Genomic DNA, 72,089 nt, shown 5'->3' with positions numbered 1-72,089 from the left:
TCAAAACATTCTCCAGGTAAATTGTTCGAGTTTGAACCTGTGTCGCTTGCTTGCGTTGGGCGCCTGTTGATTTAAACAATAAAAGAAAGATTTCACTTAGCTTTCTTTGTTGTCCGTGTCTTTCTCTTTTGCTGCGCGATGCCGAGATGAAGACGTCGAGATGCAGACCTTCGAAATTGCAAGGGCGTTGGCTGGTGTCTGCAGGCTCCGTGAGTTCCCCAAGACGATCCGGTGCTGGGCGACGGTGGAAGGCAAAGCGTGGATCTGCGTTGGGTGTGGCCTTTTATAGTTGTGCCACACCCAGGACTCCTTGACGTTACGCGCACATTTTCCTGCGTGCGCTTTTCTAAGCGTGCGCTTTTCTATGCGTGCGCTAGCACCGTTCTTCTGCGTGCGCTTCCTCTGCATGCGCCAGCGTCCCTCACACGCTCTGACAAATGACTAAAAAACATTACTAGCAATTGTGCAAACAGAAGTTAAATTACATCCTCATCTTCAATCTCCTCATCATCAGAATTTACAGCGTTTGACCCAAAAAGGATATCATGAAACCATACAGTTTTAACAGAAATGAATAAATATACACTTGAAAGTGAAAACACGATTTACACTCTGACACATAACATTTCTGGAGTGCTGGCTGCACGGGACAGGGGCGGGTTTTCTGAGTGGGCAAAACTACCCTCGTGGGAGCCGGATGTGTGTACCTTTAGTGGTGGTGGTGGTTCATGACAGTACTCCCCTCTCAAGAGCCCTCCCAAGATGTGTGGAACAGGTTTTGGTTTGTTTGGGTTATGAAGATGAAAACTTCTAAGTAATCGAGGAGAATTCTGTAAATTGGAAAGAGGTTCCCAGGTTCGCTCCTCAGGACCATAACCCTTCCAATGTACCAAATAAAACAGTTTTCCTCGACTTCTTTTTGAATCTAAGATCTTTTGGACTTCAAACTCAGGGACTCCATCGATGTGAAGGGGTACTGGATTCTTTTTAAATCTAGTCTTAGGGTCACAAGGTTTAATCAATGACACATGGAATACTGAATGAAATTTATACTTGGAGGGTAACTTTAGTTTAACACTGACTGGATTGATTATTTTCTCTACATCAAATGGTCCTATGAATCTTGGACGAAGCTTTTTACAAATATTTATTTTTAAGTTCTTTGTGGATAACCACACCTTATCTCCGATAGAATATTTAGGTGGCGGTTTTCTGTGTAAATCCGAAGATTCTTTTTGACTTTCTTTTGCTTGTGCTAAATGATACTGAGCCAGATTTTGTACATGAATTAATTTCGTAATGTGGTCTTCCAAAGATGGAATAGCCGAAGGAATCAGTATAGTTTCTGGGATATTTTTAGGGTGAAACCCATAGGTGCAGAAGAAGGGTGAAAGAGTGGTGGAAGAATTATCCATGTTATTGAATGCAAATTCTAAAACCCATAAAATATCTGACCATTCCTTCTCTTCTTCTACCAAGGCGCATCTCAAAAACTGCTCTATGGTTTGATTGGTTCTTTCTTTTAAACCATCAGTTTGGGGATGATACCCAGAAGACGTGCGAATATCCATATCTAAAGTTTCACCTAATTGTTGCCAAAAATGCGAAACGAATTGTGGACCCCTATCAGAAATTATTACCGAAGGAATACCATGTAGTCGAATTATTTCTTTGGAGAAGATATGTGTTAACTCTTTTGCAGAAGGAATTTTCTTCAATGGGATGAAATGTGCCATACGAGAGAAATGATCGACTACCGTCAGAATTGTGTTAAAACCTTCCTTGGTTTTCGGAAGCTCCACAACAAAATCTAGAGATATCGTGTGCCAAGGTTGAGGGGAAATCGGGAGAGGAAGCAGCTGACCACTAGGTGCTTGATGTTGTGTTTTATTCTGTGCACAAATCACACAAGTCTCAATATAAGATCTAACATCATTTATCAAGGAAGACCACCAGAATTTTCTTTTAATCAATTGACTGGTCTTAATGATTCCGGGGTGCGCAGACATAAGTGTGTCATGATGTAACTATTATTTTTTTCTGTAATTCTGGCGTGGGTACAAAAATTTGTTCATTCATATACAAAAATCCTTCTCTTAACTGTAACAGAGGATACAAATCATACCAATCTTGTGATGTTTTTTCCTGAACCTTCTTTTTAATGTCTTCCATTACATCGGAAACAATCACTCCAACCTTAAAACAATGGTCTGGTAGAACAGCTTGAGTTTTTTCAGAGGAATCTTCTTTTTCATCTAACATTCCCAAACGTGACAAAGCATCTGCTTTTAGGTTCTCTTTTCCTGGTCGGTAAGTTATCACAAAGTTGTAATCATTAAAGAATAATGTCCAACGTAATTGCCTAGCAGTGAGTGCCTTAACAGAGCGCAGAAATTGTAGATTTCTGTGATCAGTATAGATCGTTACAGGATGTCTTGCCCCTAACAAGTAATGACGCCATTCTTCGAAGACTGCTTTGATGGCTAACAACTCCTTGTCAGCGATTGCGTAGTTTTGTTCTGTAGGGGTTAGTTTCCGTGAATAATATGCAATTGGATGCATTTGGCCTGTTTCTTTGTGTCTTTGAGATAAAATTCCTCCGATGGCAAACTGTGAAGCATCTGCTTCCACTATAAAGGGATTAGAGGGATCCGGGTGCATTAATACAGGAGCTGTGGTAAACTGTCCTTTGAGATTCTGAAAAGCTTCCTCTGCATCGTTATTCCAATCAAATTTTACACCTTTCTTCAGAAGCCTAGTAATTGGGGTTATCAAATGAGAAAAGTTACAGATAAATCACCTATAAAAATTAGCGAACCCCAAAAAACTCTGTACTTGCTTCACTGAAGAAGGACTGCTCCAATCTAGAACTGCTTGGATTTTCTTAGGATCCATTTCTATACCTTCTGGACTTAAAACATACCCCAGGAATTCAACTCTAGTAGTATGGAATGTGCTTTTCTCATGTTTTACAGACAAGGAGTTGTCAAGAAGTTTTCGAAGAATCGCTCTTACTTGTTGTACATGTTCTGTGGTGTTTTTAGAATAAATGAGAATATCATCTATGTGCACAATACAACAGATATCTAAAAATTCCCTAAGAACCTCATTTATAAAAAATTGGAACGCTGCGGGAGCGTTGCAGAGTCCAAATGGCATAACCTGATACTCGTACAGACCGAATTTGGTACGAAATGCTGTTTTCCATTTGTCGCCACTTCGAACTCTAACCAAATGGTAAGCTCCTCGCAAATCCAATTTAGTATAAATGACGGCATCTTTTAGTTGGTCTAAGAGAGTTGGAATTAACGGAAGTGGATATCTGTTCTTAATGGTTACATTGTTAAGAGCTCTATAGTCGATGCAAGTTCTCAACTCGCCTCCCTTTTTTGGAATAAAAAAGAGAGGAGAGGATACAGGAGATTTCGAATGTCTAATAAATCCATTTGCCAAGTATTCGTCTAAATAGTCCCTTAAATGGTCGTTTTCTCTTTCGGTGAGTGCGTAAATTCGACTACACGGTAGGGTAGCCCCAGGCACTAGATCTATTCGACAATCGAAATCCCGATGTGGTGGTAAGGTATTGGCCTTTGATTTGTCAAACACATCATGAAGGTCAGAATACTCCTCAGGAATTCCTTCCAAAAGTAACACACTTTTTGAGTTCAGGGGGAAATTACTACCTTGAATCAGTACTTTGGAATCTTGTGACAACAAACAGGTTGATGTACAGTAATTCGAATCTAACAACACTGTCCTCTCTACCCAATCGATTTTGGGATTGTGCTTAGTGAGCCAAGGTATACCTAGAATCAAGCGAAATTGAGGTGCGTCAATGATGTCAAAGGTTATGTTTTCTTTATGGACATTCAAACAAGTCATGGCAAGTGTTTCGGTGTGAAATTGAATTAAACCTGATGATAACTCTTTACCATCAACAGCTCTGACCACTTCCGGATGTTCCTTGGATTTGGTTTTAAAATCTAATTCTTTTAAAAACATTGTGTCTATAAAATTGCCTGTGGCCCCTGAGTCGATTAAAGCGTCAACCGTCCATTTTTTCCCTGATTCTGTAAGAGATTGCAAAGTGACCTTTGATACTAAGATGTTGGGAAGTTATTTCAGGAGTTATGGAGGCCAAACTAGAAATCTTACTCGACAATCTGACCTCTCGATTTGTCGAGCTAGTTAGTTTTCCGACTGTTGTACCACTGCTACCTCAGGATTCTTCCCCTTGGGTTTGTTTGGGCGCACCGGGCATTCCTTAACAAAGTGGCCTGACTTGCCACAATACAAACATTGATTTAATTTTCTTCTTTTGTCCTTTTCTTCTTTACTTAGAGGACCTTTGATAGTACCTATCTGCATGGGTTCTCCTAAATCAATCTTGGGTGTGCTTTCTGTTCTCATACTACTATTTCTCTCTTTAAAAGAAAAGACTTTAACCTCAGTCTTTCCTTTTTCGCCTCTTCGTTCTGACAATCGATGATTCAGTTTTACCACTAAGTCAATGAAATCTTCTATAGTATCTGGAGGATCTAAAATCTGTGTGACCATGTCCTTTAATTCGTCTTTGAGTCCCTTGTAAAAAAGGGAAACCCTTTTTTCCTCTGGCCAGTGAGCTTCAATTACTAGTCTATTAAATTGAGATATATAATGCAGCAAATCCGACGAACCCTGTTTTAAATGTAATAACTCATGGTCTGCTGATTGGACAAAGACATGTTTTGCGAACAGTTTTTTCATGGTATTTTTAAAAGTTCGAAGATTATAGAGAATTGGGTCATCACGATCGACTATTTGCACTGACCATAAAGCTGCATCACCTCCTAAATACGAGAGAATAAAGGCTATTTTAGAGGAGTCATCGGGAAAGGCTGCTGGTTTTGCTTTAAAATGTAAATGACATTGATTTAAAAATATAGAAAATGTATTACTGTCTCCATAAAACCTTTCAGGAGGTGCTAAGGGGACAGGTACTGGAGTTACAACTTGAATCTGAGTTGACGTTGAAGATGAACTAGAATCAGGATGCAGGGTTTGAAACCCAGGCTGAAAAGTCGCTGGTTTCAACACAGACTTCTGAGTAGGGGAGAAATTCCAAGTACTAGGACCGGATTGAACAGATTGCATATTACTTCGAATGTCAGCAACCTCTCTACGAAGGGCTGCGTTATCAGCTTGAATTGCAGTTAACAGATTTGCCATGTCTTGCAAAGAATTTGCAATGGAAGGATCCATAACGTCTGGGCGGAATAATTGTTGTGTGCTTTGCCTTCTGTCAAGGTTACAAGTACCCTTACCTGTAGGCCACTTGTAAAGGGATTCCGCAGAGACGTTATGGACCAACTTCCCCAAATTCTAGGTAATTCCTAGTGATTTTGTAGTTTACACTGAGGTATCATATAGAAATCAGGGAGGTAGGCCGGATCGTGGACGCTACCTGCTTCCTTATTGTCGACCTGCGAGGCAATAAAAGAAAGCTATTTGTAATCACTATTCTCTAATCTTCTGCTCTATTGTTAGCTTCCCAATAGATTCTCTTTATAAATCAGGTGCAAGCCTACCTGCGACTGTTAAGGCCTAGGCGTCACGTCCGTGTTGTCGTTGTGAAGGGTGAAGTAGAGCTGGGCAGGGTTGAAACGGATGAGTTGCCAGAGAATTCTGATTGCCACTGGAAAGGAAACAATTTAGATAAGTTACTTCCTTTCTTATATTGTTTATTCCTTCCTTTTCACTATCCCTTACTAGTATACACCACTTACTCTCTCTGTATTGGGTTGTGTCTTCCTTCACCTTTTCTTCCTAGACAAAACTTATAAACAAGATACAAAGTGCACACAAAACATTCTATGAGAATTATTGTCCCAAAAGTTAGCTTTGATACTTCTCAAAGCCTTAAAGTTCAAGAAATGTCTAATTCAGGAAGTCTCTGTTCAAGGTCCTTAATGCTTCTTCAAAACATTCTCCAGGTAAATTGTTCGAGTTTGAACCTGTGTCGCTTGCTTGCGTTGGGCGCCTGTTGATTTAAACAATAAAAGAAAGATTTCACTTAGCTTTCTTTGTTGTCCGTGTCTTTCTCTTTTGCTGCGCGATGCCGAGATGAAGACGTCGAGATGCAGACCTTCGAAATTGCAAGGGCGTTGGCTGGTGTCTGCAGGCTCCGTGAGTTCCCCAAGACGATCCGGTGCTGGGCGACGGTGGAAGGCAAAGCGTGGATCTGCGTTGGGTGTGGCCTTTTATAGTTGTGCCACACCCAGGACTCCTTGACGTTACGCGCACATTTTCCTGCGTGCGCATTTCTAAGCGTGCGCTTTTCTATGCGTGCGCTAGCACCGTTCTTCTGCGTGCGCTTCCTCTGCATGCGCCAGCGTCCCTCACACGCTCTGACAAATGACTAAAAAACATTACTAGCAATTGTGCAAACAGAAGTTAAATTACATCCTCATCTTCAATCTCCTCATCATCAGAATTTACAGCGTTTGACCCAAAAAGGATATCATGAAACCATACAGTTTTAACAGAAATGAATAAATATACACTTGAAAGTGAAAACACGATTTACACTCTGACACATAACATTTCTGGAGTGCTGGCTGCACGGGACAGGGGCGGGTTTTCTGAGTGGGCAAAACTACCCTCGTGGGAGCCGGATGTGTGTACCTTTAGTGGTGGTGGTGGTTCATGACAAGGTGCAGAGTTACCATTGACTGCGTTGAACACGTTTGCCAAAACCTCAGCCCACAATTTTGGTGAATACATGAAAAAGTCGGCGGGAACACCGTCAGGGCCAGGTGCCTTATGCTTTGTAGTGGCCAATATGGCTTTTTCCACCTCATGTCGGTTAAAGAGGATGGGGCGGGTGGCTGAGATTGTCAACGAAACATCTTTAGTCGCATCGAAAGTATCCCCGTAGACGTTTTTAAAATGAGACAGCCATTTTTCATCAGAGATAACGCAGTCCATAGATTCGTTATTGTCATCTGAAAAAAAGGGCTGTTTGATAATCTCCCAAAATTTTTTACTATCCTTCAGGACTGCCACCGAAAGGAGACTATCCCATGCTTCTTGTTTGATGATGTCCTTTCGTTTTTTTACGGCTAACTTGTAGATCTTCCTGAGTCTGGTAATCTCATCTTTTACCCTAGGAGTGTTTTTTTAGGGCTGCCAGCAATGATCTATGTGCTTTTGAGCATGCTGAATCAAACCAGCGCTTATTTCCTGGGGTTCCTTTTTTTGTCTTTGCTAGAAGATCCTGTGACACCTGCCCACATATTACCTCAAATGCCTCTACAACTTCTTGACCCTGGGCACAAGGATTCTTACAAATCTCAACCTGGTCCTTAATCTTTAAGAAATTTTCGGCATAAAATTTTTCCGGTACCACCTTTGCCAATTTCATACGTCTACCTTGGTCAGAAGTCCTCAGGGGGTGGGCGATTACTATCGACGGGGATGGTCCCATATGACCTCCCCACGCCACTTCAAGTTCTACCGGATTATGATCGCTAAAATGTGATTGTACCGTACGGTAAGCAATAACCCGGTTTAAAATACTTAGGGATATGAATATGTAATCTATAATTGTGCCTTGAGGGATGCCAGTGAAAGTTGGCAATCTGGTGCCACCATCTGGTTCATGCAAGTCAAAGTTGGCAAGAAAATCTTCCAGCTCCTCTCCCTCTGTGGTATGTTCGAAATGAGGTCCCTCTAGTCCATCATCCCCATCATTGCTACTTCTCCTACAGATTAAGTTACACGGATGAATATTAAAATCACCTAATAAAATATATTCTATGTCAAACTTGGTATTCTGACTGACCAAATATAAAATGCTATCTAAGTCAGTAATGTTACAACCTCTATAATCACTATTCCCTGAGTTGTAAAAATTTATATAAATGGTCCTGCTGGTATTATTAGTCACTCTTTCTACCATCAGAATGTTGGGGGAATCGGAGCTAATCTGCCTACAGCTTCCCTTTAGATCTAAGGAGAACAAGATTAAAAGGCCTCCCTTGGCCCTCCCCATACGACTGGGAACAGCTGCTTTGGTGAAACTAGTAAACCCATCCCACCAAAGATTGGCAGAGATGTCCCAGGTTTCCTGGAGGGCCATAATGTGGTGGCCTAAAACAAAGCTTGACCATGCCTTATCCTGTCGCTTGCCATTTAGCCCTGCTATGTTCCAACTTATCAGCTTACAGGATTCTATGGGTGTCTTAGCTTCTGAGTGCCGCACCAATACCCCTTCAGTCTCTCGTGGTGATTGGGTTGCTTCGTTAGGTCCCACTTTTGATAGGCTCTGTAGGTTATCACTGGCGAGACCCTGGATCGCACAGTGCTCAGACAGATATGGCATGGGGAGATGATCATGTCTAAATGTAGTTTGGTCTTCCTGCCCTATCTGAGGGATGGGCTCACTGGGATCAAAACCATTAATGCGTAGGCTGTTCTGATCTAGTTGTTGATCTATAGCATCTTTTCCCAGGTTAGTGACCTCTATATGTCAGTCACAGTCATTTAAGTTGGACAAGACTCCATACCTGTTCCCTGTTCCAAATCCCCAGTCAAAAGGAGTGGCCACCTGACCCCATCCGTTTACTGCTGTACTCCACATAGGCTGTGGAGTGTTAGGGCGCATCAAGAACTGTTCATTTCCCGGCCTGGCCATAAACCCGTTTCCCTGGCCTCTATTATCATATCCCGGGGTGCTTGGTCCCCACCTATTTATATTGGGCCAATTTAGCCCCGGTGTTCTGGCCATTGGCCCAATCAGAAAGTTGTGTTGCCCTGTCCCAAGACTAATCATAGGGTGAAAGCGGTCATTGTTAAATCTGGGCCTAGTTTCCCAACCCCAATGAGTAACTCTTGCGTTCCTTCTAGGCCTGGAGATATTATAAGAGGTCGCAATCTGATTCTCGTTATAAAAGAATTTCAGGGTAAGGGGGATTATGGAACCGCTTCTACGTTGAGGTGGGAAGATGTTAGCAAGAATGTTTGGGAGTACTTCTGCGCTAGCAAAATTTAATACTACGCAGTCCCCTTTAAACTTCTTTGGCTTATTCGCAATCCATGGAACCCTCCTTGTCATAACAATTTCCCCTGCTAGCTGGTCAACTCCCTGGTATGCCATGTGCATGTTATTGGTGAGCCAATATAGAGCTTTATCTTTTAGTCCTTGAGTGGATTCTTTTTGTCCGTGAGTTAGGACAGGGACGTTCGCCAATACCAGAACTAATGGTGAGGCTTCCATGATAAATTGTGATGAATCATCCCCTAAATTCAATGGTGCTGGCTCAACTGGTGGTAAAGCGGGGGACTCTCTTGTTACATCCTGGCTGGGCGCAGGTGGTGGTAACTGCCCTACCAGGGTGGGCTGTAATTGGCCTTCCAAGGGGCCTGTGTCAGCGCCCGTGTCCTCCTCCACTATGACTACTGGTTTGATAACATGAGTGGCTAGATTCTCCAAATCATTAACCAGCTTACTTTGCGACTCACCCATCTTTTTTACTTCTGCTGTTAATTTGTCTATCTTCCCAATAAGTGGCTTGATGATGGTCTTAATTTTAATATCTATCATATCCGAGATCCTATTAAATAGGTCATCGTCAATGATTTTTCTAAGCTCGTCAGCATCTTCGCGCTCCACGTTTTTCCCTTTGTGTCTAGGTGGTGAGGTGAGCTTTTTCCTTCCTGACTGTTTCCCCCCGCGTTTAGCTTGTGATTTTCTACAAGTTCTCACAGGACGTGTAACAGGCAACGAGGGTGAGGGAACTTCCGCTGCGATATTTTGCTGTTGCTCGGAGTCAGGCACTGCATTTGTTGACAAGTCAATTAGAAGGTCAGAGTTTTCATCATCGTTGCCAATGTCTTGAGAATTAGTGTCGGATATGTAAGTTGTGGGATCAAGTGGTGATGTGCCAGACATTTGTGCATTAGGGTCAGGGCTCGGTGGGAGCAAGATTGGTGATTGGCTCAAACCTAGGGATTCCCTTCTTTTATTATTATTTTTTTTAACCACTTGGACTAGAAAGGAGTCTAAGGTATTAAGTGGTTCTGAGGTTACAGGGGCCAGTTTTCTAGGCATATTTACAATAAAGTAAAGATGCTATCAGGGGTCAAGGACGGCGCTCTAATGGATAAAATAATGAGGACAGGCCACAGTACTAGCAAAACAGGAGAAGAACAATACCATACAGCGATAAACAGTTTCTTACTCCAATCAATTCAGGGACCTAATACAATTACAAATAAGTGCTGGGGTCCAGATAAAAATAACCTCTCAAAACTGCCTATATTGGGTCCGTATTAACCTCAAGTGGTTCTCCTATAAAACAGAATTAATCAGCAAGGTCCTAATTGAGTTCATATAGGCAAGATCTAGTCCTATTCTGTAACAATAACCCCTCCTACTAGTCCGTGTTCCTGGGCGATTCAGTGAGGGCTCGAAGAGACCTTCTTCAAACTGACCCCCGTCTGGTAACCGGAAGAAGGATGGAGGATACGAGTAAATGGTAGGACCGATCGAACACAGTTCAGTAACAAATAAAAGTCAGTAGACCACGAAGTTTTCCTCATGTAGCACAATACCTTAGCTGGTCCACAGTGGGAATGTCAGAGAGGTGGCCCAGCCCGGCCTCCTTAGGCCCCGGACGGCCACAGACGGTCCCGCCCTTGTCCCGGGCTTCTCCCGGGACGCTCCCGCGCGCTCCCCGCAGCGGGGATCAACTATCCCTAATAAGGGGATGAGGTGGTTGTGGGCGGGGCAACCAGGGAGAGCGTCCAGGTGCAGGTGATGTCAGCCCAGGGACTCCTGGGAAATGGAGTCCCTGTCCCTCACCTGGCGCTCGCAGCCCTGCTTGGATATTCTCCTCCTGCCCAGCGGTGTGGCCAAGGTCCCAGGCAAAGCTCCTCTTCCTCAACACAGCGCCCAGCAAGACGGGCGATGCGGGACCCGCGCAGCGGGTACCGCGAGGTTCAGAAGCGGCGGGGGTGATAGCAGCAGAAGGTATGTTGCAGGGAATGTGCAGCAAAGCTCCCTGATCAGCAGAAAGGGCGGTGTAGGCGTCTCCCAAATTGTCCAAGACAGGCAGCACCTTTAGCTCGGTGGTCGGGGGCGGGGCAACCAGGGAGAGCGTCCAGGTGCAGGTGATGTCAGCCCAGGGACTCCTGGGAAATGGAGTCCCTGTCCCTCACCTGGCGCTCGCAGCCCTGCTTGGATATTCTCCTCCTGCCCAGCGGTGTGGCCAAGGTCCCAGGCAAATCTCCTCTTCCTCAACACAGCGCCCAGCAAGACGGGCGATGCGGGACCCGCGCAGCGGGTACCGCGAGGTTCAGAAGCGGCGGCGAGGGTGATAGCAGCAGAAGGTACGTTGCAGGGAATGTGCAGCAAGGCTCCCTGATCAGCAGAAAGGGCGGTGTAGGCGTCTCCCCCTCAGGGTGCATTTGGGCAATAGAGGGGCAGAAAGTAGAAGGTGGCCGAAACAACGTAAACTGGTGCCAATCAGATGATGGTTTGCACCTAAAAAAAGAGTCTAACCTTCTGAAAAAAACTGAAGAGTTCAAGTTAGGTCTCAAAAATGTCAGGACGATTGGTGGGTACAAAACTTAAACCACGACTCAGACTAGATAATTCAGATGAACTTAACTCATACGTGGATGAGTTAAAGACTGGGAGAGATGTTAGTACCACTAGTAAAACCTACGCAGAGTCTGCCTCTCCTCGGATTGCCAAGAACTCTGCTGGCAAAATTGACCTTCCCTCCGTCCTCTCCCTCTAGATCTGCCGTGACCCTTGCCTCTGGCTAAAAAAATTGGAGCTGGTTGTGCTAGGGGTGATGGTGGTGCTGTAGTCACGCTGTTACTGTATGTGAATGTGTTCCAATTCATGCTCATAGTCTTTTTCCTTGTCGGCTGAGGCTATCCCAAGCGAACCATAATGTTTTGATGATATATAAATACCCTAGTTCTTAGGATTACAGGGTTTACCCCGTAAATTGACATTATTATTATTGTTAAGAGATGGGGGCAAGCACTTTCTCGCCCATCGTTATTTTAGATCCCTTATGGGAAAATCATCAACCACCTATTTCTGACTAACTGGAAGAAAGTGAACCAGCTTAAAACCCTCTCCCTCATTCTACAACTTCCAGTGGTGTGGTAACTGACTGAATACATCAATGTAATGGTGGCCATGTAAACCATCCTCCACTCATACCCAATGAGAGGGTGATGCCCCACACGGTCCAGCATTGGTGTGTGCCCCTTTGGAGTCCAAAAACAGGGCCAGATCATGGTTCCCAGTTTGTGACACCCAGAGATAAAAGAATCGGAAAGGGTAGGAAACTGCTGAGGAATTCATCGTCCATCTTTCCTGCGGGATTCGGACGCCTCACTTCAGCTCCTGAAACTCAACAAAGTCACCTGTGTACACTAATAAGAGATAAACCACGTCCCAGTGATATCCCTTTTAATTCCTCTTGGTGTAATCCCATCTTCAGGGGCTGCACAGGTTACTTGCAGTTTTACGGACACAGAGTGTAAATGTAGATGTAGTTGATTTTTATATAGCGCTGTATCACTGACCGGTTTCTAAGCGCTTGCTTAGGGAACCCGTCCTGGTTTTCCCCTGTGAGATAACCCATTAGTGGGCATCCCCGAGGTGAAAGCCAGGCATTCCGCTGCGAGGGGCCGTCGTGGAGATTACGGAAGCTATTGCCCAGAGTTACAGAGTGGGACTCCATGATTGGAATAGGCACCTAGGCGAGAATTGTCAGGTCCGGGGAAATTTGAGCCCAAGACCAGGGGGGAATTGAACCCTGGTCTGGGCCAGACCTCTGCATCGGGGTCTGCTGCTCCAACCACTTGAGCCACACTTCTCCACAGAGGGAGCATGTCACAGCTCACCACCACCGAGGCACCATCCGCATGAGATCACAGTAATCACAGCTCATGATGGAGGAAGGAAACGTTCAGCCCTCTGCTCACAGGGCTAGATGTTCTACTATGCGTTTGTTCTTTCAGTTTTCAGGCCTCAATGGTGATCAACATTTCAAAAAACTAAAGGTGGCAGTGCTCTTTACTGGCAGCCACAACAGATAGCAGCTTTCTATCGCCCCAGCTGGTCATGGAAACTAGATCTCAAATTGAAAGGGCAGCAATCTCGTTTCAGCTGAAACTTATTTTAAACCGTTGTTCACTTTCCCTTAAGAATGACTGGATTAACGTCGGTTCGTGTGAACAATGCCTTGATAAACTAATGTCAGCAGTAAAATAGTTCTTACATTATTGCAGCCAAATACTTGCTAGTCTCCTGGACTCTTGATCTCGGGTGAGAGGACGATGAATACAAACTATTTAACTGAATAAAGACGGTCCAATTCTGCGCAGGGCGCACGCTCTACAAAATAATTGAAAAGCTGCCTTGTCACGGTGCATTCTCGTTCTCGTAGGGGGCGCGGCCGAGTATGTCCAAACATGATCCCCTGCCCTAGTGGGCATCGAGACTCAAGGTTTCACTTACAGATGAGGCCCAGTCAGGGTCAATCGCACCTAGGGGTGCTCATCATCTCGTATAGAAGGGTGGGGGCACGCTGTTTAGCTCACACTACTCGCACGGGTTACAAATAGCGAAAATGCTGCCCGAAGAACTCCCACTGGTTTGCAAGCTTTACATCTCAGGCGACATTTTTTTCGATGTCTATTCGCTAATCCACAGAGGGCCACAGCAGGGGGCGATCGATAAAACTGGTAACTGGTGGCCTTTAGTTATGAATGCGCAGTCTAGCCTCGAACAAGTGTCTGATTTTCCTACTGCCTACATACACAGCTCCAGCACTCAGTCACAGTGAAAGCAACATAACGTGTTAACGTTAAATGTCATGCAATACAAGACAGCACTCCCTGCTAAAATTACGACCCCGCCCGCAACCTCAGAACCAGGAATGTAAGCTCCTGCTTAGCAGAATGGATTTCTAAGAAACCGCTGCACTTAGCACTGGAGGTGTTCTCAGAAAAGTTGAGATCTGTCTACCAGATGTGTTTGCTTTTTTCCTCATTTACATTCTAAACATTGAGGAATATGCAAAGCAATGCACAAGGCTAAAAAAACACAAGTTTGTTCAAAAACACTGTTACTAGTCTACCTTACAAAAAGTAAAACCCAGTAATTTTTTTTTATCACGCGTTAATTAATGTTGAAAATGCATATGGGTAGAGATAACTGAGAAGCTAACATCGAACTTGCAGAGCATGTGCACTACCGGAAGTGGTGTGCCATCAATGACGTGTTCACACAACAACGTAAATTAATGAACTGTTAAGTCTTTCTACTCAATAAGGACTGTCAGTCTGCAGATGTACACTTTCTAAAAGTTTCAGTTTGATTAATAGCATTTTTGAAAAGGTTGAAACCTGTTTCAAGAGAGCCACTTCCCAGAGGAAACTGCTATTAACCACAAAAAGCATTACAAAAGAAATATAACGGTTAAAACAAACTCCAACCTTTGGTAGTGTTTTCTTCTGCCATTACATCCGCAGTGGTTAGTGAGTTTTGACAGTAGTGAAGTCATTGGTGCAGGAGAGAAGACACTTAAAAAATTAGGAGGGATTGGAACATATTTAAGGTTTTAAGGGGCGATTTAGAACATGGCATATGGTGCCAATGGGTGCTAATGGAAGCTTTGCTGTGTTGCAGCCTTGCCATCATATTGTAAGTTTGCCATCACTCGACCTAGCCTTTTTAGGTTGCAACAGCTGTCTGGTTTGCTAAAGACATCTTGGGGGCATTCAGAAAGTTGACCTAGGAATGCATTCCGCCCGTTGCTTACCATTGGCTTTGTGGTTTGTAACTCACATTTTCTGGCTTTCTATTTGCTGCCTTTATTTGCTTTAGGCTGTCCAGCTCGGGTTCATCACCTGTTAAAGATTAGACTGCAAACGTCAACATTATCGGCGCCATCTTGCCCCTTTCGAGCCCATTCGTGCGCGTAAGCGGCAGCCATTTTGAGCACCATGGCCTCCCTGCCCCTCGCTGATAGCCAGCGCGTCTCTCTCTCTCTCTCCTAACCTCGCACGCATCCCCTGCACGCTGACAACCCCCGCTCTCTCATGCCTTGGGTCATAAACCCCTCTTCAGCGCAGCTCCGCCACAGAATCCCATCCTGTTCCCAGCGCGACACCTCCCTTCATTCCTTTCATGGTCTCAGATCCTTTTGATGCCAACCCCCTTTTCCTGTGACCCCGTTTGTCTTCCTTGTTCCCAGGCCGCCACCTGGCCCTGCGGATACTGTTTATTACCCCGTACAGTAGGAAGCTTCCCCTCCCCATCAAAAGACCCTCGAGCCGATCAAAGCCCCCACCCTATGAGATCCGATCAACCCCACGCATTCCGTGAATCGGCGGAATGCCCTGCTGCGCGACAATCATCACCTGTTGTGACCGGGGTGGGGAATTCAACTGTAAATGTATGTGGGAACGGGCCTGAAGGGGAGATTCCGAGGATGTTCTTTCAAATATCAAAGTGTTGCGAGAATGTGTTACGTGCAATAAAGGTCATAAACCCTAGTATAAGAGGCCAGGCCTCAGAGATGTGGTTAGAGCACCTTGTGACGATACTTGCTGTCTGAATTGATGTGTTCTCCTCCGGAGAGAATAAAATCCTCGTTTCCTGCCTTCCAGTCTCCAGCGCCTGCTTCTTCATTGATTAATATTGGTGGGTCATAGAGGCGACACCGCCGGGCAACATAAAGGGGTCTTTGGTTACTGGTTGTCTTTGAACCCCTTTTAACAATTGGCGTCCCAAGCGTGGGGCCCATCAGCGACTCGTGGATCCAGTGGGAGAGGTCCTGACGACAGAGTGAACGACTGCAACGATCGGAAGGTACCCTGTCCGATAGACCCTCGTCTGACAGCCGATCATCCGAACTTCACTGGTTCCGAACAGACCTCTCTCGAGTGATCTGCGGTCCTGACTGGGAACCATCAGGAGTGCCACGAGGAGTACGAAGAGAAGAGGACGATTGGGCGCTGGATTCGGAAGACAAGAAACTGTCCATGCGGTCCGGGTAAGGTCGTGTAAACACGACGAATTGCGAAAGTGATTGATAATTGATGAGAAAATACTAGTATTACTTTTTGTTAATTTATTTGGAGATTCACTGTCTGCAAACGGAGAAACAACAGGCTCTCCCTTTCTAAACAGTGAAGGATAGGTACGCACCCGTCGGACCTATCTTTCTCCCCCACTGAACAATTGCCCCTCCCCCATTGATTAACTGTTATAGATTGTTTTCTGGAGATTCTCTGTCTGCAAACAGGGAAGAATAGGTCCCCTCTTTGCAGATAGTGAAAGGGTAGGTGACGCGGACCTTTGCGAGCCTACTTATTCTCCCCATTGACCATATTGATTTTTTATTTTTGACCTAACATTGATTGCTCAAGATTGGTTCATGAGGTATTCACTGCCTGCAAACAACGTAGAATAGAAATATTCTGTCTAGTCTTTGCACGCAGTGATAAGATAGGTAGTGCTGACTATTATCCCCATTGTGATCCGTCATGCCTGTCTTCTCCCCACTGGTTAGTAGCCTGTTTAGCCCGGACCGCTTATTAGAGATGAACCATCCGGCTCCGCTGGAAGGCACCCCTAATAAGGACATGTTCATGAAGCATGGATTAATCGCTATAGCCTATAGCCAGCTGTGGCATAAATATACGAAAAAGGATAGAGAAAGTCAGTGGCCACTAATAGGATCCTTTGAAGACGATAAAATAAACACACTAGAAACAGCCCTTGGTAAAAACAAGACGACGCCCACTATGCTTGACAGCTTCGGCATGTGGCGAAAAGAAGCCGAACAACGTAAAAAGAGAACTGAGAGTAGGTTGGGAAAAGAGCTGCGGAAAGCAGCCCACCTAGCGGCCCAGAAACTAGAGAAAGAGATAAAAGAAAGAGAGGATACCAAACAGAAACTAGAAATAGAAACGTCAAGCCAGTGTCTGGTTAGAACACCCTCCACGCTCTACCCTGAATTACACTCGAAACAGCGAACCAACGATGATCTGCTGCTAGGTCCTCCGATCATCCACATGCCCCCTCCATATGCCCCTTCCCAACCCTTAGCACAGCACCCACTACCCCCAGGTACAAGCGAGAGTAGCACCACGGCTTCAGCCCCCATGGCCTCTGTGCCGGCTGAACTCCTTGTATTAGATGCTACGCAAACGACAACGTTGGGCGACCCAGAGGCCCGAAGGGTTGGTCCTGCAAAAACATACAGACTAAGCAAAAATGAGCGAGCAGGGGTCGACAAGATAGCAAAGATACTGGTAGAGAAGAGGGAAGATGAAGAGTCCGTCACGGATGTGTTTAATTCTTATACAGGGAGTCACAGACGACACTTTACTGTACAACTGTGTTATCACGTCTTAAACGCATACGAGGACCGATATCAAGAAAAAGGTCCCTAGAGCCTAACGACTCTGTACGGGAAGGTCGATATCGGGGATGAGAGTGAGAGTGATGTGACGGACCTCCTTACGCGTACGCTTGAGGTTTTCCGCCACCTCACTGAACAAAAGCCGAAAATCGAATCCACAACATCCGTAGCAACCGAACCACAAACTGAACGATCTAACACCATGATGCCGATACGAGAGGCTGCCCCTTACTGGGTTCCTCCACGAGGTGAAGGGACTCACGATGACGCAAACAACAAAGATGCAAAGGGAAGGGTAGTGTACAATTGGGTCTACCAACCATGGGACCGGCAAGAGATTCTGACCTTCCGGAAATCTCTGCCTGACCTACGTAAAAACCCCACTGCCTTCTATACTGAGTTGGGTACAGCCCTAGGATCGACGATTATGACCCTGGCTGACATCGACTTGCTTTTCGGGGTTATGTCTACCAGCTGATGTGTGGAAGCAAATCCGGAAAGTCGACCACTCTGAGCTGTTTGGACATAACTGGTCACAACTCGATGGCATAGACAGACAACGAGAACCCGGACAAAAGCCTTTGAAATCCATTTGAGATCTCCCAGATAAAATTGTACAGAAATTAAAAACCCTGATCCCAGAAAAGAAAGTGGACTGGTCGATAGTAACGGCCTGTCGCCAGAAACCTCAGGAGGATGTATCGGAATACTTCTCCCGGTTTGAAACGGTGTTCTCCGATTACAGCGGCCAGGACTTGACCACTGCAACCGGACACCATCTGTTTGTCCAGAATTACGTTAAGGGTTTATCACCGGAGGTCTCGCAGAAACTGCAGGCCAGCGAAAGTAGTTGGGCAGCCTCCAAACCTACGGCTATCCTCCAGATGGCCCAATATTATGAACATCAGAAAAACGAAAACGATAGAACAACAGAGAGAAAGAAGAAAGACTTAAAGGAGAGGGTGATGATGGCTCAACTGCAAGGGGTGACTATGGGACGAGACCAATACCGGGGAAACCATCAGATGAACGTCCCTAAAACTGCACCTCCCAAGGACCGTACTTCGACTCCCCACATTGGACGTACAGACATTAGAGAGGACCAGTGTGCTTTCTGTAAAGGAACGGGCCACTGGAAATCTCAGTGCCCAGTTCTTTTGGAACTCATCAGAAATAGAGATCCTAGGGATACAGCAAGTGAACCAAGAAATAGGGGACCTCAGCGAGGGCCCCCAAACAACGCAACTAATGATAGATCAGGTAGGCCAAACACATTTGACCGACCCCGACAGAACCAATGCCAGCAATCTGACTACGATGATGTTCATGACTTTGCATAGGACTGCCAAGGGCAAGGGAGGGATCCAGTCGAGCTCCATGTTGACCAGCAAGGCCCTTATGTCACTGCTAAGGTCTTGGGTACCAAGTCACCATTCCTGGTAGACACTGGCGCAACACGTAGTGCATTATCTAAACGACTGATTCCAAGGGCACCCTTGTCTGGCTCACTAATAACATCGACAGGTTTCGATGGAACGCCCTCCACTAACCCTTTGTCCGCCCCGATCCTCTTTGACTTAGAAAACAACACCACTGACACCACGTTTTTACTTTCCTCCAATAGCCCTGACGCAATTATGGGACTCGACTTATTGAAACACTTCCGAGCAACGATTAGATGTTCCCAAGATGGAGTCCGAGTTTTCCTTTACGACAATCCCGTTCTGCTTAGGCATTGCCCCCCCCGACACATGCTTTCCATCACCGACGCTGACACCTCCCTGCTTGACACTCTGCCTCCGTATCTGTGGGCCAAAACGGATTCGGATGTAGGGCGCATGATGATCGACCCAGTGCACATTACTGTTCGACCAGATGCAACACTCCCAAAACTTCCACAATATCGGATATCGCCCGAGGGCGAGAAGGCATTGGTAGAAATCATCCAATCACTGATAGACGCAGGAGTGGTAGAGGAAGTGGTTAGCAACGTTTGCAACAGCCCAATCTTGCCGATCATTAAGAAACAGGGAGAAGGAGATGAGAAAGCATACCGCTTCATCATTGACCTTCGAGAGATCAACAAAGTGGTGGTACCCCAGTACCCTGTGGTCTCGGACATTACCACCATCCTGACTTTGATTCCCTCCACTGCCACCACCTTCACTGTCATTGACCTCAAAAACGCATTCTTTTCCATCCCCATCCACCCAGACAGCCGATATCTCTTCGGTTTCACCCTAAAAGCCCGCTCATATAGGTTCTGCCGAGCACCCCAGGGCTACACAGAAAGCCCTAGCATCTACAGCCAGGCCCTCAAGAGACAACTGGATCAAGTCCAGTTACCCGATGGAGTGGTGTTAGTGCAATATGTCGATGACATCCTCTTGGCAGCCGACACCACTCCACTAGCTGTCACAGCCACCATTCAACTCCTGCACTTCCTTGCAGAAAATGGCCACAAGGTCTCTAAGAAGAAGTTGCAATTCTGCCAACCCCAGGTCACTTACCTAGGCCACCTTTTGTCCAAAGACGGAAGGAAACTGACTCCTGACCGGATCCAAACCATTCTCGACACCCCCATCCCTAGGACCCAGAAACAGGTCCGATCCCTACTAGGCCTCACCTCCTTCTGCCGACAGTGGTTACCCAACTTTAGCCTCGTAGTAAAACCACTGCTTTCACTGCTAGCTAAGGATATCCCTTTCCCACTCCCTTGGACCCCTGAGTGTCAGGCTTCCTTCATGCAACTACGAGATGCCCTTTGCTCGGCCCCTGTGTTGGGTACCCCCGATTACACAAAGCCCTTCTCCCTTTACACTCACGAAAGGGAGGGGTGCGCTTTATCTGTCCTGACCCAGTCCATCGGCTCAAAGCAACGACCATGCGCTTACTTCTCAGCCACTCTTGATCCTGTAGCCAGAGCCCTGCCTGCTTGCCTTCGAGCTGTAGCTGCTGCTGCGATCTCTATCCGACAGAGTGAGGGGATCGTGCTCTCGAATTCCCTCACAGTACTGGTACCCCATGCAGTTGACACCCTCCTAAACCAAACCAAAACGCAACACCTAACGAGTGCACGACTGACTGGATACGAACTGACTCTGCTCGCACCCCACATCACTCTGAAGAGATGCACCACACTGAACCCAGCAACCCTGCTGCCCTTGCCAGAAAACGATCCCAATGCACACCCTGTACACGACTGTGTGACCCTCACAGACGAACAGACCAGAAGTAGGGTTGACCTCAGAGACACGGCCTTTCCCGACCCCGATGGAGAGCTGTGGGTGGACGGTTCTTGCATCAAACTCCCCGATGGCACCACTTCAGCTGCCTATGCAGTCACCACGGCTCGAACTGTAGTCGAGACAGCCCGCATAACGCAACGATCTGCCCAGGCAGCGGAACTGATTGCCCTGACACGAGCCTGTATTCTAGCAGCAGGAACCACAGCAAACATTTACACCGACAGCCAGTATGCCTTCGGGGTGGTTCACCATTTTGGGCTCCTTTGGAGGGAGAGGGGATTCTTGACCTCACACGGCACCCCCATTTTGCACGGGGATCTAGTCTCCGCCTTGATCGAAGCCGTCCTTCTCCCCAAAAAGCTTGCAGTCATCAAATGCCAGGCACACAAAAAGGTGACAGACATTATTGGACAGGGAAATGCACTAGCCGACATCACTGCCCGAACGACAGCTGAAAATAGGACGACAACACGCATGTACGTGACCAGGTCACAAGCAGAAAAATGGTCTGACGCTAGGGACACTATTAGAGACATTCAAATGGCTAGCACACAACACGAACTGACTGAATGGACACGGGTGGGATTGAAAGATGACGAAGGCTGCTGGCGGACAAAAGACACAAACAAATGGTTGCTACCTGACTCGTATCTGATTCCCATACTGACTATGGCACACTCCCCTGCCCACATAGGATCAGCCCCCATGATTGAACTTGTCTCCAGAGTTTGGCACAATGATAAGATCACAGAGTCCGCCAAGCGTCTGGTCCAACAATGCTTGATATGCCTGCAACACAACCCCGGGAAAGGAACTGTAGTACCCCGGGGAGGGTTTGGGGTCCCAAATCACCCGTTTGAAGTCCTGCAGATGGACTACATCCAACTAGACAGATGTCAAGGCCTGAAATATGTACTTGTTGTGGTATGCGCATTTAGCAAATGGGTGGAAGCATACCCAACCCGTGACAACACTGCTATGGCCACAGCAAAAGTACTGTTAAAGGAGTTTTTCCCCCGTTACGGCCTTTGTCGAATTTTGTGGAGCGACAATGGCCCCCACTTCGTAGCCGAAGTTATCCAACTCATTTTGAAGGGGTTGGGTGTAAAACAAAAGTTCCACGCAGTCTTCCACCCCCAATCTGCTGGACTAGTTGAACGACATAACGCCACACTGAAACTAAAATTGGCCAAAATAGTGGCTACCACAGGACTGAAATGGCCAGACGCACTCCCCCTGGCATTGCTCTCAATGCGTTCCACCCCTACCAAACACCACTTGACACCATACGAGGTTGTATTCGGCCGGCCTATGAATGTCTGGTCTGCACCGAAACCAACTTCCATTCATGACGTCCCGGACGTCCTAATGTCTGATTACTTATGCCAGTTGACTAAAACACTGTGTTATCCATCAACAGGTGCTGCATGCCATCCCTGACACTTCCAGGGGTCCCGGACACACCATCCAGCCTGGGGACTTCGTCCTGATCCGGAACTTCCAGCGTGCCAAGAGTCTGGAACCCCGGTGGACGGGCCCCTGGCAAGTCCTCATCACCACCCGAACAGCACTTCGAGTGGAGGGAAAACGCAACTGGCTGCATGCACACCACTGTAAGAAGGTCTCCTCGACCCTGACCTCGACCGAAAACATCGACAACCAAGAAGAGCTCCTGAACAAGGACCGACCGTCACTAACCTGCTATCCTGATACCGAAGCACTTGAACTTTCAAAATTCTCTGATCCCACTGTGCCATCGAGAGAAGGGTATTTCCTGCGTCGAAAGGAGGGAGCTTCGGCTAAGTAGACCACGGACTGAGTTAAATCTCAGAACGGTGACCTAAACACTACCAAGGGTTACCCGGAGAGAAGCAAAACAAAGTCTGTGGTTCTGCCCGCTACCGAGCACCTTGAAGATGATGGAAGCGCCAGATAAGAAGATGATGGAAGCGCCAAATAAGAAGATGATGGAGGCAACAGGAAATACCCACCACAGAAACCCAAAAACAGACAGACTCCACAGCTCAAAGACAATTGCACTCTTCATCACAATCCTTTTCTGCTTTCTCCTCATGACCACACTCTGGATTGTGGAAGAAAATGCACCTGCTCACGAAACATTCCTGACCACTGCTCAGCCTACCACCATGAAGGAACATTATCTGATCTCGCTCTCTCCCCAACTCAGAGAGAGGCGAAAGGAATTTTGGAATAACTCTTTCGTACAACTACTTCACCAGCACAACCTTGCCACCAATGCCACCAACTGTTGGATCTGTGGGTTGCTACCCCACGCCACTGGACACTCGATACCATTCATCCCTTCACCTTTCTCAGTTCACGGCTCCTGTCTTGCTTGGCTGATGCTTCTGCAAGAAAGCTTTAAGGACAATGCCACCTCCAGCAAAACCGTAACGCATTTCTACCACGGGGTCTGGCGGAACAGAACAAAGACACACTTCTGCCCGCAGACCACCAACAACACAATCCACTTGGACATCCCTGCTAAAGAACAAATTGAAATGCAAGTGTTCAATAATCCAACCAGAACCACCTTCTCCTACCTGCGAAAACGAACGGCTGCCACTCTGACTGTGGCCCTGTCAGTCATCAACGTCACCGGCCACATGTGCATGGAAGGGCTTGGGACTCAGCTGGTAGGCCACAGTGCTTGCCGGTTTTCCAGAACTCTGGACTCCACCGACCCACCTTCCTTTGTGGCATCTCCAAACACGTATTTCGTCTGCGGCACGAAGGCTTACACCTGGCTCCCCAAAGGCTGGGGGGGCACTTGTTTCATTTCCTTCATCCTTCCTCCGACTTATGTGGCACCAGCAAATCATCACAGACAAAAACGAGCCAAGGACATTGAACAAGCCGACTCAACAGGAGCGCAGTTCCTCGATGCTATGAAGGGACTTGTCCCCCTCTGGGGCCCGATGGCAAACAGCCGTGCCATCCGACATCTGACTCAAGCAGTTGAGACAACAATGAACATCACGGCTGGTATCCTTGCTAACAACACCGCTGAACTTCAAGCGGTCCGCTTGGTGGCCCTCCAGAACCGCCTTGTCCTAGATGTGGTTCTTGCGGATCGTGGTGGAGCATGCCGCATTATTGGATCCAGCTGCTGTACGTACATACCGGACAACTCACCCTCAGTGTACAAAGCCATCGAACATCTTCATAGACTCTCTTCAGAAGTCCACCAAGAACAAGAAGAATGGTCGCTTGGTGGTTGGTTCTGGAGCACCATTAAGAACTGGGGCTGGAGACTATTCACCATTATCCTGATTCCTGTAGTTGTAATATGCGGTTTATGCTTAGGAATTCAATGTCTGCCACCTCTGTGTACATTATGCGTAAATTGTATTTGCCCTAAGACTGTGGACTTTGGAAACGAACATATGAGAGCAATATATGATGCCGAGGTTAGGAATTTGATGAAGATTGACATTGAGTAAGCAAGTTGGCTAAGATATGTTGAAAAGGGAGGACTGTTAAAGATTAGACTGCAAACGTCAACATTATCGGCGCCATCTTGCCCCTTTCGAGCCCATTCGTGCGCGTAAGCGGCAGCCATTTTGAGCACCATGGCCTCCCTGCCCCTCGCTGATAGCCAGCGCGTCTCTCTCTCTCTCTCCTAACCTCGCAAGCATCCCCTGCACGCTGACAACCCCCGCTCTCTCATGCCTTGGGTCATAAACCCCTCTTCAGCGCAGCTCCGCCACAGAATCCCATCCTGTTCCCAGCGCGACACCTCCCTTCATTCCTTTCATGGTCTCAGATCCTTTTGATGCCAACCCCCTTTTCCTGTGTCCCCGTTTGTCTTCCTTGTTCCCAGGCCGCCACCTGGCCCTGCGGATACTGTTTATTACCCCGTACAGTAGGAAGCTTCCCCTCCCCATCAAAAGACCCTTGAGCCGATCAAAGCCCCCACCCTATGAGATCCGATCAACCCCACGCATTCCGTGAATCGGCGGAATGCCCTGCTGCGCGACAATCATCACCTGTTGTGACCGGGGTGGGGAATTCAACTGTAAATGTATGTGGGAACGGGCCTGAAGGGGAGATTCCGAGGATGTTCTTTCAAATATCAAAGTGTTGCGAGAATGTGTTACGTGCAATAAAGGTCATAAACCCTAGTATAAGAGGCCAGGCCAGGTTAGAGCACCTCGTGACGATACTTGCTGTCTGAATTGATGTGTTCTCCTCCGGAGAGAATAAAATCCTCGTTTCCTGCCTTCCAGTCTCCAGCGCCTGCTTCTTCATTGATTAATATTGGTGGGTCATAGAGCGACACCGCCGGGCAACATAAAGGGGTCTTTGGTTACTGGTTGTCTTTGAACGCCTTTTAACACACCCCCCCCCCCCCCCCCATTCTTGTTTACTGTATTCTTCCACATACTCACTTTCTGTAAAAAGGCCTTTACATCTTGCTCATATCTTGTCACATTTGTTATGCATTCAAAGACAGAGGTCAAATGTCAGGCTGTGTCTTCCAGGGAGCTTGGTATTTATGTTTCTTACTCTGACTTCAAAGTGAGAGAATTTATGTGACAATCTTTCGAGCACATAACAAAATTGAAATGTCTGTAAATGAACTGTGCTGACGATCAAATCAATACATAGGGTGATGCCATTTTCACACATTATTTGTGCACTGTATGCGTTTATCAGTAAAACTGTATGCGAGCGCAAATGTAATGGTCATTTCAATTGTGTTGTCTGTGATGGCAGTGGACTACCACACCATGCCTACTCCACTTTACCCATTTCTAATATATAATTAGGAGAAAGGTACCCCCTAAAAACATGATTTAAGGTCTGGGATAAGGGGAAATTAAACAAAACAATATATGGTACTGAACCATCCCTCAACACCTCTATTACTTCATATGGGGCTACTAATAGCTCCTGTTGATGGCCCTGTATGAATTACCCTCTACAATAACACACACTTTTTTTAATCAAACTGATTTATTTTTCTTTCTTAATTTGTTTGATTTTTTTCATGAGTTACAAATTTCAATTAAATTATACATACAACATAATATAAATACATACACTCTACTCTATGCCAGTGCACTCTACCCCCCTCTACTATGTGCCACTGCCCTCTACATCACTCCAGTCTAGGCCACTGCCTGCACCACTTCACAGTATGCCACTCCACTCTATATAATTAGGAGAAAGGTACCCCCTAAAAACATGATTTAAGGTCTGGGATAAGGGGAAATTAAACAAAACAATATATGGTACTGAACCATCCCTCAACACCTCTATTACTTCATATGGGGCTACTAATAGCTCCTGTTGATGGCCCTGTATGAATTACCCTCTACAATAACACACACTTTTTTTAATCAAACTGATTTATTTTTCTTTCTTAATTTGTTTGATTTTTTTCATGAGTTACAAATTTCAATTAAATTATACATACAACATAATATAAATACATACACTCTACTCTATGCCAGTGCACTCTACCCCCCTCTACTATGTGCCACTGCCCTCTACATCACTCCAGTCTAGGCCACTGCCTGCACCACTTCACAGTATGCCACTCCACTCTGCAACACCGCACTCTATGCTAATGCTTTCTACGCCCCCTACTCTATACCACTTCACTCTATTCTGAAACAATCTGCTCTAGACCAATGCACTTTACACCACTCTACTCCGCTCCACTCTACACCACTGCAATCACCGTGGCACTAGTCTTCTCTACGCCACTGCACCCTACCCTGAAACACCCCACTTGGCTCTGAAACAGTCTACTCTACTCCACTCTGTACCACCCCATTCTACTTTGATCCACTCTATGCCACTGCACTCTACAATACGCCAAGCTACTCTAAACCACTGCACTGTATACCAAGTCACTCTACACCACTTTACTCAAAATCAATGCATCCTATGCCACTGTAACTATGCCAAATACTTTGCACGGCTGTACTGTATGCCACTATATTGTACATTCTACTCTATCCCACTGCACCACTGTACTCTGTCACTGATCTCTGCACCACTCTACGCTGTTGCATTCTACGCCACAGCACTCTACCAAGTACCACTCCACTTTATGCCACTTCACTCTACGCCATTGCACTCTACCCCACTGCAATCTACTCTGTACCACTCTGCCACTGCACTCTACACTACTACACTTCACTGCACACCGCCAAAGCACTCTACACTACTTTACTCAAAAACAATGCACTCTATGCCAATCTACTGAGCACTAAAGTACTTTATGCCAATTTACACTAGGCCACTCTACTCCAATCTATGATGCTATACTCCATTTAACTCTGCTCCACTGACACTGTACTTCACACTATGCCATTCTACAACACTACTATGCTCTACACAACTCCCTCTATACCGCTCCATGCCACTTTACTCCACTCTGTTCTATGACACACTACTCCACTCTACTGCACTCCACTCTATGACAATCTACCCCGCTCTACGTAAATCTACAACACTCTACTCCACTTTCCGAAATACACTCTACTCTACACCACTTCACAACACTCTTTGCCACTCCACTCAAATCTGATGCTGTACTCCACTCTACGACACTCAACTTTATGCCATTCGACTTTCTCTCTACTCCCTCCACGACACTCCACAATACTGTATGCTAATCCATGACTTTCCACTTCACCCAATGCTACTGGACGCTACTCCATAACACTTCACTCGACTCCACTTTTATGACACTCCACTCTCCTTTACCTCACTAACTTTTAGCCATGCTGACAGCAGCCACTCAGGTGTACCACACTGCTAAAAATATTGTCAAAGCCAATAGCACTTGCATAGGCGAGACCCATTGGCTTTGCCAATGCTGGTTTCCCAAGTGCTGCCGTCACTTTTGGCAAACGTTATTGATGGGTAGGCTGCCATGTATTAGTAGCCCATTAGTATGCGTTACTGAAATAACAAACGCCAAGAAGCAGAATTTCGTTTCTGAACCACAAAAACAAATATTGCTGCGTCAGGAGCATTGGTTAAATGTGTCCGCGTGGCAACACAGGGAAGTAAAATGGGCCTCCTAATGTTAACACGGAAGAGACACGGTGTAGGAGTCACTTGTAAAAGTTTTCCGCCAATATATCTCATCTGTCCGAGACCTGGCAGTTCCTTCAATTAGGCAGTGAAACCGAGAGTTTGGCAGGGCAGAAAAGTCGATTTCTGTTGGTTTTCACATTCAGCCAAAATCTAAATGGTCCCCTTAGAAAGGATCCATACCAAAATGTAAGTGATCTTGCTATTCAGCTTCTAATTCCGTATAAATATGTATAAACAAGAACAAAAATTGCACTTGGAATAATGAAAAATTAAAACAGCGATCGGTCGTGCTATAATGCCATCCAGGAATGATAAAAGACTTTTAGGGGGAAGGTCAAACTGAAGGGGTCGTGTGCCAGTCGTACAGGACTGTTGAACGAAGCTCACACTTCTAAGATGCTATTACATCAGAAAGAGGAGGATTTTCAGAGCTGTCGTAAAGTTTGGTGAGTCATGCGCGGCAAAAATATTGGTGGATAGACCCATACTGAATGGCTCCTGCCCGTTTGCCTCCTCTGTGTAGTACATGGCCCTCTGTCGCCCTACGCCTCACCTCCGAGCATGGTCCCACGTCCTTCTCTCAATACACAACAGTTTGTGTCTCATTTCCGCAACTCCATGGTGTTCGAACACCAGCGTACACCCATCTTCCAACCAAACTTTATTTAGAACAAGTACAGTACATGCACATTCGCACTTTTGGTACTTGAGTGCAGAGGTAGCATCAGCATCCCTTTTTAATACAACAGTAAAGCATCACTGTAACTAACAAGGAAAACACTGCTTACTTCCTCACAAAATGAATATTGCAATGTCTTGACAGACGAAAACAACTCTCCTAACAGTGACAGGCCTATCCGTTGTGATGATTAGGGCTCGACCTCTGCCAATGCGCAAGCATTGCAGATGTCGAGACATATTGGAGATTATCCAGAGCTTAACTAAACGGGCGATTTGATGCTGTGCCCGTGAAAAAGCGCGTGCACAGCATCAAAGCCACCAGCCTCCCTCCACAAGCTTACCCCAGCGTGCGCTCTGGAATTTCTCCTCCCCTAATTATTCACTGCACGGCCGGCCGGCACATCAAAGGCTGCTGCTCCCCGTGCGTCTCTGTTAGTGCCTCTCTGCCAGTACCCTCTTTTTGCCCCTACTCCTTGTGAATATCCTCTTGTACTTACATCATTTTACACCTTTGTCATTACTCGCTTGTTCTATCCTCTCTGTGTATCAATGTCCCCGATCTGCCACTACTTCTCTTCCACACTCTGCGAGTATTCTCATTTTACTTCTTCTCTTAACCCCTTCCTTTTCCACCCTGTGGTGACTACCCTAATTTTACACCAGTGTACGTGAGTACCCTAAACTTACACCCTCACTTTGCCTGTCCCCCATTACTCACTTTCTGTGAGTAACCTCTTCTCTCCCCTGTGTAATTTCCAGTTTATTTCTCCCTCCGAGAGTGTACTCGCATTTCACTCTTCTAGTCACCCCTATCTGCTTGTACCCATCTTTTAAACACGTCTGAGCACCCTTAGAACACACTTCTCTGCGAGACTCCCGCTTGCACACTTTTCACCGCTCCCAGAGAGTGCACCGGAGTTGCGCGTTTCTTGTCCTGGTTCTCACAGTCCTTTTGAGTCCTAGTGTGTTAACTTCTTTGTTTTGCACCCTATCTGCTGAAATCTTTCCCCATTTCACCCTCCGTGAGTAGCATTTTCTGCGTATAGTACTGTCGCTTTTTGTACTTTTTTAAAAACTTTTTAAAGATACACGAAGGCTGTCGTCGTCGCCACCCCCCCTCAAATGTCCTGCTTTCAACTTCGTCATGTGTGTGTGTCGGGGGGGGGCGAGGGGGGGTCAAAAGGTGTAGTGAGTGGAGCGCCCCCACACCGAACTCACAATTCGCATTCTTCCAGTGCTTATTTTGTTCATGTCTCAGCTTTGAGCTTTTTTTCCCCTTCAAAAGGCTTTGCTGAGCTAAGCAAAAAAAAAATCCCTCTCTCCCAGGGCGGGCAAACCCCCGAGATGGCTTTAATAAAGAACGGGGCAGGGAACGAGGCTCTCCTCGGCGGGGTGGGGGCTGCTTTAGAAGTTACTTTAAGCAATACTCAGAGCCTGGTAGGAGAACACATTTAATATTGAACTGGTTACTATGGTTCTGTCCGGCTGTAGGACTGTTCTCAGCCTGTTGATAGCGCTGTTCATTTTAGTAACGGTGGGATGTGATTAGCTTTTCCCCCAAAATACATTTAAATCCGGTTTCTCTCCCCAGCCCTTTGTTGTAGCTGGAGCAATCTTCGTCTGTTTTTGAGACGTGTACTGATTTCGAAAGTTTGTAGTTTGTGTTTGGAGAGGAATAGGAGTGAAGTAGAAGGTGGGAGGAGTTTTTTTCCTCTCCTTTCAATGTTTGGATTCATGTTTTACTAAAAGGAAGTCGCCGTTTCCTCGCAGCCCGCCCCTGATCAGTGCAGTGTACTCTCTTGGAGCGATTTAAATGTTCTGTATACTTTCTTGTTTGTTGTGTTTAAAAGGCGTAAATGCGACTTTTGTATACACTTGGTGGTTGGCAGCAGCAGGCGGGAAAGTACGTGAAAAAAGGGAAAGGGGGGTGAAGGGTGGAGGATCGAGAATTCGAGATAAGGAGGGAAGAAAGCTATGAAAGTTGGTTTTCTTTGTCCACTTCTGGTAAACCAACCAAGCCGCTCAGCCCGGCATTCCACTCTTGTGCCGAACTCTTTTCTGTCTTCATCCTACACTTCTGCGAGCTCAGTGCAGACGAGAGCCCCTCGTCCTTAATTTTTTATGTTCTTTTCCGCCTCCTCGCGTTGTAAATAAACTTCTGGAAGGCTCTGATTCCAGGAAACTCGGGAGTTGAGGGGTTGTGGAGTCATCCCCCCTCCCCTCTCCCAGTCTGCTGCGGGCCTTTTGTGTGAACAAAGGCTAAAGTTCTCTTCACAAGCCTGCTCCCTCCCACCCGGAGTGTGGAGCGCAAAGAGGGTGGCGGTAGTTTCTTACTTTAATCTGATGTTTTGGGTACATTACACCACACCCAGCGCCACTAACTCTGGAAACACTTGTTTTCTTGGAGGGAAAATCAGATCTTTTGTTTATTTTGAGATTCTTCAGTGCACAGTGGCGCGCTGCGGTTGGTTTGTGCAAGGCAGTAACATGCGGGTAACAAGCCTATGTACACGTAGGATTCAGAGTTGAAAGATTCCGCGTTTCTGGCCAAGGTGGTCATTGGCATGAAGGCTTTGAAGAGAGAAGTGTGATTTTAACACACTGGTGAAAGGTCTGAAACACTGACTGGCAACATCCTGGCATCAACCTGCTTTTCTGCGGAGAAACACCACTGGTTCAGGCTTTCTTTTGTCTCTTTAAGCTCGCTAATTGGCATTTCCCGGCCCCAAAACAACCCGTCACCATCCTCTGTGTCAATCTGTGTCTAACATCGTATGCTTGCGCGGGGAAGACAGATGAGCCATCATCTGCGCTCCCCCATCCACAATGGGGACATACTGTACTCTAATCAGCCATCTTTGCGGGGCAGCCGAGACGCGTCGGGCTACCTTTCTCTTACACGTCCAAATAATCCGAACATGGCTTACAGCGTGATGTACTCTTTTAACTGGACATGCACCTGTCTGCCAGGGCAATATAAAACAGGTACATTATATACAAAAATAACCTGTTCTCTCCCAAGAGCAATGAATGCAGAACATATGGACAGGGAGCAGGGGTGTTTCTAGGCAGGCCTGCATTTTGTAATGCATGGGTGACAGGCCTGGAGGCTCTGGGGTTAGGGAACAATATTACTACCATTTTTATTTAGAATATTTCACATTACATTGAGGCAAACATTTCACACATTAGTGGTCTCTTTCTTGTACCGCTCGATTAAGAGAATCAGGTAAAGGTGTTCTTTTCACGAGCGCCAACACACACTATTGGATACTATGTTTTTGTATATATCTAATTTTATAAGAGCTCAAAACTCAATCTAATAAAAAATAACTACTTTTCTTAGGTCATATTGGTATTTCACTAAAAACTGAGAAAAGGAGGCCAAGCTATTGTAAAATCTACGGATTAGGAAAGGCAACGTGGACAAAAGTGCATGACTCATACAATTAAAAGTAAACATTTTGTTGTCTGATCCAAAAGCCTCATTTACCTAATGATTTGTTTATAATCAGACGCAGAAGTAAACTAATGGGAAAATAGACAGGAATGTGTGGCAGCGAGCAATCAGCTTCGCCTCGCAATCTTATTTATTTCTTTAAAAACGGCGACGCTTTGTTCTTTAAGAGCTCCTTTCATTGTTTAAGACCGAGCTGCTCTCACAACGTATTTACTTTTCTTTATTTCACACTGGCAAACCAATTGATTTGCTTTTCCGAAACTGCTGGGCCAGGAGCTGGTTGTTCTCCAGTACCCAGATCACCCCCCACCACCCTCCCACCCCGCTGTTTACTTGCTCTCCTGTCCCAGACTTTCATCTCCCCACAATGAACCACTTCCCTTCCCACTGTCTCCTGAGCGCCGATCGCTTGATCTACACCCTCAATATAGCTTTAATTCTAATTTACTTTTTTTTTTAAAAAAGCTCCACTGCAAACAAAACATGTGTAAAAAGACCTAAACAATACCACTACTTCATTGCTGTGTCTCCCCTCTTACTGTCACTTCTTTCATATCGTCACACTGTACCTCCTCTTTACTAGAGGCTCTCCGTTTCTTAGTGGACTCCTCCTTTCACCTCAGCCTTTAACGGTCTTCTAATGGCATTACCCTCCAGTACTTCATGGGCTATCTCACCCCTCTTAATTCTGTCCCTCCTTTCACCAGAGGCTCTCAGTTTCTTAGTGGACTCCTCCTTTCACCCCAGCCTTTAACTGTTTTCTAATGGCACTACCCTCCAGTATTTCATGGGCTATCTCACCCCTCTTAATTCTGTCCCTCCTTTCACCAGAGGCTCTCAGTTTCTTAGTGGACTCCTCCTTTCACCCCAGCCTTTAACTGTTTTCTAATGGCACTACCCTCCAGTACTTCATGGGCTATCTCATCCCTCTTAATTCTGTCCCTCCTTTCACCAGAGGCTCTCGGTTTTTCAGCCTGACCCTCTTTACATCCCAGCCTTTTAGTCTCTCCATCTCATCCATTCAGTCTCTCTATACAGCTCTCCCACCAGTAGTTCATAAGCAGTCTCTTCTCTCTACTTGTCACACTGTCCCTCCTTTAGGCTCACTCTTTTTATTGCCAATTAACTTGTTCTCCATTGTCGCTCATACCAATAGCACTATGCAAATATATTTACTCTACCACTCAGCACCACCCCAGCATCACTCAGCACCACCCCAGCATCACTCAGCACCACCCAGCATCACTCAGCACCACCCCAGTATCACTCAGCACCACCCCAGTATCACTCAGCACCACCCCAGTATCACTCAGCACCACCCCGGTGTCACCCAGCACCACCACAGCACCACTCAGCACCACCACAGCATCACTCAGCATCACCACAGCATCACTCAGCGCAACCACAGCATCACTCAGCGCAACCACAGCATCACTCAGCGCAACCACAGCATCACTCAGCGCAACCACAGCATCACTCAGCGCAACCACAGCATCACTCAGCGCAACCACAGCATCACTCAGCGCAACCACAGCATCACTGGTTCAAATATGTTCTTTCAATGTTTCAAGCTGTTTTCAAGCTTTCACGCTTTATTACAAATCACAAAAGGATGTTAATATTTCACTTCTGTTCTTGGATTTTCGTCACAATAAAAAACACTGAACATAATCTTCACAAAAGTTAGTTACAAAAGTTTAAGCTATTGCCATTACAAATTAAATACATTTTTTAAGTATTAATTATTTAAAAAAATTAAAAGCCATTGTTATTTGTAATATCAAAACATCTAAGTCACGTAAATACAAAACATGTTGCCTTACAAATGCTATAGGTGTCACATTTGCGAAAGTTATAACTATTGGCATTGTAAATGACAAAGCTATTAATTTAGCTATTTTAAAAAATAACAGATAAATAAAAAAAGTTATAAGACCAATAGCTCAAACTTTCCTAATGCGAGCCCTATTGCATTTCCAATGCTTGTTTTTTCTCAGTGAGTGGTCTTATAACCTTGCACTGTGGTTCTTGTTAAATACTTTTACTTCACATGATTTATTGAGGATATATGGCTTGAAAAGTATGCTATTTATTGAATTTGTAGATGGAGAGAAGTGGCATCATGACTCACTTGAGTCTTTACCTTTTGTCAATCTTACTCCCTCACCACACTCAACAATGACAATAAACAGAATATAATTTAAAGCCTGCCCAACCGGTTGGCCGGAATGGGAGCTTGTTTGTAAACTTAAAACCACAAACTGATTGCATAATTGTACCAGTGGAGTGACACCTTTCTTCTGATGTACAAGCAGGTATTTTTTTCAAATTGTTCCGACTCCGCAGCGGATAATTGGTTCCTTTCCTCCAACAGCGCCGGGGGGCGATTATAAATGTGGTGCTCGTCCTATTCACCCACCTTGACTCCTGCTTCACCCACCCACACCTATTGCCGATCCTAGTAGGCAACCCTTTTGTGTTCACAGGTACCTCCTTGCTGACTACCTCAGAGCAGCGACAGACAGGCCGGTGAACACACATGTGCACCTTGTTCCCTCACTTTAATCAACAATTCAGTTGTTAAACTGGAGGTGAGAATCCCTGGAGGGGTTTGTGGTAGAAGGAAGAGGGATGGGGAAAGAGGTCATCGAAGGAGGAGGCTAAGAAAATGAGAGAAAACATGATTTAGACGCAGCTTGGAGCCAATGAACTGAACTGGCGGGCTGGAATAAAAATGGTATTAAGGGCAGCTCAGGGGATCCACTACCTGGGCGTCTCTCCAACTGGAGGCACCCCAGGCCTGGGCCAGCTGCTCTATCCCGCTATATTCCGATCTTTGATCTAAGTTCGATGAATGTGTGTATGTATGTAAATGTGTGTTCGTCTGCCACACCGTCTGTGCAAATGTCCTATGGTGTCTGCCTGTTTCTCACGACAGTAATGTCCTTTCTGCCTAGGTGCGTCAGAAGAGTGCAATATTTTTTGTGATACACAATTTAAGAGTGGGTTTTCGGTGTTTACTGGATAGCAGTGAGAAACTTCGCATTGCATTATAACTCACAGGAAAGTGTATACATCTTTCAGGAATGTTTTCTCCACCGAGTCTCCCCGATTCTCTGCTCAGGGAGTGCCTCCGAAACTCACCTCTAATATCTACCCCTAAAGCTGAGATCGGAAGGTCAGAAGGTGATGGCAAAGCCTTGTTATCTCATTTTATTGTCAAACATTAATTATCTCATGTATTTTCAGCTGGAGTTTGGCCCTAAGTAAATTTGCACTGGCTTCACAGCCATATGTGGCGACTTTTGGAGTCTACACTGCTTAGGCACTACTATTTGACGCTCACACTACTGCGATTAGAAAGCATCTCTAGCAGATGGTCATACTGCATGAGTTTTGATAAGACACTTCCGAAGGAAGCTCACAACACTGAATTGCACAGTGCTGAGAAATGGAACCACAAAGAGTTTAGTTTGTAACCTGCTGCAAATATTAAGAATGCAAAAAGAACAATTGATGGACAGAATGCAGAACAATGTCATACATTCACCCCAATACAGAGATCTGGGCCTAAATCCATCGTTTTTTTGCTCACCATGCACTTCCAGTTTGGACCCAGCCATATGCAAATCAGTCTTGACCCTGCGCCCAATGGGAACAGTGCAGCCCGAACTACCTGGCCAGGTCCTCCCTGGACTGGAAACAAGAATCCTAGGACCAGTTTCGGGCTTTCAGCCCTCATCAGCCAGGATAGCTTAACTCTAGTGTAACTGTAACTATAAACTTTATTGACTGTATAATTAATTACAATCTTTACAGTAAAAACAACCTGTATATAAACGCTAAAAACAGTGATTTAAACTTCTTATTCTGGGTAAAATTTGGCGCCCCTCCCAGAGTACAGCGTAGTCAGATTTTCCCCGGCATTTGTAGACGTGATCTTGAAGCCCTCGTTTTGTGCCCAGCATTTGATCTACCTTACAGAGCTCTTAAACTTCCCTCTGTGGCGCTCTAAGCGTCTCTCTGATAAAAATGCTCTCTTGGGGGCGTGCAAGGGGGCAGAGGACAGTCCTTGGTGCATCGTTGAGTGCTCCCATCAGTGTTCGACAGCAGAGTTTACCATGCGTTTCCCCTAGGTTGTGCTGCTTTCATAGGCAGCTTTTAAAGCTATCCTGATTTGATGGATGAATTTCAGCAGTCTCTCTACAGTCATTGTGTTGGTGGTTGAAAAACACAAGGCTGAAGCTTCGCTGCACTATTTTATACCCTGGTTGATGCAGATCGAGCGCAGAAGTCGCCGGCGTTCGTTGTTGAGGTTGGGACAGCAGCATAAGAGATGCAGCCAGGATTCCCTCCTGTAGGAGCACAGTCTGCAAGTTGTGGATTCCCCTATTTGAGCCCATGCAGGATTGAAATCCGCAATCCCAAGCGCGGTCAGCCTCATGAATAAGATTTTACTTCGGGCCTGTGTAGTGAGTGCCTCGCTTAGGTAGGGTTGTGCTTTTCCTGCCGTGTAGGAATTGTTCAACGGATCCAGATGAGGGCTTGGACAAGTGCTTCCTAGTCTCAGTTGCCCTTTCGGTCTCGCAATTTGTGTCTTGGGGTTCCCAAGCTTGGTTTGTAGGTCCTCAACAATGTTTTCCCATCCGTTTATGGGTGAGATCTCTGCGGGCAGTCTCCCTGCCTGTACCTGGCCCAGCCATGTTGAAAGTGTGGTCCCGGTCTTGTCTCACCACTTGATCCTCCTCAGGAAGCGGTGTTTTTCCTCCCGATGTATTGGTAGATGGTGGCTGGCGGTATGTCCAACTGAAACACTGCTCTTAATGGCCTGTGCTCGCTTTCCTTCCGATCTTCGACTTCAAAGTCTTCCATTCTGGCCGACATCTCTCCGCTGGCCATGATATAGCCGATTCGTGAGGTGCCCCGAAAGGTGAACTGAGGATGCCAAGAGGCCGAGCAAGCTTTTTTCAGTATACACAGGTTGATGTCAGCTTATAATTGTCAAGTCCTGCATGAGAGCTGCCCTGCGAGGTCCCCTGGGGGTGATTCTGTTTTGTCAAGATATTTCTAATTAAAATCCCGGGCTAGAATTACCTGGTATGATTTGTGTTTGTTTAGCAGGTCTTCTAGGTTCTGTGCCAGTGCCTCCAGCTGGTCTTTCATGAGGGTTTGTGCGGGATTGATGTAACAATTTATTACCAGCAGGCGCATTGGATGTTTATTGACACTCAAACCTCTGATCTGTAGGGCTTGCAGGCCTGCGGAGTTCTGATTGATGGCTGTGGCTGCGAGGGCACATTTGTGCTTTATAAATACTGATAAGCTGCCTGCTGGACGGCCGAAAAGGTTTCTTTTTATGGCTGGGACCTGATGTTCCTAATACCCTGTCAAAGGGGTACTGGACAGGGCCCATGTTTCTTGGAAACCGATTATATCCCCGCTTTCCAGGAACTGCTTCAGATTTTCATTTTTGCAGATTTTATTGATCCCTGCTATGTTCCAGGAAACTATTGTTAAATGCTGCTTGTGGGCTAGTACTGGGCCAGCATCTCCTCTGACAGGCTGACTTTTGTCGCAGTTAGGAATACTGTGGCCCCTTCTTGCATGTTGGTTTTCATCAGAGGTTAATGAGGTGGTACGTATAACCCAATGATTGTTTTGGCATGAGATTCTGATGCCCATTGGGTCCCTTTGGCCACCTGGCTTCTGTCCAGGGATCCTAAGCGGTTTGTCCGTGCAGGACCGACCGGGTGACCTTTCTCCCAGTGTCTGGGGCCAGGACGTGTGGGTATTTTGGATGCGGCAGCGTCTGAACTTCAATGCCCCACTCAGCGAGTACGGTGAAGTTGTTTACGACAGCTTGTTGTATTTCTTTGTTCCTCAGGCCCACCCCACCACTGATGAATCGCCGTGTGTGTCCCCCTCATACTCAGGAATTTTACCAATTCTAGGTCCCCAGTGTATCTTATCTAGGGTGTGCAGGTGTTTGAAGAGGCAGAGAATGTTACTCCGGTTCAGGATGTCATGCTGTCCGGTGTGAGGACCACCTCGTATACTACTGCTGGTGCACCCACGGTGTGAGCCCTTTCTCCCCTTTCTGGAGATGACTCTGCTGGGGTCGGTCCTATGCGGGTGTTTCCTTGGTGGCTTGAGGCAAGACCTGCTTGGGGCCACTTGCTTTGATCGTTGCTGTTCCTCGTGACATGCTGAGGCCCTGAACTTGATTGTGATGGATTAGGATTTGGGCTAACCGACTGTAGAGTTGATTTTTCCAAAGTTATCTGGGTAAGTAATTCTGCAGGAGATGGACTTGTTCTGACCGTTGGATCGTTGTCTGTAAGGTGATTTGGCCTTGCTGATGACTTTAGGCCCTTCTCACTGGAGGTACTTGGTAATATAGTTGGCTTATGCTGAATTACCACAGGCAGGGTGACCAGGGAGACCTTTTTTCCCCAGTTTTTGTCGATGAAAATTGGGTAAAACTGGGTGGCTTTGTACCCCATTGTGCGGGCAGTTGATTGTTCTTCAATGACTGCAGTTTTATCACTTTCAGCTTTTTTTTCTGTTGCTTCTTCAGCTTCTTTTTTGCTCTCCTTGATAAAGCGTGTTTGTGCGTGTCCATCACAAGTGAAGTGTGTTCCTACAGGTCTGTTCCAATGGCGTAGCTGGCCCTGAGATTTTCGCTTTTGTGGGTTGCTGACGGGTGTGTTGGTAGTTTGCTCTGCGCTTTTCCTGTTATCTGCTGTTTTCTTCTGTCATGATGGAACCCCTGCTGACTGGGTCATCTTCGGGTAATGACTGTTATGCTTGGCCCAATCGTCAATGTTGTTTAAAGTCTGTGCCTCCATACGCCCTTTCGCTATCTCAACTATGTCTTCTAGGACCTCAGGAAGGGAAGCCCACTTCTTGATGAGGTTTGAGCAATGGCAGGAGCAGTCGCCCCGGTTGGAAGCCACATGTTGGGAGATCCTGTTGTCTAGGAGGCTAATGTCAACTAGGCCCCCTGCAATTGCTTATAGAAGTTCTATTTGCACTTCCATCTTGGTCGATTGCTACAGGAGGGTTTTTATTAGTTTCGCTGGTTATCTCAATCGAGGATGATTTCTCTGAGGCCACGGTGGCACTGCTGTTGCAGTTGCGATAGTCAGCTTTTGAGTTGGAGGCCCGTGGGGATGCTAGGGGACACAACAGGTTTGGGGTTAGATCTAGGGTTCTTTCTATCTTTTGACCAAGATTGTGAAGGAAGGAGGCTGTGAGCTCCCCAACCACAGTGGACACTGGGGCCAGTGGAGCTAGGTGGGACCGGGGGGGTTTGTTGGTTTTGGCTCTTTGAATTTGTATTGGGGCTCACTGGACTCCGTGGAACTCCATCTTGGTCGATTGCTACAGGAGGGTTTGTATTGGGGCTCACTGGACTCCGTGGACTGTAGATATAGACCAAGGACATTGGGCTGGTAAATTTGCACCTTCGACGTTACTGTAGCGCCACCTTTGGGCACAGCTATGTCGGGAGTCTTGCTGATTGTAGTGTCCTGCCTATTATCTGTAAAAAGAGGGGGGTTCCACCCCATAATTGGCCTTCTGGTTGCTTTGAGTGGGGATGCTCGTGAGCTGCTCTGGCTGTTTCCTGGAAGGTCCTCAGTTCCTCGCAGGGAGAAGTCTTCTCCTTCGGTATAGGTGTATGATCGGGCGATCATCTGCTATGATCATTAACGCAGTTTTCATGAGCCGAGCGTGGGCCGGCGAGTAGAGCGTCTTGTGTAGTGCCGTTGTCACTGCTGAGGGGATCATTTTTCTTAATTAGGAAGTTTCTGATCGAGCCCCTTTGGTCTACCTCTAGTGGCTTTTCATTTGAGCGGTCTGTTAGTGATTTGCTCCTCATAGACCTTGTTATTGTCTCGTTATTGGGTGGCTCATGAGGCTTTCCGGGGTCGTGAGCAATCAGCCCTTTCTTTTGGCCCCTTGTGCCAGAAGTGCTGCTGGTGTTAACTTCTGGGTATTGGGCAAAAGCTCAGAGTCCAGGGCCAATCCCTTGTTGCCCTTTTGTCACTTTTTGTGTTGGTGTCGGTCAGCGGCTAGCGTTATGGGCTGCAGGCTTGCAGGGGTATGCAGGGGTAGGCGGGTCCCGAGGAGGTACCCGAGAGGGTTGGCGTCTCTGGCCACCCGCTCCTTTTGCAGACTTTTACAGTTCCTGTGGCTGTGGCTCTGCTGTTCTGCGGCTTCGCCGCTCACCAACCAATCGACGGGGATGCAACTGCCACTCTCCGCTCTCCACTCGCTGTGGAGGTCTTACCACTCATTGCTCGCTGCTGACCTCTCTGCTGCACTCTGCAGGCCACCAGTTCCAGAAAGCAGTTTTTTCTTTCAGTCCCTTCTGTCCCAGGATTCAGTCCCAGGTTTCAGTCGTCCTTTATTATGGATTACAGATTTTGTAGTCTTTCCGGTGGGGGTGGGGACAGGGCTTTAGGATCCGCAGGTCTGCCACAGCACTCCGTCCCCCGCAGCAGCCTCTGCAGCACCGCGACACTGCAGTGCACCACCGGGCCCCTTAACTCGCCTGCGTCCTTCCTTCCTCAGCGTCACAGGTTCCGCTTGCTTCTCGCTGCACACTGCTGCTTTAAACTGCTGCCTAAACACGTGGTTTGTCAGCCATTTGTCAACCCACAGGCCCTCAGGTGCTCTTTAGCTACTCCGGCGCTAAATTCAAGCGCTGCGCTGCTCACAATGGCTCTATTAGCAGGAGCACTGTGGAGGGCTCTCCGTCGCTCTTAACTACCAGGACCCCCGCAGAGGCAAAATCAGAAGGAGCCGCAAGGCGGCAATTCGGCATCTTCCTGGGTTAGAGGGTAGAAGAGCAAGATGAATCCTTATACAGCCATAAATTGAAGTGTTTCAACTTGTATGGTAATTGGGTTAGCTGCATGACGGGGCCCTCTGGTATTCCGGAATTCCTGCACGCCCTTTTGACTTTCAGCTTCTGGCGCTGCAATTGGCTTGTGCGTTCCGGCAGGATGTAGCAATAGGGAGCAGGGAGCTTTCCAGCTCACATTGCCCGCTTGACCTGGTAACCTAGCACCAGCTCGGGCTCCTCTTGCAGCTCCACTCCGCCCCTCAACCAACTCAGATGGCATCTGCCTTGGCTGTAGAGTGAAGAGGAGAAGGGGGAAAGCGAGCCTCTGTCGTGCAAGCTCGCTTCCGCCTTGCCTCACTTGCTCCATTCCGCTCACCTCGCTCAATCTGCCCGGCTCCGGAGATGGCCTCACGCCGGCTTTGCTTTGCTCCTCCGGCACCTCAGCTCGCAGCTGCAGACAGACTCCTCCTCCATGCCACGGGACAGGAATCAGGTGCACGTACTTCATCTTGACTCCAGTGGCATGGAGAGCACGGGACCCACGTCTAGGCATACCCGCCCCACTCGGTGTTACAAATGCAAAAAGAACAATTGATGGACAGAATGCTGAACAATGTCATACATTCACCCCAGTACAGAGATCTGGGCCTAAATCTATTGTTTTTTTGCTCACCATGCCATTCCTGTTTGGACCCAGCTATATGCAAATAAGTCTTGACCCTGCACCAATGGGAGCAGTCCAGCCCGAACTGCCAGGCCAGGTCCTCCCTGGACTGGAAACAAGCATCCTAGGACCGTTTTTTTTTTTTTTAAGTTTTGGGGCAAAAACTTTTATTAAGTGCTTAAAAGTTGTGATACGTAGTTTTTAAGGAAGTGTTACCTCACCGCTTAGGGAAGGCAGTCCACTTCAACTTTTCAATCAATGCATTTAAACTTTTACATTCCATCAGTTTGGGAATCAGAAATATTTGCAGATAGCGTTTACGGTTTTAATGGGGCCGCCACTTTAAAGAGTACAGTGGGGAAGGAGGGTTTTGTTACAGTTCTTCCTCTTCCTCACTTTCCTTCTTGTCCATGGCTGCATAGTCTCTAAGCAGGCTGAGCACCATCCTGTGGCACCCTTCTCTGTTTACCACCTCTCCATTGGTCACCAGGCGGGTCCTGGCGAACAGGAGAATGTCCTTAATACAGCAGAGGAGTCTCCAGCACCCCTGGATAGCTTCCACTGTGTACGTCCCTGGAAACAGCCCGTACAGCATGGACTGGTCCGTAATGTTTTTGTTGGGGATGAGGGCTACCAGTTCTTGTCGTAAGGCAGCCCTTAGTCTCTGGGAAAAGGGGCAGGCCCAGAAGGGATGGTGTGCTGATTCCTCTGCAGGGCATCCCCTTGGGCAGTTCCTGTGGGGGTACAGGCCTCTGCTGTGCATGAAGAACCTCACTGGCAGGCCCCTCTTCACGGTCATCCATGCTATGTTCTTGTGTCTTTTGGTCAGAATTGGGGAGGATACATTCCCCCACACATGCGTTGCCGTTGCTGGTGGCTGGCCGCTCACTGGTTCGGTGGTGTCCGTGGTCCTGATCAGTTTGTGGATTGTCTTGGGCTTCCAAAGGCAAGGAGTAACACAGTTCAGCCCAAATTCTCCCACAAACTTTTCTAACTCCCTGTAGTACCATGGGAGGTCCCAGTTGAAAGTCACTGCATCTTCCCACTTATCCCATCCCAGCCGTCTCCACACCGGGAGGAGGAAACAGCGGAACACCTTGTAGGCAGAGAGGTCTTTGTTCACATTTAACAGGGTTATTCGGACACAGCCACACACAAAGAAGGCCCCGAGGGTCATTGAGATGTCGGGGACTGCCTTCCCCCCTTTGCAGTGCTCCTTGTGCATGACTGACCGTTTCACCCTGTCCATCTGCGAGTGCCAGACAAAATGGAACACCATGCTGTTGATGGCCAGTGCTACATTGGCCAGGAGTGGCCAGGCCTGTGTCACATACTGCAGCACAGGCAGGGCATCGTGCCTGAGCACCAGAGCCTTCCCTTCAATGCTCAGGTTTTTCAGGCTCCAGACGGCCAGTTTTTGCTTCACCTTGGCCAAGCGTTCATTCCAGCTCTTCGCTGCTGCCCCTGGTCCTGCAAACCAGACATTGAGGATCTCCACCAGTCCTGCCTCAATGGGGAGGGGGAGAGGCTTGTTGCAGAGATCCCATCGCCCAAAGAGTTTGGCCTGTGACTTGTCCATGTTGATTTTCGCTCCTGATGCCTTGCCAAAGTCTGTGCACGCCTCCAGCAGGTATTGGACGGATTCCCCATCCGCGTAGAAGAGGGTGACATCGTCCATGTATAGTGAACACTTGACCTCCTTCTTCGCGTCTCTAGGTGTCTGGATCCCTTTGATATTTGGCTTCTTCCTGATGTACTCGGCGAGTAGCTCTGTAACCAAAACAAACAGAGGTGGCAAGAGCAGGCAGCCTTGTCTTACCCCAGACCTGATAGGAAAGGGGTCTGTTTTACAACCATTTACAATGACTGAACTGAAGATGTCTTTATACATTACTTTAACGTAACAGCAGAAGCGCTCCCCCAGCCCAAAACCGTGCAGTGCCCTCTCCATGAACTCATGGGAGATGCGATCGAATGCCTTCTCCTGATCTAGACAGACAAGGGCAGCCCGGATCTTGTGGTCCGTGATGTACTGGATCCTGTCCCTTGTCAGTACCAGGCTATCTGTGCCCCTGCGCCCCGGGACCTCTCAGGTTTGGTCTGGGTAAACTAACTCTCCCATGGCGCCCTTCAGTCTGTTTACTAGTGTCTTTGCAAGGATCTTGTAGTCTACATTCAGGAGAGAGATGGGGCGCCAGTTCTTTAGGTCACATCTCTCCCCTTATATTTATACAAGAGAGCAATCATTCCTTCCTTCCCTCAGAGTGTGGGGCCTGATTCCCCCCCTCTCCATCTCCTCCTACACCTGCAGGAGATTAGATCCCACAGTGAGGCATAGAACTCGATTGGGAGACCGTCACTACTTGCTGTCTTTCCTGACTTGAAGGATTTAACTGCAGGGTGCAGCTCGTCCAAAGTCAGGGGGGCATTAAGGGCTTCTCTCAATGTTGGGGAAACAGTTCTTGGGATACCAGACAGAAACTTTTCTGCTTGATCTTCCTCTGACCTCTTCTCTGAATAGAGGTCCCCATAGAAGTCTGTCACTACCTTCCTAATGTCCTCCCTTGTGTCACAGAGGGTTCCCTCCTTATTGAGCAGTTGAATCAGAGGGGTGTGCGCAGAGTGGATTTTCTTAAAGAAGGAGTTGCATTTCTCCCCCTTCTCCAAGTTCTTCACCTTGGAACAGAAAATGATCCTCCTGGATTCGTCATGAAAGTGCTCGCTCAGCTCTTTCTTGACTTCTTCCAGAGGGCTCATGACGTCCCATCCTCGGAGTTGGAGGTCATGCAGTTCTTGCAGCTCTTGCTGTAGCCTACTGAACACCCTCTTTCTCCCCCTTGCAACCTGCCTGCCCATATTCTTGAAGAAATCCTGGAGCCTGCCTTTGACCCATTCCCACCATTCCCCTGTGGGAATGGTGGGAATGGGAATGTGTCTTTCATAGCCTGCCACTGGGTGTATGTCTCCCTCAACTCCTCCTTCACCCCCTCTTTTTCCAGGATAGAGCTACTAAGTTTGCAAGTGCCTGGACCGGTCAGGAACTTGCCCGTCAGTTCCCCTTGAAAGTGGATAGCTCTGTGGTCAGAGAAATGTACTGTCACCATTGAATGTTGCTTGAGCTTCACTGATTGAGAGATAAAGATGAAGTCTATCCTGGAGCGCAAGGAGCCATCAGAGCGACTCCAGGTGAAGTTCCTGGCGTTTGCCCTAATGGCCCCAATGACATCTGTCAGGGAGGCCTCACCCACCATCTCCACCAGTAATTTTGCAGCATCCTCATCCATCCATCCATCCATCCATCCTTCCCCCGCCCTGGCCCCGCATCTACCACCTGCTTCTAGAATACAGTTGAAGTCCCCACCCATCAAAATTGTTCTTGAGGTGACCAACTGTAGCCTGAGGCACTGAAACAGCTCACGTCGCTCACTTTCGTCAGAAGGGGCGTACACATTGATAAGTCTAACTGGCTCTCCTGCCCACGAACCGTCGACGACAAGAGCCCTGCCGCCCTCCAGTTCGGTGACTGAGTCCATTGTGAAATGCCTTCCTCTGACTAAGGTAGCCACTCCTACAGACCTACTGCTGTTCCCTCCAGACCAAAAGGAAAGCCCTAGGGTCCACTGCTGTTCTAGGTGCGTGTATGATGTTGCAAAGGGGATAGAGCATTCCTGAATCATGTACACATCACACTCCTCGCTGGCAAGAAAACTCAAAGTACTAGCACATCTGCGCCTGCCTCTAATACTTCTGACATTTACGGAAAATAATGAAATAGCCATCATTAATGAGTTTTTAAGAGTAAACTTAATACTTAAAGTCTAATTATCAAGTCAAAGCAATTGGTTACAAAAACATTCGACAAGGCTACCTACAGGGCTGGTTCAGTCTCTTGTTGGGTCTCTGGTGTTAGGTCTTCCTGCTGGGCAGCTATTGCTTGCTGTTGCACGATGGCTGCTCCACACTCTTGACTGGGCTTAGGGTCTACCTCCTCTGAGGTGACAGGCAGGTCTTGCTCTTGGTCCTTGATGATGGTCTCCACCTCTTCTACTGTTGCTGGCGATGGGGGTGGGGGCGCTACCATGGAGTTTGCCAGCGCCCTCATCTCCCTCAGCACTTTTGTCACTTGCTTGAGTTGCTCATTTGGGGTGTCTTGTTCTGGCTGCTTCTCTTCTTCTGAATCCTCGAGCCAGGAGTAGGAATTGTGGGTGCTCACTGGTCTCTTGCGTTTCTTCAGAGTCCGTTGAGTGTCTCCTTTACCTGCACTCCTGTGTTGTCTAGGGACCTTCCTCCTGGTCCTCGTGGCAGTTGGGGTGGGAGTTCCCATTGGCTCACTGTGCTCACCGGGCTCAGGGATGGCAGGTGTGGTGTCGTTGGATGTCTGTAGCTCCAGGACCTTGGCTGTGTCCTGGTTGGGCAGGTCCTGTTTGGAGGCCTTCCCTCTACCAGACCTCCTCTCCCGCCTCAGGGCTGGGACTGAAGGCCTGGTCTTGTCCGCCTCCTCCGGTTGGTTACTCCATGGAGGTTTGGCAGCTTGGGGGAAGGATTTTGCTCTTTTTGGGCATTCCTTAAAGAGGTGGCCTACATCCCCACAGAGGTTGCATGGGGTTTTCTCTTTGCAGTGTGACCGTCTTGTTTGCAGTTTCTGCATACTTGCGCCGTGTAGTCCTTGCCGGTGTGGCCTGGTTTGCTGCACCTGTTGCATAGTTTGGGCTGCCCAGGGTAGTGCAGCCATAGGGAGAAGCTGGAAGGGGGGTGGTGGATTCCATCTGGGGCCGAAGGTTCCTCCTTCAGCTTCACCATCACTGTCCATATACCATCCCAGATACCGTCGCTGTCCAGGTTGCAGGAGGGATCTTTTGTCACTGTGCTGTGGCGGCGTAGGAAGGTTGTCAGGTCTCTCATTTTGACATGTGGGTTATAGACGTGCACGGTCATTCTCTTAACCTCCAGCACGAGTTGGCATTCCAGGTAGAAGTCAGAGAAAGGTTTCTCCTCCCGTCGTGACCAGCACATCTGCCAATACCTCCTGCAGATTTGTTCAGACATGAGCGTAAGTGGGTAGATGCCTTTGGGTGCATCCGACATGATGCACCAGATTTCTGCTGCTGTGAACCACATCTTGGTTACCAGCAGCTCAGTGAAGATCATCCTGCTCAGGTGCAGTGTGGAGTCATCTGACTCCACCTTCCTCTGCAGCTTTACGGTGTTGTGGAACCATGGATTCAGAGGTCTGCTCATCCTGCTGCTCTACTGTGCCCAGAAGAAGAAGAGTGATTCCTCAGGGAGCTGATAGCAGGTAGGTAATCCTCAGGCCAGTAGACAAGGTCCCCTTCAGGTGGGTGGAGGACGCAGGCAGACCCTCAGCTCCAGCAGGGTGGGTGTCCCAGCGAGGGCTGGCAGGGGTCTCCTTTAGGCTGGCAAGGGGTCCCCAGCTGACAGGCAGCTCCTTCAGGCAGTCCACAGCAGGCAGGCAGCTCCAGCAGTCAAAGCAGCCCAGCAAGTCAGGCAGCTCCAGCAGGTCAGGCAACCCCAGAAGGCAGACCTCGGCAGGCAGGCAGCTCCAAGCGGTGGGTGGCATCAGCAGGCAGGAGTCCCCAGCAGGCAGTGGTCCTCAGCAGGGAGAAAGGCAGGTCCAGAAGGCAGAAGGTCCAGAAGGCAGGTGTCCTCAGCAGGCAAAGCTCCAGCAGTAGCACTTAAAAGTGCATTTGTGTGCATATAAGCACCAAGTAGCTCTTTAGCAGAACAGTGACCTCTAGTGTCGACTAGAGGTACTGCAGGCAGGTGATTAGCCAGGATAGCTTGACTCCAGTGGCATGGAGAGCACAGGACCCACGTCTAGGCATACTCGTCCCACTCGGTGTGACAAATGCAAAAAGAACAATTGATGGACAGAATGCGGAACAATGTCATACATTCACCCCAGTACTGAGATCTGGGCCTAAATCCATATTTTTTTTGCTCACCATGCCATTACAGTTTTGAGCCAGTCATATGCAAATCAGTCTTGACCCTGCGCTTACTGGGAACAGTCCAGCCCGAACTGCCAGGCCAAGTTGTCCCAGGACTGGAAACAAGCATCCTAGGACCGGTTTCAGGCTTTCAGCCCTCATCTGCCAGGATAGCTTGACTCCAATGGCATGGAGAGCATGGGTATGCCCAGACGTGGCTCCCTTGGTCACTGTGCAACTGGATTGAAGCTAGCCTGGCTGAAGGGTGATATACCCTGAAACCGGTCCCAGGATGCTTGTTTCCCGTCCAGGGAGGACCTGGCCTGGCAGTTTGATCTGGACTGTTCCCATGAGGCACAGGGTCAAGACTGATTTGCATATGGCCAGGTCCAACCTGGGGTGGCGTAGTGGGCAAAAGAACAATAGATTTTACCCAGATCTTTTGACTGGGGGAGAATGTTTGCATTGTCAGCATTCCGTTCATCCTTTGTTTGCTGTAACACGTTTCGCCCTAAGTGTGATGGGTATGCCCAGACGTGGGTCCCTTGCTCTCTCTGCCACTGGATTCGAGCTAGCCTGGCTGAAGAAGGGTGACATACCCTGAAACAGGTCCCAGGATGCTTGTTTCCAGTCCAGGGAGGACCTGGCCTGGCAGTTCGGTCTGGACTGTTCCCATGGGGCACAGGGTCAAGACTGATTTGCATATGCCTGGGTCCAAACTGGGTTGGCGTAGTGGGCAAAAGAACAACGGATTTAACCCAGATCTTTTGACTGAGGGAGTATGTTTGCATTGTCAGTATTCCGACCATCATTTGTTTGTTGTGACGCAAATATTAAGAAGGCTTACTTCAATACCTGTGTGACTGCCTCATGTGCCATACTGGTTCAGGCTGGTGCTTCTTCAGACTTTCATCCTACCTGGTGAGTACTTCTAAGCCATGACCTTCTGTTTTTTCTAGGCCTGTGAGGTCTCTTCCTCACAAGAATGTTCTGGATGGTGGTGACGAGTAACACAGGTGGGCCTCATACTGTTGTCTCCAACCAGGCACCCAACTGTTGTGGGCAACCAAAGCATCTCTCTAGGAAAGGCCATGCTGGTGCTGCTTGCAAGAAAAAAAGATCTAAGGTCCTTCAGCTACAAACTCAGGGTCCAGATGTTGTTGGGTGAACCTTAACACCTAGCAGCAAATGTGGGTCTTCAAATTGCTGTCTGATTTTTTTTAACAACAGTAGTTTGGTGCATACCTTTAAGAACAGTGGTCGTCTCTGGTTGTAGCCAGGCAGTGTGTGCAGCAGGGGCCAACCCCTTTCTCCCTTTTGGGCCTATTTGATAAGAAAAGGTGTGTTACTGAATGATCACTGAGAATAAAGTTGTCAGTCCCAACAAAAAAGAGGTAGGTGTGCATCTTATATACCCAGAACCTTCCTCAACACAGACACAAACCTCTACACAAAATGTTTAACAATGCACCTTTAGCTTCAGCGTCCTGGCCTGATTGAACCTAGTCAGGTTCATCCGCAACTAGCAGGGGAGGACAACATGAGAAGACTAGCTCATTTAGTAGAAAAAGTTCACAAAAGTTATGTACCTGTTCTCATCCTCTCATCCAATACTGAAAAAGCACTTGACCAAGTCATTTAGGCCTTCTTAGATGTTGTACTGGACAAACTCTAACTGGGCGGGAAGTTAAAGGGAGGGATCTTGGCTGGCTAATAAAGCTCCCACAACACCAGTTAGGATTAACAGCCTCCAGTCACACTCCAGCCTGTTATTTAGCAGTCCTGTTATTTTATGGAATAGACAGGGATGTCAGTTTTCTCTACTTCTCTTGTTGAACCACTGGAAATACAGATGAGAGCCTCATTTAAAGGTTTGGGAATCCATTTTGCAGTGAATCACCAAAGACCTGACTCTTCGCTGATAACTTACTCCTTAAACTAACCAAACTATTTGAGTCCCTGCCCTAGGTCGTAGAACTACTTGATCATTTTGGGTCTGTTGAAGATTTTAAGGTCAACAAGCAAAGGTTACACATCTTAACCCCTTCCATGCTGGGCCGATTCTGCTCGTGTGCTAGGCTTTTAAAGAGTGAATGGCTTTATGACGGCCCCCAGCCGTCATGAGCACACGAGCACCGTGATGCATGACGGATGGGGGCCGTCATCAGCATGGATGGGGTTAAACTTCACGAATGCGTGCTCGGAGGTGCTACAGCGTCAAATTCTTGTCCCCTATCACTGGTTCCCCCAGTCTATCAGATATCAAGGTCTTAATATTGTATAACAGCTGGGCGACTGGACCACAGCCAACCATCCTGCACTCCAAAGAAAAGACCTAGAGGACCTCTGGCACTGGCACCTGCCTTATATTTCTAGGCTGGAACAGATCAATGTAAACAGGATGAGTTCCCCCCCAGCGAATGCTGTTGAATCTGTTTTAATACATTCCAATATCCTCTAACAGACATATATGTTTGTTTCAAACAAAAGTAATTGCATTTGTCGGTGGTGGGACAAGAAACCTTGTATCCCAGCTGCAATCTTGATGGCTCCTAGAGAGAGAGGGGGGTGGTCTAGCATGCCTCAACATGATGGGATACTACTGGGTGGTACATCTACAAAATTACTCTGAATGGGTGGTAAAGGAAAGTGAAAAGAAATGTGTAGTATCTTCTCCATGCAAGTGACTAACGCGTGGACACTCTGTGATGTCATGGCTCGTGCCGTGACACCCAGAGAGCGAGTATTAATAACGGACGGTTGGTACTGGTGTTTGAATGGGATGCTGACTGCAAAACTACTTTTGAATGTTAAAAAAGACAACTTAGGGTCAGATGTAGGAAGGCTATTACCGGCCGGTAATGTCCGAAATCGGCCGCTACCGACCGGTAATAGGCTTTTCCGATGTAGGTGGCAAATCTACCGATTCGGTAAATAACGAATCGGTATTTACCGATTCTGTATTTACGGAATCATCATTTACCGATTCGGTATTTACCGAATCGGTAAATGACATGTAGGAAGCACTTCAAAGAGTGCTTCTGTGCTTTAAGGATTCGTTATTTACCACCAACTATTAGTTGGTGGTAAATAACGAAGACCTCTCTAAATGCAAATCTGTGCATTTACACCTGTGCCATGTGACAGACATATATGCCCTATTCAGGGGTGCAACAGGGTGTCAAAGTGCCACCCTGCCACCCTTGACTCTTTCCCTATTTTACCGAATCGGTAATTACTGATTCGGTAATTGACATTCATTCCTATGGGCCTTTAGGCCCATAGGAATGAATGGCAAATACCGAATTGGTAATTACAGATTCGGTAAATACCGAATCTTAACGATTCCGTATTTTTTACCGAATTATTATCTACATAGCATTTACCGATTTGAAAATACCGAATTGGTAAAATTCGGTATTTTCGAATCTGTAAATGTCAATCACCTACATCTAGCCCTTAGTGTGGTAAAAGCGTTGAAACCTTATGATCCGGCTGCACCCTGCACTTTAACTGTTGATTCAAGTTGTTATGGTTCAAGTGCTGTTTTAACTCAAAACACTGACAATGTGGAACACACCATTGGTTTCTCTTTTAGAGTACTCAGGGAAGCTGAAACACATTCAGTAGACTAATGTGTGAAGGAAGTGTTGGCTTGTTGGTGGGCCATGGAGAAGTTTAGGTATTATCTGTGGGGTAGGAGGTTCACGTTACAAACTGACCATATGCCTTTGGTATCTATCCTGGGTAACACAACAAACAGAAACAACACACCACGCGTTGCTGGATCATCTTCAAAAACAATTACAGTTTCAATTCAATGTTGAACACATCTCAGGTGGTAAGAACATCCGTGCTGATGTTCTCTCACGCTTTCCTATGAAATGAGAAGAAGTCGAAGGAGGAGGCAAACATTTTAATGAGGAAGATTTTGATGATTGCATAGTTGCAGCTGTGGAAATACAGCACATTTGTGCTATTGAGGAGTGTGAATGGAAAAAAGCTATGGAGAAAGATGAAACTTTGAAATGTGTAATCAGCTATATTGTTGAGGGGTGGCCAAGAGAAAGGAATAGGGGTGTAGACATCCATCCTTTTGTCAAACTATATGACAAATTGTCAGTTGAAAAGGACGTACTGCTCAGACAAGAGAAGATTATCCCTATTAGTGAACTTAAGAAAGTTCTTTTGTCTAAAGCACATGAACGGCATTTGGGAGCCACTCTCATGAAGCGTACAGTGAGTGAGCATTTTTGGTGTTCTCTGATGGACCGAGACATTGATGCCATGGTACACAAGTGTGCCATTTGTTCCAGGCGTTGCATCGTTCAAGTGCCACCTTTGATTTCCATTCCCTTGCCCAACAAACCATGAGAAAAACTGGGTATTGATGTAATGGGACCTTTCCACGTGTTACCACATCAGTTATGGTTTGCCATAGTATTGGTCGATTATTACTCCAGGTGGCCTGAGGTCAAATTTGTTGACAAGTCTGACTCGAATGCAGTTGTGGAATTTTTTTAAGACATTTTTATGCGGGAGTGTTTTCCCCAAATCATAGTCTCTGAAAATGGTACACAATTTGTGTTTTCTGAAGTTGACTCATTTTTCATGGAGTGTTCCATAATTCACGTCAAGAGTTCGGTCTATCACCTACACACCAATTGTTTGGTGGAGTGCCTAAACACAATGATAGGTGATTGCATACGGTGGGCTATTTCCCACAATAAGGTTATACTAGTGGCAGTCAGGACCATGTTGTGGTTGTATAGAATGACACCATATGCCTCAACAGGTGTTTCCCGATTTGAACTGATGAAGGGCAGGAAACCATGACTGAAGTTAAGCCAGCATGAATGTCCAAATGGTTCAAATAAAGTGTGTGCGCTCAGGAGTTAGATGAAGTAGTCATAAACAAGGTTGAAACTACCCAAGCCAAACAAACGTGCTATTTTGACAAACGAAAAAATGTTTCACTGAAAACTTTGCAGTAGGTGATTTTATAAAGATCAAAAAGTCAGTCTTTGTTAAGAAAGGAGAACCCAAGTTTACTTAACCGGTGGGCGTTGACAAGATATGTGGCAGTGGTGTACATGTCAATGAATGTAACTGGTGGAATATGAACAAAATTGTAAAAGTTGATCCCCAAGTGTTGAACAAATATCCACATTTTTCAAGTACTGATGTCAAGAAAGTGATGTGACAATCAAGCCAACTCTGGTCAAGATTGAATGCCTCTTTTTCCTCTCAGGAGAAGTGGAAGGGATGTTAGGCTGCCTATTTGTTTAAGGTAGTCCCTCTCTTCTTTTCCTTTGAGCATTTTGAGGAATGGGTTTCTCCAGTGATTCGTTTGCTCACCTTTAGGTACTTTAAGCTTCTCTGTTTTTGTTCTCAATATTAATATTTTCCTGTTATTATGTATATTATTACTTTTAGTTCATTGTATCTGTGTTAGGTTGCTGTTCTTTGTATGGAGAAGAGATATGTAGTATCTTGTCCATGCGGGTGACTAGCGTGTGGACATTCTGTGATGTCATGGATCGCGTCGTGACAGTGACACGCAGAGCGAATGTTAATAACGAACGGTTGGCACTGTGTGGAAAGGACATCCAATTGCTGGCTGGTCTGTGGGATTAGCTGTTAACGACTTCAATAAACATCGCTGTTGCGCTGAACACTTTCGAGTTCTGTCGTCTCTACCAAATGTATCCCCATGGATCAAGCAGTTGCGCATAGACTGCTCTTGAATTTACCCCGGTTAGAGCATCAGCATCCACCCAGAAGCACATATCTTGCCAGACCAACAAGAAAAGTCCCTAAAATTTAACATCAAATGACATCCAAACAGGGACTCATCATGTTCCCTTGCTCAAACACTCTCATATCACTAAACCAGAACTATACCCAGGCAATTGCACCCCTGTATTTACAAGAATGGGTGGTGGAGGAATATATTACTCCAAATTATCTTTTCCAGGGAGGCATGATACAATCTGTTGAAAAATGTAAACAGGAATTCCATGTCTCCAAAGCAACCAGACTCCACTATTTCCATCTGCTGCACTGGGGGCATTCCTCACTGACTAGTAGGGCAGCCATTAGACCCCTCACACCATTTGAAAAGCTATTTCATACTCTTATGGGCTACATGCGTCTCAAATCCAGAACGTACAAAAACATACAAAATAGCAGCACTGCCCACGAGCTCTCTTTCCACCACAGATGGGAATGGAACTGCATATCAAAGATAATTGATTATCTCTGATATGAAATGGGATGATTTATCACGGGCATTCTGAAAATAATTTGCTGTATCCCTCACAGAGAATCAGCTGATATGCAGATGTATCCGTGGTATGACACCTTGCCACCTCAAACGCATGTTCCCTTTTGCCACAAAAGCATGTTGGCATTGTGGACAGGCACCTGGAATATTTGGTGGTCCTGTCTGGTGAGATAGACCATATGGAAATCTTGCAGCATATAAAAAGGACACTGGGGTATCCTTTCCCAGCCAACCCAGGAACTTTAATACTGGGACTGAGAACAGACACCGTGGAGGGTACGACTTCAGTAGACTGGGTCCTTATTGAGCATATTGTGGCAGAGGCCAAATAACTTATGGATCTACAGTGGTAAAACTAGACACCACCCCCCATGGAACAAATAACCCAGTCTATCACACTCAGAAAATAAATTTACTACGAAATGGAGGGAAGGATTGAATTTCTCTATAGGGTGGAATTCACATGCATTATACCTTCCAGACTGTGCAGACTTTGGCTGAATGCTCTTCTTTGCACACTTGGATTTGGGCAATGTTCCCAAACTCGATGCCCAACACTTCAAGACTCTGGACTCCCTCACATAATTTCCCATTGAATAAGGCCAGGTCGCACCAGAATACGCTCCTACATATATAAAGTACTATGCATGCCATAGGCTGTACCATCCCCCTCCTCTCAGAAAGGTTGTTATCGGGAGGGGGTTAGTTTACTGTTGTTATTCACAGGGAGAAATGGTTTGAACAGTAACTGACACAGTTGCCTGATCAGTATTTAACACTAAGTTCTCACGTAGGTGCACTCACAGGTTATGAAATTAGAATTGTTGTACAACCACATCTATCTTTGTTAACATTGCTTAACTAAAACCTTTAGAAACAAAAGGGATAGAACTTCAAAATGAGCTACAAGAGTTCCGTTACAAAGGTCTATAATGGTATCCAACTTTTAGTCCTTCATCTTTCTTGATGCAAGAGAGTCAGTTAACTTTGTTTAGAAATGGAAGACATATGAAATGAACAAAGATGACAACCAGCAGGAAACAATCAATCCAATATTTGTTTCCCAATGAATTATGATGTGGATTGAGAAATAGTAGACTGGGCAACTAGAAAAAGCAGACATTAATGTAAGAAAATAAAAAAGTAAAGGTACCGATATTAGCATTCATAAGAGAATCATAGTAGAAAGAGAAAATACAATCCATAACAACGACATGAACCAATCAATCAATCAATCAGGTGTTTGTTAAGCGCGACTACTCACCCATAAGGGTCTTAAGGCGCTGGGGGTGGGGTGGAGTGCAGATTCCAGTACATCAAGGAGGGGGTTCGTCGAGGAGCCAGGTCTTGAGGTCTCTTACGAAGATGGGGAGTGATGTTGTCTTTCTGAGGAGGAGCGGAATGGCGTTCCAGGCCTTGGCCGCGAGGAAGGAGAGGGAGCAGCCTCCTGATCTGGACATATTATGAAATTAAACAGATAAACGTATATATGAACAACAGAAAGGATAAATGCATTAAGTGCGGGGAAGAACGAGAGACAATAAGCCATCTCCTCTTCTTTTGTCCCTTATACTCCGCACCTAGAGCCTTGTGGGTTAAGCTTATTTGCAGAGCAATTGGCATACGCAGGCAAGCAGAGGCGTTAAGAATCTTATGTACTGACCCCAGCCCTTTAATTGCCATAGATATGGCTAAATTCTTGAAATGGGCTTGAGTAATCCGTATGCGTCTTGTTGCGGCAGGGCTATGATTATTAATTAATTTTTACTGTTGATCAGGTGTAAATACGTGGGCTTATTCATTTTATATAACCTATGTGCAATACCCCCTCTTCTGTTTAAAATGATGGACTTTGTCTTACGATTTTAGATTTTATGAAATTGAAATAATTGATATTCGGCAATAGTCTAAATTAGTTTAATCTATTCTTAGATATTTATTGAACTGTTTTATTGGATTTTATATAGAAAAACTGTTTTTTATGTATGTTTTATGAATGCTTTTATGACTTAATTGTCAAATAAAGTTATGAAATTGGAAAAAATATGAACAACATTTAGATAAATATTTGACCATTTAAATAAATACACAATACTCCCTTCTATGTCTTTAATGAAATTAGACTTTTCCATTATTAAAAACAATCCATATTTTATGTCAAGACAAGAGGCGCCTATTATATTCCTTCGCTAGAAGAATGAACCACAAAAACAAGAAACATCTATACTGGCTAGTAAAAAGATCTATAATACCAATCAGCTTGAGGTTGAAGAAAAAACAGGGTCAAGATATTTATAAAGAAGTTAGTAATTCAGCCAAGAATGATTTAAGTGGAGATGTGCAGACCTCATATTCTTTCAAACAGTGAACCAGTATGAACTTCTGGTGTTGTGGAAATCAAGAATATATCGATGATTAAGTTAATATTTTTGGTATTCTAGCAATGGAGAAGGAACCTCTATTGTAAGTGCACTACCTGGCCATTTGTTCCAAATATTTGATATTCTTGTGCAAGAAATGAAGCAAAATAACATGGTAAGTATGGCAGGAAGGCACTTTAAAGAAAAACCAATTCAATTCTTTCTTTATTCCTCCTTCCGAAGACAGGTCATAAAAGATACACAATATTAAAAACATCATATAAAATCAAGCACATCTCAGCAAATACCAACTAATTTTCTATTTAAAAGAATACAACAGCAAACAAATACAGTAATCATCCTCAGAACTAATGTGACAGTGCAAAACGATTGAGTTCATAAGAAGCAGCAGATATTATCCAAAGGTGCAAAAAACGACTGCAGCCATCAGTAGCAGCAAATATTACCCAATAATAAATTAATAATAAAATCATTCCTATAGAGGAGTTAGCAGCAGGGGTGGATATTGTAGCAGCAATACAGATATAATCCATACAAAAAAATGGTAAAGTGCATTAAAATTAAAACAGCATGCTCCTTCTCTTTGCAAAAATACTCCCAACGGCAAAGCAGATATCACAGTCATGGAGTTACTGCAAAAAGTACAGAGCCCCCTTGGACTTGGAAAATTTGTGTCTGTGCAAAAGAGGTATTCAAAATTTCCTGGTATATGGAAGGTAAAACTGACAAAAAAATACAAATGTAAAATGGTTTGACTCGAATGTTCATCACAAGGACAGGTAGTAATAGATTCCGAAGAATACTGATCCACGGGAAAGCATCTCAACCACCGAAAGGACCCCAGCCTGAATCTAGTCAACAAATTCCTCTCATACACATTTTTTACATAGAATAGAAACGGGGCAATATAGGAGGTACTTGTATAAGGCAATAATCCCAGACAGTGGGTTTGGCTACTTCAGACAGATCCCTAGACAATTCTTTGTGTTTTTGAAAGCTCACTAAAACCCTCTGTCGATCCCCTTTACCAATTAGATCTGGGTGCTCAAACAAGGAAGAATAACCAAGCTCCATAAAACAGGTTTTAATGTATTGGAGCCAGGGGATGTAAAGGCCACGAGGGCAGTTTAAACAATCTCTAATAATTGCCCAATTAAAATCAGCTTCTTCATTTGTCCAGATAGAACACCAGGTAGCTAGAGGTGCATCATTTATAGTATCTTGGACATACTCGAGACCCAGCTCCAAGTAGAGGGGAAAATGTGGTGGAGAAGGGAGCACTCCTAAACCTCTACGGCAAAATCTGTTCTCCTCCAACTGCATAGCAAGTACATCCCTGCATCCCCAAATACCTATGCCATGTTTTAAAATCGGAATACATTTACGCTTGTAAATCTCTAAAATTGGGGCTATGGGATTTTTACTTATGGACATAGCAAGTGAATAAGTAGTACCAACTGTGCGTGTGAATCTTGTTACTCTATTGTTTATGCAGGTATGCCACATGTAGCCTTCATCAAAATCCAGGCTTAAATACTGGAAGGAACTAACCCTTTCCAGCTTTTTACCCTCTATTTTCAGGCTACAGGACTTAGTATTTTTAGGTAAGGCACCGGGCTCGGATGGGCTACCAGCTGACCTGTATGTGGCAGACCCTCAGGGCTGGGCTACCAAATTGGCACAGGTTTTTAATACGGCTAGCCCATGCAGCTTTCCTCCCTCGAGGGCGAAGGCTATTATCCCTATTTTTAAAAAGGGCTCAAGGGGCGATCCTGCCTGTTATAGACATATTTCGCTCTTGGACTCAGCTGCCAAAATCATGGGGAAGGTGATTTTGAATCACATATCATCGTGGCTAGAAGATTTTAATGTTATTAGTGATTTAAAGTATAGCTTTAGGCAAGGAAGAGGGATGTTTGACCAATGTATTAATTTGAATCTGGTGGTCGGGAAGTATACTATTGCAAAGAGGGGTTCCCTGCATATGAGATTTATGGACTTGACATCAGCCTTTGACCGTGTTAATCGATCCAAACTGTGGCAGATTTTGGGGGAGCTGGGTATGGACCCATGTCTAGTGACTTTTTTTACACTCCGCCCATAATAACACCATTGCGGCGGTAAGGTTTAAGGAAGATGGCAGTATGACAGACCACTGGGAGGCCAAGCAAGGGGTTCGTCAGTGGTGCCTTCTGGTCCCTCTGTTTACACTTAATACAAATATACTAGGGGACCTCCTCTCAGCCAGCCCTAAAGAAATCCCATAAGCAGGGGCCAAATTGATCCCGCACTCTTGTACGCAGGTGATGCAGTACTGTTTGCGATGACCGCTGTAGGCCTCCAAAACCGTTTAAATGTTTTTTTTGATTTTATGGAATCACTTGACTTAGCCACTAATTTCTCAAAATCTCACACCATGATTATGGGCAGCAAAACGGCCGCTAAGTGCACGTTTTACTGTGAAGGGGTAGAACTGTCAAAAGTGTCCACCTTTCCTTATCTGGGGGTATTGTTCGATGACCATGGGACCTGGGCTGCGCAAAGACAACACAAAAAAAGAACATACTGGCTAGAGCAGTCAGGCCATGAGGGATTTTACTAAAAGGTTGGGGTCTAAACCAATACCTGCCCTACTTAAAGTTCACAAAGAAAAACGTATCTCTATGGCCAAATATGGGTGTGAGGTATGGGGCTACAAGGATGTGAGGGACATTCAGGGGGTTGATAACAAATATATGCATGGCCTTCTTGCTTTCCCCTCAAGAACCCCAGCCTTTATTTTGCATGAAGAGCTTGGCCTGGGGTACATCTCTGATCATATTGCCGCTGCGCCATTGATACGTTGGTTGCGGATCTGGTCAAGCACTACCACTATATTGAATCAGTTGGTCATAGCGGACTGTATTGCCCATGAGGGCAGCCGTCAGGGACATCAACCTGAAGGTTCTGGCCAGGCAGCAGGCGTTTAGGGAGGGTACGGAAGTAGCCAAGTTCTCAGTCAGGAGGCACATCACTATACGCTTTTCTCCATAGTTACAGCCCTTTTTGACACTGGTCTCCAACGCGCAACATCGATTTGTTTTAACCAGATTACGGCTGAACCAGGTAAACTGGATATTAGCCTTTCCCAAGGGATACTCATTCCGGGGGGGCCCTAAAGCTGTGTACCTGTGACAGTTTTTCGGAGCAGGACACTTTGCATTTGATCTTTTTTTTGTGAATTTTTTGTCCACAGCACAAAAACTGTATATTGCTGTTACTTAGAGAAGCCAACTTTGTTCAAGTAAAACCCTCATTATTATTTTTACAAATTCTATCCTCCCCAACGATGTGCTTTGGGGTTGCATGCTTCCTGCTTGGGGCCATAAGAACTAGGAAGATGTCCCTGCAGTAGACACGTAACATCTATTTAAACATGTCATGGCATTATATGCACTCCTGAGTATCTTTTAAATGTTTAATTATGTGGGTCCTTATTAAGTTATTAATGCCACCCGCATTTCTCGTGCCAGGAGGCTAATAAGACGCAGCCCAGCCCCTGTGGAGCGGGTGACATCTTTTGCATTGGGGGACTTACCGTGTGGGCCTCTGTACTTTGCCCTTTCAGGCCACTAGTCCTGCTGCCAGCTTGTCCCCCTCCCACCGCCGCACTTCCAGTCTCCAGCGTCCGCCGTTTGGTAGGGGAACCAGGACCTTGCACTACAAATCCCAGCCTGCTCAGCGGAGTAAGCCGTCGCCGCCCACATTTCACGCGCCAGGAGGTGCATAAGACGCAGCACAGCCCCGGTGGAGCGGGCAACATCTTTTGCATTGGGGGGGCTTACCGTGTGGGCCTCTGTACTTTGCCCTTTCAGGCCACTAGTCCCGCTGCCAGCTTGTCTCCCTCCCGTCGCCTCACTTCCAATCTCCAGTGGCCGCCGTGTGGAGGGGGACCAGGACCTTGCACTACAAATCCCAGCCTGCTCAGCGGCGGAAGCCGCCACCGCCCGCATTTCTCTCGCCAGGAGGCGCATAAGACGCAGCACAGCCCCCGCGTCGCGGGATAGCGAGTGGGACGCGCCGGGAGAAGCCCAGGACAATGGCGGGACCGTCTGTGGCCGCCCTGGGCCGGAGGAGGCCGGGCTGGGCCACCCCTCTTGGTTCTTAAAACAAGCTCCATTCCGGGACCCAACAAGACTCGGATAGTACGAGTAGAGGGTGGACAAGAGACACTGAACATTGGCGGTGGGTCACTGACTTGTTATCTCCTTGTGAAGGCGGGTAGAGGGGACTATTACTGAAGCTAACATTTAGTGTGGGAGAAGGTACCTTCAAAACTTGTGGGTAGGCTCAAAGGTTAGAAATGTTACTGTAAAGACCATCAGTTTGCTCTTTCTGACGATGGCCAGTAAAGTAAAAACACGCTCAACAAAGAGCAAAACACATATCCCCCTCACTCCGTCAATAACTGTGCTTGAGCCAAACGGAACAGCATCCCACAAAGCCCAGCCTACTGCAATTGATTTCATGTTGAGAAAAGTCATTGGCGTAGTTTCAGGGGAGATTGAGCGCACTGAGAGACGCTTATCCCTAACACCAATCACTGTTTTATCCACCCCCCCACAGGCCACAGACGTTGATACATCGGCACCTCACATACCTGCCACTTTGGAAATTTCGGCTGACGACATTTCGTGCGCGCAGCCAGTAGTGGACAAGGAAGTTGTTGCCACCTTGGTCCACAATAAAATTCCTAATAGCAGTACTAGGAGAGTGGGGCCAAAAAAGGGTCACTCTAGGAAGGCAAAATCAAGAGCACTCTTGCCCAGAACAAAAGGTTCTGAGGTGGGAGTTACTGACGTAGATGCAATACTCGAGCCAGTCCCCCCAGTATGGATTGCTCAAGTATTAGTAGACCTTCAAAAACATCTTGAACTGTTTATCGCAAGCCAGATAAAACCGTTAGTCAGTAAGCTAGACAAAGTCGCTAACGAACTGAATAAGCAGGGATGAAAGGCCCCACTACAAACAATAATGCACTCGCTAACCCTGTGGTAGTAAACACCGCTCCAGCCAGGCAGCCCTCCACTAAAAATAATTGCGTTAGCAATCTACAATGCGCAAATGATCAAATCCAAGCCCCCCCAAAACCTTCTAAGGAGGCGGAGATGGGTCACAAGCAGCAAGTTGGGGATAAGGGCTCAAATAAGGGTGAAATCCAAATAACTAAGGTGCAAACACATAATGGGAACCCTTCGATCCTTAGATTGGCAGAAATACAGCATATACACCGAGAGACAAATGAAAGAGAGACTAACTCCCTACCAAATATTAACTTACCCCCGGAAGCGTGCCCCTACGTAGTCGTTCTAGTAGGAGTACCAGAACTCGAGCCAGAGCAGAAAGAGTTGCATATAGAACTCAAAAATAAGGTAATTAACTGGTTAAATGTGAATAGGCCTTTGCCCGGCAAAGTTAAGTGGGGACATTCTTCATGTCAGAAGAGTAAATTGGATAGGTGGTAGAAGTAAAGACACGGGGGTAACTGTATTATTGTGAACTTCAGGAACCCTAGCCTAGTGAAATATATTTTGGAAAATGGTAATATGAATCAGACCAGTACCATACGACCATTGCCACTAGGATATTTCTACCCAATACAGCGTGTCACACATTAACCTAGGTACACCTCTGGCAGAATGGGAATGGCCCCAGACTGGACAAGGCCAAGGAATTACATGCGGTAAGTTCTGGGATTGTAAAGTTTGGGGTATGGTAGAATGTTTAAACAGATTCAGCCCCTTATTATCCCTCGATGAAAACGATTGACTAAAAAGGTCAGGGGATGCCCAAGATTACATGGCGGAGGGGGTGGCTAATGAACCAATGTCTCATGAAACAGTAGGGGAACATCAGCAGGGGGGTTCGGAAGAACCCCAACTATTGCATTACAAAGGGGAAAAACGGGGTATGTCAGCAAAGAGGGATGGATCTATTGTAGAAAATTTGGGAGCACAGGTCGCAAAAGGGTCTGTGGGAGGACTAAAGATAATGTCCTGGAATGTAGCAGGCCTGACGGGGAAGTCTGATCATCTAGACTGGCGCAACCAACTAAGTGGAGTTCAAATAATAAGTTTGCAGGAGACTTGGGCAGTGGATAGCACCCCCTTTCAACTCCCGGGTTTTAAATGTTTCTTTGTACCAGCTCAAGGAGCCAGATCTGGAAGGACAATGGGAGGCTTAGCAATTTATGTAGATTTAAAACTAGGAGGAGTCTGGACATCCCCATTCTGGTTTTCGCATGCCCTCCAGGCGGCAAGATTCTCAGGAAATGGTTTGAGGCTCCTGATATTTAATATTTATAACACAGGGCCGGTTAAAGGGACTAATACTGTATTACATGAATTAGATTTTAGACTCAAACAGGAGTTAGAATCTAGGTCAGGCAGGGCAGAACCAATTGTAATAGTGATGGGCGATTTAAATTGTCACCTATGCCCAAAATTGCTACCTGTAATTTCTGATTGGTCTCTCTGTCCGGTCGAGTCTGGCCCACACTTTGAATATAAGTTCTCAGGAAATTTTTAAACACCTATGCTCTTGGACATACCATTGATTTGGTGGTCCCGGGAAATGAGGGGTCCCTTACACCAACCTTCAAGGTAGAGGATGTGCCTCTTTCATAGACTACATTGTAATATCCAGTTTTGCAAAAAACTGGATCGCTGGGGCAAGGATTGACTGGAGCACCTTCAGTGACCACAATCCTTTATTTCTGGAACTAAGATATAGAGGGTCACTGAAGAAGAGTACACAGGAAGACGTCGCCCTGAGAGCAACTGATCAGGGGAGACGCCTTAGGTGGTCGAAAATCGACGCTCAGGCACTGTATAAATCATTAGTAGTAAAGGGCAAAAGATATTTTGAAGAGTGCCTAGATCCACTAAAGCCCCCTGGTCACGGCTTTTGGGTGTATAACCAACCTGGTTGATGAGTTAATGAAGGTAAAAGGCCCTAGGAAGATCATAACCCAGCCAAGATGGTTTGACACTAATTGCTCTCGTGCATTAAGAGAGTTAAAAGCTAGTCTTAAAGACACTCCCAGGGATAAACTAAAAGTGGCACTCCTGAGACAGACCTACAAATCTGTCCTAAAACAGAGAAAAGTTGCCCTGCAAGCAGAAGTGTGGGCCGACTTGAGGGAGGCTGGGGAGAACAGGGACCTGACGGAGTTCTGGCGGATAATTAACAGGCCATGCTTCCAGGACTGCAACGCCCCGGTGATTGGAACCAACATATTACCGGAACAATGGGTTATACATTTTGAGGGTCTTTATAATCACACTCATGAAACAGTCCCAGAAGGGGGTTGGGATGGCACACGGAGCTTGGAAGTAGAATTTTCCCTTGTAGAGTTAACTAAGGCAATACAAGGTCTTTCCCACAACAAAGCCCCAGTTCCGGATGGCACCCCTCCGGATTTGTTTTTGAGCAATGTGGCCCTATGGGCCCAATTTTGACAAGTGTTCTAAATGCAGCTGTTAAAACTGGGCTGCCCCGCTCTTGGTTGACGGCCACAATTGTCCCCATATTCAAGAAAGGAAGTAGAGATAACCCCCAATGCTACAGACCGATATCGTTGATCGACGTCTCTGCCAAAATCCGGGGCCGGGTAGTTCTAGACAGACTTCTGCACTGGACAGAAGAGCACCACACTATAGTAGACAACCAGTACGGCTTTAGGGCAGGAAAATCAACAAGCGATCAGTGTCTTAACCTTTATTTACTGGTCGCCAAATATACAAATGCCAGTAGCGAAACAATTTATTTGGGGATCATGGATTTGGCTGCGGCTTTTGATAATGTAAATAGGAACATGTTATGGATGATGATGATCGACTTGGGAATTGACCCTGGACTGATTAATATTCATAGAGAACTACACTGGAATACCAGCGCCAGGGTTGGCTACAGTATGGAGGGGGGCGAGGGGGGTCGGGGAAGTACCGAACCTTTTCCATGCACTAGCGGGGTGAGGCAAGGTTGCATCCTTGCTCCGTTCTTGTTCTCTCTTTATATCAATAACCTGGAGAGAGCTCTTATTGCTCTGAATACAGATTGCCCAAAAGCCGGAACGCGCCATATTCCGGTACTTTTGTACGCGGATGACGCGGTCCTGCTTGCCCGTACTCTGCGGAGCTTACAGTGCTTGATCGATGGATTTGTAAAATTCATGGACACCCTAGATTTGTCAGTGAATTTGAGCAAGTCCTTTTTGATGCTGGCAGAAAAAAAGCCCTGTAGGAATCCTGTATTTAAAATAGGGACTCACACCATAGAGACGGTGAAGACTTTTTCCTATCTGGGTCTTTTATTTGATGGGGCACTTAAATTCAACACTCTGATTGAGGAGCGCTATGCAAAACTGGTCTCCTCAAATGGTGCTATATTAAACTTTGCGCGAAGGCTGGGCCGTTGGTGCCCAGAACAGGTGATGAATTTATACGGCTCCATAAGCACCGCAAAAACCCTGTATGGAGCAGAGGTTTGGGGCTTTGGGGACGCAAAACAATTGCAGGTGGGGGAAGACAAATTCCTGCAGAGGATTCTTAAGATCCCGCAGAGCATTCCAGCTGCAATGGCACACAGCGAACTGGGAAGCCCGTACATTATAGACCGGATAAAGCTGAGCCCCATTGTAGCATGGCTTAGAATATGGGAAAATCCCAAGGCAGAACTAAGCAGAATAATTGTAGCAGATTGTTTACAAAGGGACAAGGGGCTGTTAATCCCATGGCTTAATTATGTCAAAGTCACGCTAGAAGATGTAGGCCGGAAGGACCTTTTCATTAACTCTACTTTAATTTCTAGCTCGTGTAAATCACTGATCAAAAAATTGCTGCTAGAAAAATTAGCATTTCGCAGAACTGGTATTGATTTGGCGAAGAGATCAGTCACTGCTCATTGTCTTGTAAGTAATAGTGAGGGTATGGAACCCTATCTATTTTTAATGTATAACTCGCAGGACAGGTTTTTAATGTGTCGTTTCAGGCTCAATTTGTTACCAAATATATTGTCTTATCCATCTGTTTTTACTTTCACAATTGAGCAGAAGGGTGCCTGCAGCTGCGACAATAGGTCTCCACAGGACACCCTTCATTTTGCACTCTTGTGTCCTTTTTACCAGATGCCTCGACACAAATACTTGGTGGCTATTTTGAAAGAGGCCAAGTTTCGACATGCCAAAACGGCTTTACTCTTTTTGCAAAGAGCAAAGGATATGCGAACATTATCCATTATGGCTGTACGTTTAAGAATGACAAGGGGGTAATGCTAACGATTTATATCAAGGAATGAATGTATACTGTGTTTTATAACTATGTATCTCAATTTTAAGATAAAAGTTCAGAAATGTTATTTAATTAATTTTTTAACTGTATATATGTATTTTTATGATGGTTTTTAATCATCGAAATAAAGATTTACTGAACTGAAGTAACTACATTTATGGCATTTTATCTGTTGTATTTTTATAAGCGTCTCAGTATTTGAATCTCCGTAATGAGTTTTACTTCTAACTGTTAAGTGATTATTTTAGGATACACAACACTTGTATGATGGGGCTTCTTTCTATGGTCATGTGCAATTTCTTTCTCCCAAATGTATTGATTGCTTTTTAAAGTCTCTTCAAATGTTTTTAACTGTCTGCTTTTATTGGCCGAATAAAGTATTTTTGACTTTGAGAGGATGTTCAACAACAGGTTTGCCATTCATATATTTAAATTTTAGAGAAATGTCTCTTCTGTGCGTAGTGATGAGTCTGTACATTTTACTAAAGGAGACTAAAGAACATAGAAAATGTACAATTAAAGAAATATCTACTGAAAACAGATGTATAGTTCACCCCAAACACCATGCTATCCAAGCTGAGCTGTAAACGTTTGACATTCAGGTGGCGAGGAACCTTTGCTGTGTCAGACAAGGTTTTCTGAACCTCCATCCATGGACGAGTTGGTTAGGACACTTTCCATGCGATGAGTTGCAGGTGACCTGAAAGGACAAGATGGCGAGGTTGATTCAAGGGACCGAGAAGTAGATTATGTACATGGGGAGGTAGCATTGGGACCTCTATTGGCATGTGTAAAAGATCTTTAAACCATATTTACAATGGCCAAAAGGGAGTGGTTATCAAAGGAGATTGTCTTCTGACTTTAGCCAGACATCATTAAAAATGGAGAAAATACATAACACAGATCTTTGTTGGAAGAATGTATCCATTCTGAGGGCTCACAGATCTTGTTTCCATCTGAAAAATCAAGGTAACTTATTGTAATGCCTCAACACAAACTGGTTGAATGAGAATGGACCCCACAAAGCTTGGCTGTGTTGGAATAATGGAGAATGAATCTTCTACTCGCAGTTATCTCTTAGGTGGCAAGAATCCCAATCCGTAATCTTGTTGAATTGACTTGGAATTTATTCTGCTGTTATTGAGCTATGGTTAAGAAAGCAGTACTCCCAAAACTCTTTGACTAGGGAGTCTAAAATCTTTGAACATGTGCCTCTTAGATGATTGATGCATTGGACTACTAAGAAATTATCCAGGTGCAGAAATATGCAATATGGGGCATTGTTTTTGTGAATACGTCTATGGCAAATTAGCCGTTTGTCAACCTCTGACAGTTTGAAGAACTAAAGGATTTGTTGAAGAACAATTGTTTATGAAAAGTGCAATGACACTCCAGGGAGACAAGTACACTCAGTTGTCCTCTGTGAATTTGTTTGCTGAAATGGACACACCTTTGTGGGTAAAAGGACCTCTCAAGGGGTAGAATTGACACTTTTCCTTGAACGGTAAGCCTCCTCTTCCAACGGTCCTGGTGAAAGCATGCTTTCCTACACTTTGCATTAAGCCAATTGAGACTTCTGAATGGTAGTGAATACATTTACATATTTAGAAATCTCTTTTATGAACCCCAAAGAGTAAACCTTGTGCAAAAAAAAGTTGGCCTTGGGTTCTATTTGAAGCAAGTTTTGCATTTTTCTTGAGAGATATCAGAATTTGCATTCACAATAAGACCAATGACTCACTGAACTATTCATAACATCACTAGTTCCCTTTGGTTTCCTTGGTCAGTTCAGCCATCTTAAACATTTTAATGAACGTTCCTATGGTGTTTAATAATTTATCATGGCAAGAGGGACTAAGCACAATCAATTCATTTTTTGGGATCCTTGCCATATTTTTTTAGGAATGCTAAATGATTTGGGGCAATAGGAGAAGGCATAGGAACCTGGTCAGGGATAGTTGGGCATTTAAAGTTGAATTTACTCCTAAGCTGGTTACTCTAAAGGAGAAATAACATACAGTCTTATATAGTTAGCCACATGAGGGAGAGTCGAGCATAGAAATGTGATGCTCCAGTTTTACAGTAGACTGGGAGACAGACTTGTTTTGATAAATTTGGAAGAGCCTCTAACTTTGCGGTTTTTGGGATCAAACCAATGGTGTCCGTCTGAATATTAGGAATGAATGAACAACTTTGAATCGTCAGCAAATATATCCTGAGAAATAATGGTATGATGCCTTTTCCTGGAAAAGGTGTCTAACTCATTGTTATAGTGTGAGAGAGAAACACCTCCATCTCTGGTACAAACTACATCAGAATCATGTGAGGGGAGACACCTCCATCTCTTGTACCAACAAAGTCAGAAATCTGTTTTGCAGGGAGTCCTGTAAAATCATCATGTTTTGATTAGCAAGCTTTTTTGAGAGATTGTTTTGTAATACCTATCTTCTTCCTCTTCTTCTCTGAAACTGGAACTACTATTACTAGTGCAAAATATCCAATGAGTCCTCCATTTCCAAATCATTTATCGAATTGCACATTGTTACGTCACATGAAAAAAGAAACAGCTATTTCAATAAAAATAATGCAGTTTTTTTAAAGTGAATGCTGTATTGTTAGACCGGTCATTCATAGGTTGGTATTCCCCCAAACTCTTTGCCTTCCTCCTCCATTTTTGCTGATCTTGTTTTTGCAGGCCTTAGCACTCTGTACACTTTATCACTGCTAACCAGTGCCAAAGTGCAAGTGCTCACTCCTTAAAACATGATAACATTGGCTTAGCCCCAATTGGCATATTTAATTTACCAAAGCGTTCTCAGTAAAGTACATGCAAAAACGGCCTGTAAACTAAATGCGACTAGTGGACCAGCAGCACTTATTGTGCCAAACATTTAAGTAGCCCTTTAGCATACCTCAGGCCTGCCTTTGCAACCTCGGAGTGCAGTTTTAAACTCCCCTTTCAACCTGATAAAATAATCCTTTTGCCAGGCCCAAACCTTTCTTTTTAATACATATAAGTCATCCCTTAGGGTAGGCTCTGGACGGTGCAACGGGCAGGGTATTAAAAAAATTGGACATGTACTTTTCAAGTTTTACATGTCCTAGTAGTGAAAAACTCCTACATTTGTTTTTCACTACAACAAGGCATATTTCTCCAATAGGATAACATTGGCATTAACTTATTACATTTAATAAGCTGTAATTTCCAAAGGGGAACAGGTAAACAGATCAGGTTGGTGTTTATGGAACTGTAATGAAAAATCCTCTTATGCTGAAGTCGGGATTCTAATAATAATTTAGAAAATGTTAATTTTACAAAGTTGGCATTTTTCATGCCATATCGTACACAAACAGCCCTTACAAAGGGAAGGGCAGAGGGATTGAGAGACAGGTTTGGGTCATGCAGATTTGCATTCTCCCTGCTAAATATCACTATCACATTAGAGCAAACGTGCCCAATATGGGGTTTAAATGAGAAACCAATGTATCCTTTATGTGGGGTAATACCCTTTTCATGAGGATACTTCTGTGTCCTTACTGGCAATAGAGAGGACCTAAGGAATATTAATAGAAATATATGGCCATCGGCAAAAACTTCACCTAACCCACGACCTCTAAACCCTCCTCACTCCCACAGGTGAGAATCTAGACCACCTACTCACCACCTGGGACCAGCTTACCACAGAGAATACCACAGCCATCATGAACTCCATCCACTCAGTGACACCCACGGATCACTGTCTCTACCATATTTTTAACCTCCAATCTCAACGCATCCATTACCACAGCCACCTTCCCTGAAGAATGGAATCACCTAGTGTCAAATCCCTTATCAAGAAACCATTAGCTGGTCCGAATGAACTCAAGAACTACAGCCCGATTTCTCTTCTCCTGTTTCCTGGCAAAGTCTTTGAAAAACCCATCAACTGCTGTCTCACCGAACAACTGGAGAACAACCACCTGATTGACGCCTCTCAATCCGGATTCCATACCAACTGTAACCCCAAACCACCCTGATTTTGGCCAATGATGACATCACATCATTCCTGAACTGCGGAGAAACAGCTGCCCTGATCATCCTTGACCTCTTAGCAGCATTCAAAACCGTATCCCACCACACCCTGATCAAGAGGTTCCAACACATCAAAGGAGGTGGGGGGACTGAAAGAAAATGCTTAGTATTGGGTGGTAGGATTTCCATACTCACTGGTTAGAGCACAAGATAGATCTGGCACATTCATCACCACCTCCTCAAAACATTCCTGGACTTGTATAACCCTGGGTGGTGACCTCTGCTCCGTACGCGGAGTTTGTCGCACTCCGCGTTACGCGGAGCTCGCAAAGTTCCGAAAAACTCCACTTCACGGAGCAGCGGTTTTTTCCTCACTCACGTTCACCAATGTCAAGTTGGCGAGCGTGAGCGAGGAAAATCCACCTCCCAAAAAGATTTTTCCTCGTTCGCGATCGCCAACATCAAGTTGGCGAGCGTGGAATATAAACCTCCCAGCGAAATTTCTCAACGCAAGTGGTCGCGTATGCTCGCAATTGAGAAACTGCCTGTTCCTCGTTGAGAAAGCTGCAGCTTGGTTAAAAATGCACTCGAGCGGCAGAAAAGGTAAGCTTGTGCTGTGCATGGTGCTGTTCGCAATGCGGACAAGCATCCGGCACTGTGTAATCACCGCGAACTGCATTTTTCTACTGTAGCGCGTAGCGCAACAGGCTTTTTTGCAGTTCGCGTAGCTCCGCGTAATCGGCCCAGGGTTAGACTTGAGAATAATCAACCTAAAGAATGCCTTGCTGGAAGTCGAGTCCTGACTTATGACTCCTGCCGTAAGAAAAGGATTAACACAAGGACCCCTGAATCCTGCTGGCTCCAAAGGACTGGAATTGCTCTCCAAGGATCAAGTGGTGGCCTCCTGTTGAAGTGATTCAGGGACACAAAAGCAGGAGGACTCATAACTCCAAGAGGGTCCGGCTGACTAAGACTCTGCAGAAGACCTGGCAGGAGATAGACCTGGTGCCCAGTACCCTTCCCTGAGGAGCTAGGGGCTGCAGAACTGACTTGAGGCTGGAGACTAAGTTTGAAGGTAAAACTTGACCGGGACAACCTGCGTGGTGTATCCAACCTCCGCTCCATCACAGCCAGCCTGAAATTGCACCTTAATCATGGTGCACTGCAAACGTATAGTGCTTTACTTTTTCTCTGCCGTAAATATTTAAAATCCATTTCTCCGGTTCCCCTTCACCTAATTTATTGACATTGGGGTGCTTTTGCTCATTAAATGTTTCTCTATTTTGCTAAATGGGTTTGAGAAGTGTTGTGTTCTTTAATTTGCAATTGCTGGTACTGTTTGAATTTAGCACACATTTCTTGGAGGATTATCGTCTGCTTGTGCCAAAGCTACCAGGGGTTGTCCGTAGTACTGACCCAGCCAAAGTTGGTTTATTGAGTTGGTAGGGGTGCTCACTTCCCAAACAACCCTTATTTCGGACAATAAATTGTAGATGTTGCATCTAATGTGGTGGCTCAACTTCAAAACTAGCATAATCCTAAGTATCCGTTTCTGACGCAGAATAAAAAAAATTCTACCTAATGCGTAGAAAAAAGTCTATACTATTAAGGTGGGATTCCAATGATAATCCCACCTTAGGAATTGTGTACTGATATATTGCAGTATTTTGCTTTCATATGCATTTGTGATGTTATAACAGTATGTTTTACTGTGTCTGAAGTGATTCCCCACCCCCCCATATTTTATGACAGAACGTTTTGTAGCTGGGGTAATATGGCTTTGATTTGCTTTTCAGGTGTTGATGCCAAGGCGACTTGAAGAGAACTGATGTTCGCTGACACTTCGTCTGTCCGTTGCAAATTAGTATCATCTGCGCCTGTTGGAGCTGGCCTGTGAAGTGGTCTGGTGGATGTTCGGTACCAGTACAGATGGTTTAAGATTTTATGGACTTATGTTGTTTTTTTGCACAAAGAAAGAGAAAAGACTATGGTCTGATGGACATTTATAGACATTCATGACCCCTGTGATTGGTGGGGAGAAGGAGCCATGAGGGCTCATGGGTTATGTAGTTTAAAGATTGGCTGCTGTGATTTTCTAGTAAAGAGAAGCCTTGCCTCTGTGTCCTTAATATAATTGAAAATTCATGACGCGTTAGCTAGAATTCTTTTTATTCAGGAGCCTGCTCCTCTCCAGTAGCTCTTGCCCGGTTTTACAGGATCTGTACTATTTATTTACTGTTGTTCTGATAGTGTGTGGTATACTCTACAGGCATGTCAAACGATGAAAAAGAGGGTGGTGTGTCCCTGGCCGTGAGACCCCTTCCCTCCTCTTCCAAGCTGGTTAACCTTGCTAGTAACAGTCTCTTTAACAAATTTTAAACACATACTGAAAGAAATAGACATTATCCACAGCATGCAAAGGGATGGCTAATAATTATGGCGAAGTAGAGGAAATGTAAGAGTATATCTCTTTGGGGGATGACATGTCTGAGGTGGTGATCTCAGTGCCAAGGAAGTCGCCAGTGCCCTGGAGCCTCTCTGGAAGCAACTACTACTACTGGCCACTGGCCAACCAAGCCCCTCTCTTAGACGGAAGACATAGGTTCCCCTACGGGAGCCTCAGAACCTCAGAGGCAGGAGGGCCACAGTGCCACCAAGGTGAAAGCCAAAAGAAAGAAGCAGCCTGTGTAGCAGACACATTTGCAAGG

At 45.9% G+C, this 72,089-nt stretch overlaps 1 protein-coding gene and 1 pseudogene across 1 annotated transcript; both read right to left on the bottom strand.

Moving 5' to 3' along the window:
• Nucleotides 1-41,798: 41,798 nt before the first annotated feature.
• Nucleotides 41,799-43,103, bottom strand: LOC147666693 (uncharacterized). The gene has a single exon (XM_086948961.1). It carries the CDS (start codon nt 43,101-43,103, stop codon nt 41,799-41,801), a length of 1,305 nt encoding a protein of 434 aa, XP_086805087.1.
• A 2,190-nt stretch (nt 43,104-45,293) lies between these two features.
• On the bottom strand, nt 45,294-46,663 carry LOC147666692 (uncharacterized; annotated as a pseudogene).
• Between the last annotated feature and the right edge of the window lie 25,426 nt (nt 46,664-72,089).

Source organism: Lissotriton vulgaris, unplaced genomic scaffold, assembly GCF_964263255.1.
Source record: "Lissotriton vulgaris unplaced genomic scaffold, aLisVul1.2 SCAFFOLD_1945, whole genome shotgun sequence".
NCBI lineage: Eukaryota > Metazoa > Chordata > Amphibia > Caudata > Salamandridae > Lissotriton > Lissotriton vulgaris.
This window is presented reverse-complemented; position numbering and strand designations above follow the sequence as displayed.

Coding starts and splice junctions, on each gene's coding strand:
- LOC147666693 (XM_086948961.1), bottom strand. CDS start 43,103: ATGGACGATGTCACCCTCTTCTACGCGGATGGGGAATCCGTCCAATAC.